This window comes from Pristiophorus japonicus, chromosome X (genome assembly GCF_044704955.1).
Source record: "Pristiophorus japonicus isolate sPriJap1 chromosome X, sPriJap1.hap1, whole genome shotgun sequence".
Classification (NCBI taxonomy): Eukaryota; Metazoa; Chordata; class Chondrichthyes; family Pristiophoridae; genus Pristiophorus; species Pristiophorus japonicus.
In genome coordinates this window covers 18,305,306-18,377,394 of record NC_092010.1, presented here as the reverse complement: position 1 = coordinate 18,377,394, position 72,089 = coordinate 18,305,306, and the positions used below count along the sequence as shown (strand labels likewise).

Below are 72,089 nucleotides of genomic sequence, written 5' to 3'. Positions count from 1 at the left end.
AAGTAATTGGGGGGAGGTTTCGAGGGGATTTGAGGGTAAATTTCTTCACCCAGAGGGTGGTGGGGATCTGGAACTCACTGCCCGAAAGGGTGATAGAGGCAGAAACCCTCACCACATTTAAAAAGTACTTGGATGTGCACTTGAAGTGCCGTAACCTACAGGGCTACGGACCGAGAGCTGGAAAGTGGGATTAGGCCGGGTAGCTCTTGGTCGGCCAGTGCGGACACGATGGGCCAAAATGGCCTCCTTCGGTGCTGTAAATTTCTATGATTCTATGACCAGTGCAATCAAGCTGCATAATAGAATGTAACTGTTTCTATTTTTTCCATTTAAAAAGTCTTCCTTGATGTATTTGAGAGTGGTAACCTGGTGCAGTCTTATTAATACAGCTGAAAATGGGTTTATCACCAAAACTAAGCATTTTTAATCAGGGTGTCCAGTCCTCCATCTTTTTTTTATTGGTTCCTGGAATGTGGGCGTCGCTGGCAAGGCCGGCATCTATTGCCCATCCCTAATCGCCCCTCGAGAAGGTGGTAGTGAGCCGCCTTCTTGAACCGCTGCAGTCCGTGTGGTGAAGGTGCTCCCACACAGTGCTGTTAGGGAGGGAGTTCCAGGATTGTGACCCAGCGACGATGAAGGAACAGCCGATATATTTCCAAGTCAGGATGGTGTGTGACTGGGAGGGGAACGTGGAGGTGATGGTGTTCCCATGCGCCTGCTGCCCTTGTCCTTCTAGGCGGTAGAGGTCGCGGGTTTGGGAGGTGCTGCTGAAGAAACCTTGGCGAGTTGCTGCAGTGCATCTTGTAGATGGTACACACTGCAGCCACGGTGCGCCGGTGGTGGAGGGAGTGAATGTTGAAGGTGGGGGATGGGGTGTCAATCAAGCGGGCTGCTTTGTCCTGGACGGTGTCGAGCTTCCTGAGTGTTGCTGGAGCTGCACTCATCCAGGCAAGGGGAGAGTATTCCATCACACTCCTGACTTGTGCCTTGTAGATGGTGGGTAAATCTATACTGAACCATTTAATAGTTTCAGTGATGTACACTGGTCAGTTTCTTAGTAAACATAATATTTTTTGATGTGAAAAAACTGTTAAAACTGTGTCCAGTTTTGGTCTCCGTATTTAAGGAAGGATATACAGGTTGAGCGTCCAAAATTCGGAGTTCCAAAATTCGGAATGTTCCGGAATCCGGACACCGGGCCGATCCGTGGTGGGGTCATCTGGAAACCGGAAAATGTTCCGAAATCTGGACTCCCCCCCCCCCCCTGCCTCGGTGGCCCTACTTCGCCCGCCCCGACTTCGCCCCGGCCCTCGGTGGCCCAACCTCCCCCCCTTCCCCCCCTGGCCCAAGCTCCCCCCATCTCCCCCCTCTCTCCCTTACCTCGGTTGCCAGACCCCACCTACCTCGACCCAGGCAAAGACGTTCCAAAATCCGGAAATACCCGGAATCTGGAACGGCCTCGGTCCCAAGGTTTCCGGATTTCGGACACTCAACCTGTACTTGTATTGGAGGCTGTTCAGAGAAGGGTCACTAGGTTGATTCCGGAGATGAGGGGGTTGACTTATGAAGATAGGTTGAGTAGGTTGGGCCTCTACTCATTGGAATTCAGAAGAATGAGAGGTGATCGTATCGAAACGTATAAGATTATGAGGGGGGTCAACAAGGTGGATGCAGAGAGAATATTTCTACTCATAGGGGAAACTAAAACTAGGAGACATAGTCTCAGAGTAAGGGGCCGCCCATTTAAAACTGAGATGGAGACTTTTCTTCTCTCAGAGGGTTGTAAATCTGTGGAATTCTCTGCCCCAGAGAGCTGTGGAGGCTGGGTCATTGAATATATTTAAGGTGCTGATGGACAGATTTTTGAGTGATAAGGGAGTGAAGGGTTATGGGGAGCGGGCGGGGAAGTGGAGCTGAGTCCATGATCGGATGAGCCATGATCTTATTGAATGGCGGAGCAGGCTCGAGGGGCCAGGTGGCCTACTCCTGCTCCTATTTCTTATGTTCTTTTGTGCCGACTAATGTCCGTGCGCCGATGAAAATGAGTGCAATTTGAAGAGACTTTCCGAACCAGCGCAATTGGCGGAATACCGGGAATGGTAGCACAATGGTTATGTTACTGGACCAGTAATCCAGAGGCCTGCACTAATGATCCCGAGACATGAGTTCAAATCCCACCACGGCAGCTGGGGAATTTAAATTCAGTTAATTAAATAAATCTGGAATAAAAAGCAAGTATCAGTAATGGTTCACTAATGTCCTTTAGGGAAGGAAATCTGCCGCCCTGACCAGGTCTGGCCTCTATGTGACTCCAGACCCACAGCAACTTGGTTGACTCTTAACTGCCCTCTGAAATGCCATAGCAAGCCGTTCAGTTGCACACAACCGCTACGACAAAGTCAGCACTGTGGGAGCATCTTCACCACACGGACTGCAGCGGTTCAAAAAGGCGGCTCACCACTACCTTCTCAAGGGGCAATTATGGATGGTTGATAAATGCCGGCCTTGCCAGCTACGCCCACATCCCGTGAACGAAAGGTAAATCTCGCAATGTCGACCTGGGCGCGGGGGGGGGGGGGGGGGTGTAGGCGTGGCCAGTGTTGTGGGCGGAGACTGAACCGGGCCAATTGAATCTTGAACCAACGGACGAGATCGGGGTATACACGAATGCAAGTCGTTTTGGGCGTAACTCACTCACGTTTAAAATTCTTGTGCAGTGGTTCGGACGATTCCACCCGAGGCTGCTAACTGAAACAAGCGGAAACTGGACCCCCGGTGAGCCAAGCACTTCACCACAATGAGACTGAGTTGTCGAAATATTCTCCACGACTTAAATACCGAAAAAGTTAGAAACAAAACCAACAGCCAAATTGTTGCTTCAAATCTTTCTATTTACCGAGGAGCGGGCTGCCAGATCCTGTGTAGCAGTTGATCAATCTGGCATCCAGTTAATTCCACGTGGCATGGGTTACCCTTGGATTTGGCCACGTCTCGACACAAACATGAACAGCGGCTTTTAAAAGGGGTCTCATCACTCCTGTTATGCTGTTGGGAACATTTCACACCATTTTAGCAGCAGTGTATTTCATATAAAAACATACGAAATCGGAGCAGGAGTAGGCCATTCGGCCCCTCGAGCCTGCTCCGCCATTCAATAAGATCATGGCTGATCTTCGACCTCAACTCCACTTTCCTGCACTATCCCCATATCCCTCGATTCCCTTAATATCCCAAAATCTATCGATATCTGTTTTGAATATACTCAACGACTGAGCCTCCACAGCCCTCTGGGGTAGAGAATTCCAAAGATCCACAACCTTCTGAGTGAAGAAATTTCTCCTCATCTCAGTCCTAAAAGGCCGACCCCTTATCCTGAGACTGTGACCCCTGGTTCTTGACTCCCCAGCCAGGGGGAAACATCCTCCCTGAATCTACCCTGTCAAGCCCTGTAAGAATTTTGTATGTTTCAATCAGATCACCTTTGCTCCCATCAACCTAAATTCTGTACCTGGACCACTAGTTTGTAAAATCTACACTATTGTCTTCAGTTTGGGCTTCACCACCATATAATGTATTGAGGACAAAAAGTCACCCAGAATGAGTGGAGGTGAGGATACAGTTCAGACATTGAGAGCGATAATATTAAATGACATTATTTACTAAATTCACAGCTACATCTGACTCCATGCCTTTGTACAATATATTGTAGAAGCAGCAAAAGTGATTTATTTGTCCAACCATGTTAGTTATAGTGTGCACATACTGCATATATGCTTTACTGATCTCAGATTGACTGCTGAGCCTGCAAAATGATATGTGGCCGACAATATATGTCACATTTTATACGCAGCACAATTGAGCCATGCAGGGTCAAGTTTGGCAGGTTTTCCATGAGTGACAGTGAGGCAATGTATGAGAATGGAGGACAGGTCAGAAGTGACAAGACCATCACCTGCACCCCACATATATAATGAATTAGTACAGAGACTTATGTGGACAAAATTGGCAGCTATTTTGTGCATGGCCTGATCTCACTAACAGCAATGACATAAATGGCCAGTTCATCTGCTTTTGGTGCTATTAGTTGAGGGAAGATATTAGCTAGCATGCCAGGGGAACTCCCTGCTCTTCTTCAAACAGTGCCATGGGATTTTTAACATCCTCCTGAACATTTGCAATAGGAAGACAAGGCCTCGATTTAACATCTCAGCCAATAGATGGCACCTCTGTCACTACATCGCTCTCCCACTGTACTGTACTGGAACGTCAACATAGATGACATGCTTTATTTCTTACTCATCGGCAAGAATATAGAGCACCCTCTACTCTGCCACAACCTCAAAAGAACACCGCTTATTACACTGGTGTCACATTTTTTCACTATCCTCACCAACCCTCCCATTTAGCTCCAATTAATGGCAAATTAAGGGTAGTTTTGTCTGGTGGCCCAACTTCAGTTAGGAACTAGATTTAGTCTCCCCAAAGTCATTTCACAGTGGATTCTTACAGCCAGCAGACTGATGGGATTCATCCCATCCTACAGAATTGGGTTATACAAGATCACAGAGCATTATAATGTTCGGAAGTCCCACTTACCTTGTTTTTCACCGACAGTGTTTCATGCAGCCCTACGGGAGCGCATGCCCAAACCTTGGATTTGATCTGGGATGTGTCTTCCAGCTCCAAGAGCCATGTAGGGGTAGGTGAGAAACTCACTGAACCAAGCTCCCATGAAAGAGGAGCGAGGTTTATTAGCACCGATCCTAGTCAACATCTTCATCAACAATGTGTTGGATGGCATTGGAATATCTGCTTCAGGCATCTCTGAAGATATTGTGGTGCTCCTTTTTTCATGGATATTATTGTGGCCTCCCCTAGGAATCTAACGCACTAACGTGAAGAATGGACAAACCAGTGGGGTATGCTGGTGGGTGTTGCAAGTGCAGTATTGTGGCTTTGCCCAGCTCAAGAAAGCATCTCAAAGGTATTGATAAGCAGATTCGAGAGGCCTCTGTCCCAATTATACATTAATAACAGTAGCCAGGAGCCCAGCTTTAGCCTGGACAGTTTGTTGGCACTGCACTGAGTAGGGCGAAGAGGATTTTGGACGTTCATATCTTTTTTCAATGACAGAAAAATCTGAATGAGCATTAAGCCCATGGTGTGTCAGATAGTCCTGTTTCATGGTTCAGGATTCCTATACATTCAACAAAAGATCTTCCTCTGGCTCATCTGCAAGATTCAGGACAATGTTGCGAGGTGGACTTGTGACAAAAGAGGAGAACAGTTTCAGTGAGCGATCAGTTTCAATCAACCTGTCACTGAGAAACCGAAAGGGGCAAGTCAGACACCAGGCAGGCACCCACTTTGCCAAAATTCCGCAGACAAAGACCTGGATGACATCGTTGGCGCTGTGTGAGCCTGGTATGTGGCATCGGCCTTGGATGTTTAAAAAAGCAAGCTGACAAGTCCTGATCAGCTCAGCAACCTGAACACAGATGTCAATCACGCAGCTCCTGAGAAATCTCTCGCAAAGGAGAGGGGGAAAGGAAGAGAGAGAAAGGGAGAGGGGGGAAAAGGAGAGGAGGAAAGGAAAAGAGAGAAAGGGAGAGGGGGGAAAAGGAGAGGAGGAAAGGAAGAGAGAGAAAGGGAGAGGGGGGAAAAGGAGAGGAGGAAAGGAAGAGAGAGAAAGGGAGAGGGGGGAAAAGGAGAGGAGGAAAGGAAAAGAGAGAAAAGGAGAGGGGGAAAGGGAGAGGGGGAAAGGGAATGGGAGATAGGCCGACCTTGGAGGTTTGCACTAACTCTACATTGAGGCAGATTTGGTAATCGAATACCTGAAATATTTAAGTACAAAATTAATCCTCAGAATACTGTCCCCTTCTCATAGATGCGGGCTGGACTTTAACCCCTGCTGAAGCTGACTTGTGTTTGAATGGACAGTGTGCAGGGAGTTTGACTCTGCATGTAAACTGTAATGGGACAGTGTAGCAGGAGCTTGAATTCAGGATTGTGCTGTTACCCGTTGCGTAGTCCCACACAGCTGACCGAGCAGCTCAACACAGTGCTGTCTTTTGGTGCAAATGTACGAATAAAACAAGGCCAACAGATGGCGCTACATTTAAAACTTGCGTCAAAACAGGACAGCAGAGAGTGTCACATCCACACTGTTTGAAACCAGTGTCCTGCTGCCTACAAATTCTTGTCTTCCTTAAAAGGGAAACCTGTTTTCTTTCTGATCAAAACCATCAATGATATATACCCTTTCCTACAATTTCTGCAGGTTCATGGTATACCCAGCAGGCTCACGGTATACCCAGCAGATTCATGGTATACCCAGCAGGCTCACAGTATACCCAGCAGACTCACGGTATACCCAGCAGATTCACGGTATATCCAGCAGATTCATGGTATACCCAGCAGGCTCACGGTATACCCAGCAGGCTCACGGTATACCCAGCAGATTCATGGTATACCCAGCAGATTCATGATATACCCAGCAGATTCATGGTATACCCAGCAGGCTCATGGTATATCCAGCAGATCCATGATATACTCAGCAGGCTCACGGTATACCCAGCAGACTCATGGTACACCCAGCAGGCTCACGGTATACCCAGCAGATTCATGGTACACCCAGCAGGCTCACGGTATACCCAGCAGGCTCATGGGAACTACCAGCAGGCTCACGGTATACCCAGCAGGCTCATGGTATACTCAGCAGACTCATGGTATATCCAGCAGGCTCATGGTATATCCAGCAGGCTCATGGTATACCCAGGAGGCTCATGGTATACCCAGGAGGCTCACGGTATACCCAGCAGGCTCATGGTATACCCAACAGGCTCATGGTATATCCAACAGGCTCATGGGAACTACCAGCAGGCTCATGCTATACCCAGCAAGCTCATGGTATACTCAGCAGGCTCATGGTATACCCAGCAGGCTCACGGTATACCCAGCAGGCTCATGGTATACCCAGCAGGCTCACGGTATACCCAGCAGGCTCATGGTATACCCAGCAGGCTCACGGTATACCCAGCAGGCTCATGGTATACCCAGCAGGCTCACGGTATACCCAGCAGGCTTGTGGGCACATTCAGTGGGCTCATGTATCATGGCTGGATTCAGTCTTTCCAATGATACCCAATTTCTTTCCCTTGACCAGCAATTATCTCCGCCATAGCTCAGCTTGCTGTGGTTGAAATGTCTTACATCCCCAGGGTCACCTCTTGGGGCCCTATTTTGCAGGGTGTCGAAATCTCGACCTCAGAAAAGAATGACTCCGACACTTACAGCTCCGATGGAAGTTTCCCTTTTAATTTACTTGCTCGCAAGGGGTAGGTTTCACTCAGTCAAGGGCCAAATGAAACCTCCGCAATGGTACAGCTTCACAAGATATTTATACAGTAAAACCCAAGTTCTGGCCTCTCCCTGTGTATTGCTCTGTCTCACAGTCAGTGAATACAGATAAAGAGTTAATTACTATATCCTGGTCCTGAAATGGTATCCAGATATTTCCTTTTGTCAGGGTTATCAGAAAGCCAAACGGCCATTACTCCATGAGTCATAGGTAATGGGCTATCACCTGTCTTGTATTGTATCAGGATTATCCAATTTCCTGGTCAGTTTACCTGTTTGCTTCAAATGGATGAGGTAAAGGAAAGAGATAATGGCTAGAAGATAAGGGTGGGGTGACATGGAACTCCTGTAGTGTAGACAATAGGAGAGCACCATGGGGGGTTACTTGTCTCAGCATGACTTGTCTCCTAGCTGTCTGATAACCATCAGCCATCTAACAGCAGGTTTAGCTGTTCATAATAAGCTGGCTGCTAAAATGCAGAAAGTTCTGGAAGGGCCAGGACTCCATTTTAATCAAAAGGCACACAAATACCGTATGGTATCAGCTTAGATAAAAATACATTTCCACATTCCCCCATTTTGTCCTTCACAAGGACAACTCAATCCATTCTGATCTTGTACAGTCTCTCCATTTCCATTTCTTTTAGTTTCATTACTCACTAGGCATATTATACCCTCAGGATTTCCTATTCTGGGAGTAATGCTTAGGAAGGGAGGCTGATGGTTATTATCATAATTGGGCTGGTACCATCCCTGGAAGGCTGTAAGTTTATACCCTGCCGACCTCCATTCTGTTTGCTCCTTTGTTTCTGGCCCCTTAGTTAGTTTTGTCCTGTTTTGCACTGTCAACCATTCTACCATTTCTGATTCGTTAAAGGGGACAGATCTCAGGGGAATACCCCCCCTGGAGTGGACAGGTACATGGGAACATATCCAGCAACTTGACAAATTTCTTTCTTGAGCATACCTATGACTCAGAGCCATAAATACGTTTACGTGCAATTCCCTTCGGTGGTGGGTCTGTACCCCTGGTGTAATCAATAATGTGAAGTAAAACCCTGTCAAGCCCAGCACCATCAGTCTTCCTTTTTCTGTTCCTCTGATTCCTTCGTCCCTTCCTCCTGGTCGGGTGCCCGTTTGCAATGGGATGCGTGGATCCATGTTGGTCTTTCCTTTACCTTGATTGCAGTATTGGTCGCCAGCAAGACCTGGTATGGTCCTTCGAATCTTGGCTGTAGACTGCTTTTCCTTTTAAAAATCTTGATGTAAACGAATTCCCCTGGCTCCAGGTTATGACACTTCCCTTCCGCTGGCTTGACTTGGGCTTCCTTTACCTGTGAATGAAAGCTGGAAATACATTTGGTTAGTGCAATACAATAATTCAACATATTTTCCTCCATTTTGTGGATGTCCATCTGTTTTGCAGTAAATGGTGCTGTAAAAGGTAGTCGTTGGGGACGTCCCATAACTATCACATGCGGTGACAGGCCTGTTGTTCTGTTGGTTGCAGATCGCATTACCATCAAAGCTAAGGGCAGCAGTTCTGTCCATTTCAGTCCAGTGTCATTGCATAGTTTTGCCAGCTTATTTTTAAGCATTCCATTATATCTTTCAACAAGTCCAGCTGATTGTGGATGATAACTGCAATGAAAACGTTGATTAATCTGTAAAGCTTTACACATTTCTCTTATGACAGTTCCCGTGAAATGTGACCCGTTATCACTGGAAAGCTTAGCAGGGATTCCGAAGCGCGGTACAATTTCTTTTAACAAACATTTAGCAACAGTAGTGGCATCGGCCTTTTTACATGGAAAGGCTTCAATCCATCTAGAGAACACATCTACAATAACTAATACATACTTGAATCCCATACACATAGGTAATTCAATAAAATCCATTTGTAAATGTACAAAAGGCCCGACTGGATTTGGGTGGGAGGCAGATTCTACTTTTTCCGTCTTACCCGGATTCATTGTCTGACAGGTAACACAATTTTCACAGATTTGTTTTGCAATTGCCGAAATACCTGGTGCATACCAAGTTGCCAAAATATAATCTGCCGATCCCCCTTTGCCTGCATGTGTGAATGTATGAACACATCGGGCAATCCATGGAAGTAAGGATCTAGGGGCCACCACGCGGCCGTCATGGTGAACCCATATTCCTTCTGGATTTTTATAACATTGATCCTTTGTCCAGGTCACCACCTCCTCCGTACTGGCCTGTGTCTGAAAGGCCAGCACGTCATTAATAGTGGGTGGTGGGTCTGAGCAATTATTTTTCCTTAGTGGGAACAATGACACCTGCATCCCCCCTTTCGACAGAGCTGCTGACTTAGCTGCATTATCAGCTCTACAGTGTAGATATTAACTGTGTGTCCTTCAGCCAGAATACAGGCTCGAGTTAACGCAAACAATTCGGCTTGTTGGGCTGAAAAGGAGTCTGGAAGAGAGGCTGTTTCGACAACATTAAACTGAGTTACAATTGCATAAGCCGCTCTAGGTTGGCCCCTATCATTTCGTAAGGCTGATCCGTCAACATAGTACACTAGCTCAGGGTTACACATTGGTACATCTGTTAGATTGATATGTGGTTTAGTCACTAATTCGGGTTACCATTTCACATGAATGGGGTTCGCCGTCGTCTTCCGTGGGGAGTAGAGTGGCTGGATTTAAGGTAGTACATCTTTTGATGACAAGGTTCGGATTTGATAACAGTTCGACCTCGTATTTAGTGGTTCTTGCGGAGGTTAGGTGTTGGGTGGCACATTTAGTAAGTAAAATCTCGACAGAGTGTGGGATAGACAAAATGGTCTGATGATTTAGAGTTATTGTCTGAGCCTGTTGCATAGCATAATAAGCTGCTGCCAACGAAGGAAGACATCCCGATAGTCCGCGTGCCACTGGGTCTAGTTGGGTACTGAAATGCCTGTCCCCATGTAACTGAGTCAAAACAGATTGTGCAAAACCCGACTTGTGATGCACAAATAAGTTGAATAGCTTAGTGTAATCTGGTAATCCCAAGGCTGGTGCTGAAGTGAGGGACTGCTTAAGGTTCTGGAAAGCATTCCGGGATACTTCATTCCACATCCTTTAAGCATTGTGAGAATATTTGTGTGGGCTTCTGAACTGGACAAATCTGTGTGTTACACGGACTTCTCATTTATGCTTATGGTGATTCACAGATCACAGAATGTAAAGTACTTGTTTTCTAATCTTATTAAAAGGCTTCCAAACCCAAGATTTTTCCAATACACCCAAAATGTTGATCAAGAGATCACCTGAAATATCTCAAAATCCCAATTCAACTGTTTTACTGCCACTCTTTATCAAAAAAAAATCCTCTTACTGAGCTAGAAGCTTTTGTACCAAGAATTTACACCAAGGACAATGAGAGTGTACTCCCCCAGCCTGCACCTCGAGAGACCCACAAAGGCTTTTTTAAAAAAAAAAGGCATTACAACTTTTAACCACCGGGACCATGTCTCAACAAACCTATCCTTTGTGCATTTCCTAGCTCCGTAACCTCTCATCCGAATAAATCCACACCTGCGCTTCTAACTTAAAATGTCTTAAACTTCCCACATACAGGACAACACTATGAAGGGTTAAAAAACTTCACTTTGTTTGAAAAAGTGGGCGGAGCTAAAACAAACAGGCAGCTCCACAACTTTTCCAAACAGGTTTCCAGACACAAGGAAAAAAAGACAGAAGCACTCTCATTCAAAGACAAGACATTCACGCACTCTCATTCAAAGACAAGACATTCACAAGTCTCTCTCCATTCAATAAAGCTTTTTCTTTTACTAGCTTCATCATTTTTTTTTTCCATAAGTCACTATCAGGTTCTCTTTTTTTTTTTACATTTGATTTACTTCCTCTGTTAATTTTACATGGGCTTGAAGAATCGGAACCCAGGCCTTTTCTATTACTTTCCTTTTTTTTTTTCTGGATCTCTGTTTATAAGACACTCCTGGAGACAAGTTGTTCTCTCTAAATTAAATGAACCATCGGGTGGAAATGGCCTGTTTTCACCCTTAGTCCACTTTACTGGTTTTTGTTTCTTTGGTCAATTGAAGACTGACCACAATTCTGGAGCATGACATAGGCTGGTGTGCCTTTTGTGGTGTTTTAACTTGCTCCGGCACCTATTCTGGATGATTTAAGATTTTCCACAGTTTCTGATCTCACAATCCTTTCGGCCAACCGAGTTCTCTACGCCCACTTCTCCTGGCCGTTACGTGGCCTGAAAAGGCTCTTAATTCGGGCTCAGTCTGGGTGTGTGAGATATGTTGGCACGAACCAACCGTAGTTGATCAATCAGTTACTGTTTCTTTTCTTAATCAATCCTTGTGTTTTTTTTCCCGAATCACAATTTTCCCTAGTGACTCTTCCCGTTTCTCTAATGGCAATGACTCACAAAGGTATTGCACACAACAGTAATACAAGGACAACAAACAATATTCCCGTGAGTACACAAATCATAACCTCTAAACAAATTCTCAGTCTGCGTTGTACGCCACTACAGACCGAGTCCTTAACTTATCCTAATAACAGCTGATAAAACTTAAGGTTCCGTACCCAAACTCTTTGATCGATTGCGCTCTTTTTTTTTAATAGTCTTATCACATAAGAACCCCTTCCGAATTAAAAACAATAAAAATCTTATCACATAAGAACCTTCGATCGATTATTAGCGCTTTCTTTTTTCTTTTCTTTTAATAGTCTTATCACATAAGAACCCCTTCCGAATTAAAAACAATAAAAATCTTATCATATAAGAACCTGGAACCCTTTTCGATCGACTAGCGCTTTCTTTTACCTACTGAAACCTTCCCCGGGCTGTCTCGAGATTTTTTCCAGAACCTGTTCTCTTCTGCTGGCGAGCTGAGAAAGAAATGGTTATAAAAAAAATACCTTTAACTTTTAAATGCCGAGTCTTGTAGATGCAGTACCTCAGCTGTGGACAACAGATTACATCTGCGATTCAACAGTGAAGAAACCTCTTGTGAGCAAAGGCTCACCTTGTTTGGCCACCGAAGCCTTTCACTGGAGAGGCACTATGCCTGTATCCGTTTTACTCACAGAACAGAGAGTATGCATCTCGGTGGAACCTACAATAACTGTCGAAATCTCGACCTCAGAAAAGAATGACTCCGACACTTACAGCTCCGATGGAAGTTTCCCTTTTAATTTACTTGCTCGCAAGGGGTAGGTTTCACTCAGTCAAGGGCCAAATGAAACCTCCGCAATGGTACAGCTTCACAAGATATTTATACAGTAAAACCCAAGTTCTGGCCTCTCCCTGTGTATTGCTCTGTCTCACAGTCAGTGAATACAGATAAAGAGTTAATTACTATATCCTGGTCCTGAAATGGTATCCAGATATTTCCTTTTGTCAGGGTTATCAGAAAGCCAAACGGCCATTACTCCATGAGTCATAGGTAATGGGCTATCACCTGTCTTGTATTGTATCAGGATTATCCAATTTCCTGGTCAGTTTACCTGTTTGCTTCAAATGGATGAGGTCTCGGAAAGAGATAATGGCTAGAAGATAAGGGTGGGGTGACATGGAACTCCTGTAGTGTAGACAATAGGAGAGCACCATGGGGGGTTACTTGTCTCAGCATGACTTGTCTCCTAGCTGTCTGATAACCATCAGCCATCTAACAGCAGGTTTAGCTGTTCATAATAAGCTGGCTGCTAAAATGCAGAAAGTTCTGGAAGGGCCAGGACTCCATTTTAATCAAAAGGCACACAAATACCGTTTGGTATCAGCTTAGATAAAAATACATTTCCACAAGGGCTTGTCCTGAGTCCTGGGTATTTCGGTGCACCCCTCGGGGATGGCTGGGAGAAGGAATCTATCTGCCTATTTCAGTCATCAAGATCTCAAAGCTCATGAGGCCAGAAATGTTTGGGCGTTGCCTAGAACCGGCAGCCGATCCGACACCGGCAGTATTTACCATGAGCCTGCTGGGTATACCACTGCCCGAGACGAATTTCTAGGCCCACATTTCTTAAATCATCAGGAACTGCTTCCAGAAACTGATCCTTTAACACCAATTGACTTAGCTCCCTATAACCAGTTACATTTCACACATCAAATGACAATTTACAAATATCCGGCAGCTCGATTGTCAGTTCCCGATGGAGATACTTTGTGGAACTTTCCACAATTTTACTCGGGATGCTTCAGATACTCAGTGAGAGACTGCAATGTTTGTCATATCCACACATGCAAATGCAATGAGGTGAGGACACCAATATTCTCTGACCAAACCCGTGTCTGTAATATAGGGCTCCATCTAGTGGACTACTGTGGTAATGCAACTGCTGCTGTAAATACAATAAAAGGGTCATTTGGCAAGTTCCTGTAAGAGCCATCTTGTGTAGTCTGTGAGTTTGTGATGTCATAAAGAATATATCACAGTGTCCTACATATGGTGCTAACAATTCAAAGCTCATCTCCTTCTTCAAAACCTGGTATCACAGTAGACTTAATAAAATTATTCCATTATGATCCAGAGTTGGATCCGGAAGGCATTTGTAAGGTTCCGCACAAGGGATTATTAGTAACAATGAAAGCATTTAGCGGGTACTGTAGTAGTGTGGTTATGTTAATGGACGAGTCATCCAGAGGCCTGGACTAATGATCCGGAGATGTAAGTTCAAATCCTACCACGGCAGCTGGGGAATTTAAATTCAGTTAATGAAATAAACCTGAAATAAAAAGCCAGTGTCAGTAATGGTGACCATGGAACTATGGGATTGTCGTAAAAACCCGTCTGATTCACTCATGTCCTTTAGGGAAGGAAATCTGCCATCCTTACCCGGTCCAGACCCACAGCAATATGGCTGACTCTTAAATGCCCTCTGAAATGGCGGTTCACCACCCTCCTTCTCTTCGGCAATAAATGTTGGCCTGGCCAGTGATGCCCAAATCCCATGAACATATACAAAAAATATGGTATTGGAGGCAATCTTGTGACACAGGTCGGTAATTGGTGGAGAGGTAGGAGACAGAGAGTCGGATAATGGGAATTATTCTGATTCATGAAACGTGCTAAGTGGTGTTTCCCAGGGATCTGCACTGGCGTTTCACCTTTTCACCATATTTATTAATGACTTGGATAAAGGAACAAAGAGATGTATGTCAAAGTGTGCAGATGGCACTGGGTTATGAGAAACAGGAAGTTGTGTCAATAGGAGCAGGAAGTTAAAAGGGGTCAGCAAGTGAGTGAACAAAACTGTGGCAGATGGAGTTCAATGTGGAGCACTGTGAGGTTAGGATCTGGGAAAGACAAATCAGAATATTTTCTGAATGGTGAGAGACTAGGAGCTGTGGAGGAGCAATGGGATTTGGGTGTCCATGTTCCCAAATCATTCAAAGCTAGTGGACAGGTACAAAAAGTAATCAAAAGGGCTAAAGGAACGTTGGCCTTTATCGCGGGGGCTGGAATACAAAGAGGAGGAAGGGATGCTGCAGTTATACAGAGCTCTGGTCAGACCCTGTCTGGATACTGGGTTCAGTTCCACGCTCCGCACCTCAGGAAGGTTATATTGGTCTTGGAGAGGGCACAGCGCAGATTCACCAGAGTGATACCGGGGTACAAGGGTTGAATTATGAGGACAGGTTGTATAGACTGGGTTTGTATTCCCTCGAGTATAGAAGATTAAGGGGTGATCTAATTGAGGTGTTTAAGATGATGAAAGGATATGATGGGGTAGATCGAGAGAAACCATTTCCTCTGGTGGGGGGAGACCAGAACAAGGGGGCGTAACCTTAAAATTAGAGCCAGGCCGTTCAGGGGTGATGTCAGGAAGCACTTCTTCACACAAAGGGTCGTGGGAATCTGGAACTCTCGCCCCCAAAACACTGTGGATGCTAGGGGTCAATTGATATTTTCAAGACGGAGATCGACAGATTTATTTTATCAGGTTATGCTTTCAAAGGATATGGATCAAAAGTGGCTCGAACGGCTGAATGGCCTACTCGTGCCCCTATACAACCTCCTCAGAGATGTGGGGTTTGTACATCATGCTTCCAGTTGTCACAATATTTTTAATCTCAGTTTCAACACAAAGGCCAGTCCCATTGGCAAGCTCTCATTAAGTATGAGCTGAAGCAAGACCTTGGGGCCATTATGATCTGGGATAATAGGTCATGGGAGAATAATAAACCAGTTAATGACAACAAGGGAGTTTGGCAGTGCTAAATGGTATATACTTCAAGGAGTCTAGGGAATAAGGCAGATGAGCTGAGAGCACAGATAGACACTTGGCAGTACGATATTATAGCCATTACTGAGACATGGCAGAAAGAAGGGCAGGAATGGCAGCTCAACATTCCTGGTTATAGGGTTTTCAGATGGGATAGAGAGGGGGTAAAAAGGAGGGGGGAGGGGGGCTCACAGTATTGATTAAAGAAACAATTACAGCTGTGAGGAGGGATAATATGTTGAACAAAAAGGGCAGATCACACTACTGGGAGTGTACTATAGACCCTCCAAACAGTCAGAGGGAGCTAGAAGAGCAAATATGTGGGCAAATTTCTGAAGTGCAAAAACTATCATCATCATCATAGGCGGTCCCTCGAGCGAGGATGACTCGCTTCCACGAGTTCACAGGTGTTTCGATGAAGGACCCGATGTTCCAGTCCTGAACAGTTGAGGGGGTGGAAGATGTCTGTGTGTGGATTTTTTTAACGTGTGGTGACCGTTGCACACCAGCCACCACACGGGCTTGACAGAGCGAGGCCTTGGTCCAGTGGCAAGGGTTAACCAGGACGACTGGAGACCTGCTCTGCTGCACGGACCTAGTGCACACACATATCGCAGTGTGGGCTGGGCCCGTGCTGCCCCTGGGCCCTCGGCTCTTCTGGGCCCCGTACCCTCATTCACCGCTCCTCCACCATAAACATTCACCGCATCTCGCCACAAACACTCGCCACTCATCCCGCCCCGACCTTCCCACTCCTCCGTACCTGGGCCCTGCCGATGTTCCTGCCCACACTCCAAAACGCCGACCAGGGTTTCTGATGACGTCACCCAGTCACCCATCTCAAAATCATCGCACACTTGGAGCAGCTCGCGCTGGAGATTGAAGTGGTATGTCCCAGAGCCCGCCGCTCCAGCTCTTTTATAGCCCGACCCCTGGAACTGTTCTCTCGCGGGTCAGGGGGGGGGGGGGGGCACGATGTCCCAGGGCCTGCCGCGCAGAGCTGTCCTCTCACAGGTCGGGGGCAAAATTATAGGGCAGTAATAGTAGAGGATTTCAACTACACTAATATTAACTGGGATAGAATTACTGTGAAAGGTATAGAGGGTGCAGAATTCCTAAAATGCATCCAGGGTAACTTTTTTAGCCAGTACGTAGCAAGCCCAACAAGGGAGGGGGCGGTTCTGGACTTAGTTTTAGTGAATGAAGCTGGGCAGGTGGAAGGGGTATCAGTGGGGGAGCATTTAGGTACTAGTGATCATAATTCAGTTAGATTTAGGGTAGTTATGGAAAAAGACAAGGATAGACCAGGAATAAAAGTTCTAAATTTGGGAAAAGCCAACTTTGATAAGCTGAGGTGTGATTTAGCCAAAATGGACTGGAAACAGCTACTTGAAGGTAAATCAGTGTCAGAGCAGTGGGAGACATTCAAGGAGGAGATCTTGAGGGTACAGAGCAAGAAAAAGGGTGGGACTAACAAATCTAGAGCCCCCTGGATGTTGAGGGACATACAGGGTAGGATAAAGAAAAAAAGGGAGGTTCATGACAGATACCGAGGGCTCAATACTGCAGAATCTCTAGAGGAGTATAGAAATGCAGGGATAAAATTAAAAAGGATATTAGGAAAGCAAAGAGAGAGCATGAAAAAATGTTTGCAAGTAAAATCAAGGAAAACCCAAAGATGTTTTATAAATATATTGAGCAAGAGGATAACTAAAGAAAGGGTAGGGCCTATTAGAGACCATAAAGGTAATCTGTGTGTGAAGCTGGAAGATGTGGGTATGGTTCTTAATGAATACTTTGCGTCTGTTTTCACAAAAGAGAGGGTCGATACAGACTTTGCAATGAGGGAGGAGGAGTGTTAAATACTAGATGAGATAAACATAGTGAGAGAGGGGGTATTAAGGGGTTTAACAGCTTTGAAAGTGGATAAATCCCCTGGCCCGGATGAAATGTATCCCAGGCTATTAAGAGAAGCAAAAGAGGAAATAGCAGAGGCTCTGATCATCATTCTCCAATCCTCTCTGGCTACAGATGTGGTGCCGGAGGATTGGAGGACTGCTAATGTTGTACCTTTGTTTAAAAAGGGAGAAAGGGATAGACCGAGTAATTACAGGCCAGTCAGCCCACCCTCTGTGGTGGGAAAATTTTGGAAAAAATTCATTTCGAAAGACATGGATTAATCAAGGACAGTTAGCATGGATTTGTTAAGGGAAGGTCGTGTCTGACCAACTTGATTGAATTTTTTGAGGAGATAACAAGAAGGGTTGATGAGGGTAGAACATTTGATGTGGCTGAGAAGCTCCTTCCGGAGTCACAGTGCGGATTTCATCCACTACGGGGTAAACAGACATGATCTTTACACCGCGACAACTGCAACAGAAATGCAGGGAACAGCACCAGCCCTTGTACATGGCTTTCTTTGACCTTACAAAGGCCTTTGACACTGTTAACCGCGAGGGACTATGGAGCGTCCTCCTCCGTTTTGGCTGCCCCCAAAAGTTTGTCGCCGTCCTTGGAGCATGAACCCGCTGTCCTCGCTCAGGATGACAGCATTTGTCCTCCAACCCCTGCCACTCCGCCAGTGCCCTTGCTATTTCCTGTCAGCCAGCCCGCCCAGACTGCTGCTGCCCAGGCCGAGGTGGTGCAGTCTGAAGCTGGACCTTCTAGGACCAGAGATGCTCAAGGTTGTCCTCCAAGGCTATCTGCAGTCTCCTCCACTGAAAGTCAGCAGCCTTCCACCAGCCATGCTGAACCCACTGGGGTTGCACTGCGTCGGTGCACTAGGACAGGCAAAGGCAGACTGAAGGCAGGCGCTAAGGGAATGCACAAGGGTGATTAGCTGACTTTGGAATGTATTATTGGATAGTCTGATTTATAAAATTGGTTTGGAATGTTTGTTTTGTGATGGCTTTCATTGTATCATTGTGGCTAAGGGGACCCTGTGATGGTCAGTAACAGAGGGAAGGTAAGGTGTGGGACTGTTGGTGAATGGGGAATTGGGGTTGTGTTCACTGGTACCACAGTCAGATTATTCAATGACAAACAGCCCAGCCAGAAAAGGTCTGTGTCGGTCACCTCCTCCCTTCCACTTCCTCCTCCTCCTCCTCCTCCTCCTCCTCCTCAGCTGGTCGCTGGTGGCAAGGGATGTTCCCTCATGATGGCCAGGTTATGAAGCAGACCACAACCAATCTTGAGACGTGCTCTGGCAAGTACTGCAGGGCTCCTCCAGAGCAGTCAAGGCAGTGGAAGTGTTGTTTAAGGGCGCCAATAGTCTGCTCGATCAAATTCCGTGTGGCAGCATGGCTTTCGTTGCATGCATGCTGCCCACGTGTGGTTGGGTTGAGTCCTGAGCCAGTTGGTCAGCGGATAGCCCTTGTCGCCCAGTCGCCACCCTCTGGTTTGTCGTGGTGGCTCAAATACTGACGGTACAGCGGACTGCCACAGAATGAAGGCATCATGGCTGCTGCCAGGATATCGAGCATTGACTTGCATGATGCACTGTCTATGGTCGCACACCAGCTGGTCATTGAGCGAGTAGAATCCCTTCCGGTTGCGGTACATCTCCGAACTGAGATGTGGCGGCCGCAAAGCGATGTGTGTGCAGTCAATGGTACCCTGCACCAGGGGGAAGCCCGCTATGCTGGCAAAGCCGTATACTCGCTCTGCCTGCTTCTCTCCGGTAAGAGAGAATGAAATGTATTCAACTCTCCTTGCATACAGAGCCTCACTCACCTCCCTTATACAGGAGTGGATGGCGAACTGGGAGATGTTGGAAACAATGCCTGTTCCAGCCTGGAAGGAGCCCAACATGAAGAAGTTCAAGGCCACGTTCACCTTCACAGCCACTGGCAATGCTGTCCCTGCCCTGGACTGAGGCTGGAACTCTGCCTGCAGCAGGTGGCAGATTTCAGTGAGCACCTCCTTGGTAAAACGGAGACACTGCATGCACTGTTCCTCGCTGAGGTTGAGGTCGGAGAATTGCTCCCTGTAGACCCTGGGTGGATATGGCCTCTTGCTGAGAGCCCTTCTCCTCTTCCTCCTGCCTCTCCCAGCAGCTTGTCCTGCTCTGTGTGGCCTCTGCTCATTCTCCCTGTCAAGCTGCAGGCCAAGGAGGATACAAACAACCGCACCGTGTCTGGGAGCGATAGGTCTGGGCAGAAGCCTTGCAAGTAACCTGCCACACCAATCCTTGGCCACTTCAGCAACTTCAAATAAAGCCACCAAACCAAGAAACAACTCGACAAACTCGCCAACAGCCAGGAGAAATCAATCAGCAAATAACCTGAAAGCAGGAGATGATCCCTTTAAATAGCGCTGGTGGGTGTGGGGGGGTCCTTCCTGCTGCTGGAGTGCATCAGCTCCGAGTGGGAAAGCAGAGTTTGGTAAGTGGGAGAGTCTTAAGGGTTAATCTCTCTTAAACCATTTGGAGGCTAGTGGCAATTGCTAGTAGCTTCGAAGTAAAATTAACAGTTAAATATTTAGGATTCTTTCAGGCGGAAGTAGAGACAACTCTTTTTGAGTAAACAAAACAAACATTAAATCAAGTGCCCCCCGATCTGGGGGACACACCAAACATTTTCAAGGCCCTTTTTTTGTGTTTTTTGGGGGGATTTTTTTTGTATTCTTTTTTTGTTTTTTTTTGGGCACTAAAATCAAATTTTTTTTTCCAAGTGCCCCCTATAAAAGGGGAGGGGGACACTAAAAACACCGGCAATTAAAACAAATTAAACTTTAAAACATACAATCAAATTAAAATTTGGTTGCCGGGGGTGATGGAGCACTCCAGCCCCTCCGGCGCCCACCTCTCGCGGAAGGCCGCGAGCGTACCGGTGGACACCGCGTGCTCCATCTCCAAGGACACCCTGGCGCGGATGTACGCGCGGAAGAGAGGCAGGCAGTCAGGCTGAACGACCAGCTCTCCAGCAGTTTGCTAAACAGCCAGTTAGTTAAAACTAGTTAAAACCTGTTCTTTAAACAGCTGACCAGTGGTGACTCATCTGAGCCACAAGCCGTTTAAAAACCGAGGGCTGGGTGCTGTTAGTATAGAGTGCAGCAGCTCAGAGTGAGAAAACAAGAGTTTGGTAAGTGGGAGAGTTCGGTGAAGAGGGGGCGGGAGGTGTTGCTTTGCCTTGTTGTTTCTAACTTTTTCCGTCGAGTGGCGGCGTACCTGAGTGGGAGCAGACCGAGGCCCGAGAGTGAGGATAAAAGCCAGAGCAGACCACAGTATACGGCCAGTGTGATCTCTGGGACTAGTTTCCATCGCCTGGTTGAGTCGGAGAGGAATTTTCCCAGATTTTTCCCCAATTGGCCTGGGTTTTTATCTGTTTTTTTGCCTCTCCCAGGAGATCGTACAGCTCTGGGTGAGGAGAACTCTGCTGTGTGACATCACAGGTAAGGCAGGTAAGTGATTGGTCGTGATTGTGGGTTAAGTTTCTCTTTTAAATTAACATATAGCATATAACTAACCTTTATTTGTTTAACTAATTTAATAAACTATATAAGGTAAATACTTGATTAACACTAAACTAATTAAATAATATAATGGGGAAAACAGGAGATGTGTTGCTGTTGCAATATGTGGGAGCTTCTGGATGTTTTGGTCCAGGGCGACTACATCTGCGGCTCAATAAACTCTGGCTCCGAGTTGAGGAGCTGGACTCTGAGCTGCAGACATTGCGAGACATTAGGGAGGGAGGCAGCCACACCCTCTAGATTAAATACTTCAGAATTGACACATGGTCAGGGACAGGAGGGTGTGACTGCGAGTGAGGCAGGTAAGGGGATCCAGGAGGTAGTATTGCAGGAGCCTCAGTCCCTGCACTTGTCCAATAGATTTGAGGTTCTTGCACCCTTGAGGACAAGAGTGCAGACTGTGGGGTGGACGAGCAGACTGACCAAGGCGGGGGGGGGGGGGGGGGGGGTGGTGGTAAAGAGGCATGTGGAATGTGAAGTAGTCCAATCTGAAACGAGGGTCCTAAATCTAAACAAAGGAAACTATGAGGAATGAATTGGCTATGATAGATTTGGAAGATTCATTAAAAGGCATGACAGTGGATAGGCAATGGCTAACATTTAAGGAACGAATGCATGAATTGCCACAGTTATACATTCCTTTCTGGGGAAAAAACACAAAAGGAAAAGTGGGCCAACCATGGCTAACAAAAGAAATTATGAATAGCATTAGATCCAAGTTGCCAGAAAAAGTAGCAAGCCTGAGGATTGGGAGCAGTTTAGAATTCAGCAAAAAAGGACCAAGAGATTGATTAAGAGGGGAAAAATAGAGTCTGAGAGTAAACTTACAAGAAACATAAAAACTGACTGCAAAAGTTTCTACAAGTACGTAAAGAGAAAAAGATTAGTAAAGACAAATGTAGGTCCTTTGCAGACAGAAATAGGAGAATTTATAATGGGGAACAAGGAAATGGCAGAACAATTAAATAAATACTTTGGTTCTGTCTTCACAGAAGAGGACACAAATAACGTCCCAGAAATGCTAGGGAACCAAGGGTCCAGTGAGTAAGAGGAATTAAAGGAAATGATTATTAGTAAGAAAATAGTGCTGGAGAAACTAATGGGACTGAAGGCCGATAAATCCCCAGGGCCTGATGATCTGTATCCCAGAGTACTAAAAGAGGGAGGCATGTAAATAGTGGATGCATTGGTTGTCATCTTCCAAAATTCTATAGATTATGGAACAGTTCCTGCAGATTGGAGGGTGGCAAATGTAACCCCACTATTTAAAAAAGGAGGGAGAGAGAAAACGGGAAACTACAGAGCGGTTAGCCTGACATCAGTAGTAGAGAAAATGCTAGAGTCTATTATAAAAGATATGATAATGGCACACTTAGATTATATCAATGGGATTAAACAAAGTCCACATGGATTTATGAAAGGAAAATCATGTTCGACAAACCTACTGGAGTTTTGAGTATGTAACTGATAGAATAGAAAAGGGAGAACCAGTGGATGTAGTGTATTTGGATTTTCAGAAGGCCTTTGATAAAGTCCCACAGAAGAGGTTAGCGTTCAAAATTAAAGCACATAGCTTGGGGGGTAATATACTGACATGGATTGAAAATTGGTTAACTGACAGGAAACAGAGAGTAGGAATAAACGGGTCTTTTTCGGGGTGGCGGGCAGTGACTAGTGGGGTACTACAGGGATCAGTGCTTGGGGCCCCAGCTATTCACTGTATATGTATATATGATTTTGGATGAGGGAATCAAATGTAATATTTCCAAGTTTACTGACGACATAAAACTAGGTAGGGTTGTAAGGAGGATGCAAAGACGCTGCAAGGCGATTTAGATAGGTTGAGTGAGTGGGCAAACACATGGCAGATGCAGCATAACGTGGATAAATGTGAAGTTATCCACTTTGGTAGGAAAAACATATTTAAATGGTGATGGTTTGGGAAGTGTCGAAGTATAGAGGGACCTGGAAGTCCTTGTATACCAGTCATTGAAAGCAAACATGCAGATGCAGCAAGCAGTTAAGAAGGCAAATGGTATGTTGGCCTTCATTGCAAGAGGATTTGAGTACAGGAGGAAGAATGTCTTACTATAGTTATACAGGGCCTTGATGGGACTGCACTTGGAGTATTGTGTGCAATTTTGGTCTCCTTACCTCAGAAAGGATACACTTGCCATAGAGGAAGTGCAGCGAAGGTTCACCAGACTGATTCCTGGGATGGCAGGACTGTTGTATGAGGAGAGATTGGGTCGACTTAGCCTGTATTCACTAGAGTTTAGAAGAATGAGAGGGGATCTCATTGCAACGTATAAATTCTGACTGGATTGGACAGACTAGATGCGGGGAGGATGTTTCCCCTGGCTGGGAAGTCTAGAACAAGGGGTCACAGTCTCCGGATACAGGGTAGGAAATTTAGGACCGAGATGAGGAGAAATTTCTTCACTCAGAGGATGGTGAACCTGTAGAATTCTCTACCACAGAAGGCTGTGGAGGCCAAGTCCAGGGAACACAAGTCTAGTTTATGGAGGGTAGATGACACAAACGTAGTCTTCAAGAAAAGAACCTGGCATGAAGTTAAAACATTTGAGTGATGTCAGGTCAGGAAAACTACCAAAGAGAAGGGTTGTTTTCAAACAGAAAGCCAGGACACTGGGCTCCTGGTGCCCTCCGATGTCAAAAGGCAGCAGGGTAGCTCTGCGTGCTTGGCTACTTGGAGGTGAGAAGGTGATCGAGTCAATCTTCAATACTCAGGTCCCACATGGACTGATCAGTGGAGAACTTGGTGAATCAGTGAGCAGTCAGCCCCTGATGAGCCTTGTAGTGGAGTATTTAAAATTAACACTCAACACCAGGTCTGGATTTGAAGATTCAAGTAGTCTTTAATTTCTTGCAAGGGAGAGTCAAGTCTGCAGTCAACCTGTTCCTGAGCTCTCCTCACTTGCTCTCCCTGAACAAAGAAAACACAGGGTTTTTATACAGTTCCTCAGCCTATAATGGCTGGACATTCAATACATGAGACATACATTGATTTGAATGGTCAAAACCCTTGTCACTCAAAGTAAAGGTACGATCCTCACCATGCCTATCCCCAGTACTTTTCCATAAACCTCACTGTGTCCCAAAAGTTCATTAGCACATTGGAATGTTATCTTATCTCTCTTGCCTTGACCTGATAGCGTTTTTCCCTTTGCCCTGTTTAACTGCCCCTTTGGGTTTCCTGTGGTTCAACAGTTGGGCCTCCTGTAATTGTCCTCAGGTTACACAGCTTGTAACAATTAATCATTCTGACATGTTATTTCCTTTTAAACAACTTTTTAGAAAGTTGACCACGACAAAAGCCTATGTCAGCTCGTTTTAGTTCCGAGATCCATTCTTAACCCTTTCATTATAACAGAGCTCGATAGCCACACTTCAAGCCAGTACAACCGAACAGGATATAGACGGGTTGCGCAAGGGAGATTTAAATGCTACAGATGCAATAAGGTGCGACGCAAATGCAAGCCAGTGCTGGCCTGAAAGACCGTCTGAGGCACACTCGTGAAGACCATGAAACAGGAGAATGCTGGGTGTAGATGTACGTCTGGCCAGAGTGTCGTGGTACCCTTGGGTAACGCTTCCCGTGACAGTGAAGCTGTCACCAACTTCATTCATGAGCAATGGTATGCAGCTGGCAAAAGGAGCCGCGGCCATGCAAAATAAGTGGGGTTGGTTGCAGAGGGACACACTAGCAGCATTGTGCAAGGGCAAAAGCGTCACCAAGCTGAGCAAAGTCAGGGAGCCACTCAGTCCACAGGTGGGGACTTATGTTTGTACCTCCAAGCACCAGAGACATGCATTCACACATAACCATTATAAGTACAAATAAAAACATGCACACATGTATAAAGATTAGACAAATGCAGATGCAGAATAAGAAATAGGACATAAGGGGGCTGAAATTGCCCCTTCCCTTAAAGGCCTGCTACTGCAGAGTGCAATGGCCGCTGATTTTTCGTTGAATGGCCGCCATTTTGGAAATTCCGCTCCTGCGAGATCCTGGCGGTGACCCGCTCCCCCACACCGCTCCGTTGCTGCTGATCCGTGTTAAGTGCGTCATCAGAGTGCGCACCGCTGATGTTCCGCCCCGACCGCGGAATTTTGCGCTGAAAATCTTGCTCCCGCGGCTCGCTTTTTCTGCCGGTGCACTGAGCTTGCAGTGCTTGTAAAATGGCACTACTGCGGTCGCCATTTTTTTTTTGTCTGCTGACTTCCATGTCAGACCGACAATTATGCCCCCGGGTTCGGCCAGGCCGCCAACAGGCAGCCTGACACCCCCTCTTGGGAGCCAGGCCGCTGGCCCAGCTGAAACCCTCCCTGATGGCCCAGTGGGTAAAACTTAACAGAATTGCAGAGCTCACAGCGGCCCTCCCCTTTAAGTGAAGGGGAGCGACGTGGTGAGGCGCCAGCGTGATGACATCATCAGTGCTACTCTGATGACTGACAGCGGCAGACACTACACCCACCCTCCACTTCCACCCCTCTAGTGTGTGAACTTCCGCTCACCGCTGTACATCCGCCCCCATTATGACTGACTTCCGGCCCGTTGGAAAAAAGCCAAAGAGCGGAATTTCGAGCAAGAGGCCACCACATCTACCGCGGAGGAGAAAACAGTCGAAACAGGGTAAGTGTGCCGCATTTTCGGCGGGGGGCAAATTTGGCCCCAAGAATAAGGAGCAGAAGTAGGCCATTTAGCCCCTTGAGCCTGCTCCGCCCTTCAATAAGATCATTGCTGAATACATACATGAATCCATGTATACATTTAACATATGCTGATCCAGATACATATTCATGCACATACATAAATCATACATATATACAGGCATGCTTGAATATATGCATGTAAAAATACCTTCCGACACACTCATTATACATATTTACATTTATTCATTACAGTACAAACATACAACATGAGCATGTGTATATATACATTTATAGCCACACAAATATACATGTATTATAGGCACAAAGTAACATGCATAAATGACATACGCATTACATACATGAGCACATCCACACATACAGATCCATACACACAAGTATATACATACATAAACTCATACAACCATAAGCCTGGAGTTTCTGTCAGGCTGTGCTGGTATTTCCAGCGCAGTTCGCCCAATATTGGCCCAACCAGCACAAACGATCGAGGAAGTTCAAGCGCAAGTCACATCCAGCGCAAATCGAGTTTCCATGATCTTTTGGACTAGTCTAAACGACATTGGCTGGAAACCCGCCCCGCCCACAAAAAATGACCACGCCCCCAGATCAAATGAATCACCATTGCGTTTGCGGGCCTTTGAAGAGGCTCTCAAAATTAAGCTTTTTTTTTAGGTGCAAGGCACCTTCTAAAACTCCTTGGGCTAGAACCTCCACTTTTGAGCTTATCGGCCACAAATTGGGCGTTATTTTCGCCATGTGCAGTAAAAAAGGGTTTTCAGATCGCTGGCTTCTCATCCATTCTCAAAACACCTAGTTTCCATTTTTGAAAATGGGCGTTACCGCGAGCGATATCAAATGGGCGGTAGCTTTAAATTTTTTTGACCTTCTGCCGTAAAGTGTGGCCGTCCTTAGCAACGGCATGTCAATGCTCGATTCCCATGATTCAGGAGGTCAAGGGTCATCATGACACGCGCAGAAGAGGAGACCGAGAGAGAGGGAGCTCAGAGGCACTGAAAGCGTGTGTGGCTGTGGTGTGTGCTTATCTGGCTGTTGTGGGAGGCACGACGGAGATTCACCAGCAGCAAAAAGCCTACGAAGCACCAAGAACATAGTTGGCACAGAGTTTTTGTCCAACAAATAAGACATAACATGGAAGGGATGGATGAGGCCCTGGAGCTGGTAGCCAGGAACACTGGTGGCAGAGGGCTCCCAGTGGTCCCAGAGTGCAGCACTGCACCCCAAGGTGACGCACCTCCATTGCCAACCACACATGAGAGCCAGCAGCAACATCTTGCTTCTGGCTGGGAGCACGTTCCCACCTCAGGACCGTCTTCTCCTGTATCCATCCAAGCAGCGTTTCGGCCGTCACTGCCCCCTCCCCCCCAATGAAGCATCGCGTGAGGACCTCCTCGGCCAGGCGGCTTGGAGTCAGGAGGGGAAGGGGTAGAGGTGGGGAGGAGAAGCAGGAGGTGGGAAGGGAAAAGGGTTGGTTTTTACAGAAATACTGATCATTTCAGACTAATGTTCGGTTTAAATGTTTTTTTATTTAACAAAACCTTGTAGCACATTGGCTCAGTTGGCTGCACCATTACACGCTGGTGATTCCTTAACATCAAAGGGTATAATCACACTTCACTTCAATCAACTTAAACTGTCACCAAGGTGATGCCCACCATTGATGTATGACCTGCACACCCAGCAGTGTGTCAGCCTTGTAAATAACACCAATGTTCTTTCAGGCAAAGCGATCATTGATGAGCTCCTGACGTAAGGCTCTTGCAGCTATCATACCACCATGGGCCCTTTCATGTGGTCTACAGGAGGGCGGGGGCATGGCTTCAGTGTCAGCCTGATTGTCTGGGCCGATGTCAGCGTCCGCTTCCTCGCCCTCCTCTTCCTCTCTCTAGTGAGGTGGACCGTCAGATTCATCAGGCAATTCTTGTCCCCTCCTGATAGCCAAGTTGTGCTGCATGGAGCACACCACCACGAATTGAGCTACTTGCTCAGGGTGGTATTGGAGCTTGTCTCCTGAGTGGTCCTAGCATCTAAAGCGCTGCTTCAGCACTCCAATGCTTTTCTCCACGATATTGCGAGTTGCTGTGTGGCTCTCGTTGTATCGCCTATCGACCACGGTGTGGGTGTCACGCAGGGGGGTCATCAGCCAGGTGGCGATGCCATATCCCTTGTCACCAAACATCCAGCATTGACCTTGTGGCTGATTGTTAAACAAGTCAGATACAGCGCTCTCACACAGGATGCTGCCCGGAAATTGAGCATTCACTGCCAGTATAATTTGCTGGTGGTCGACAACCAGTTGGAAATTCAGGGGGTGGAATCTCTTGCAGTTCCTGAAAACCTCAGCATCCTGAAAAGGTGCCCGCATCGCGATGTGCGTACAGTCTATTGCTCCCTGCACCTTGGGGAAGTTTGCAGTCCTGGCGAATCTTCGAGCCCTCTCACTCTGTGCCTCCCTGGTCATAGGGAAGCTGATCAAGTCCCTCTTACGTGCGTACAGGGCTTCAGTGACCTGTCTAATATAGCGATATGTGGCATGCTGAGAAAGTCTACAAATGTCGCCAGCTGTGGCCTGAAAAGAACCCGAGGCGTAGAACGACAGTGCCGTGGTGACTTTGACCTCGACGGACAGTGCAGTGGTGCTGGCAGGCTGCAGATCTGCCCTTATCAGCTGGCATACCTCAGTGATAACCTCTTTGTGGAAGCGCACTCTCTGAAGGCAGGTGGTGTCGGGCAAGTCAAGGCAAGAATGCTTCACCTTGTACTTGCGGAGGGGTGTAACGTCTGGTCCTCCTCATCTGTTTGTCACGTCTTACATTGGGCACATAATGCAGTAGAGCGTTCCTCCGGCGATGTTGAGCCTGCTGCATGTATTTGGTCACCAAGAGAGGGTGCGAAAGGACAGGCCCCATTGCAGTAGCTCTCGGTTTTCCACCGATTGGTCACAAACAAGGAATGTCCCGATGAACATAACTCTTCAATTCCAATCGGTCACAGTGTGGTCAAGATGTTTTTAGAGATGTTCACATCAACTCCAATGACCTGCAGAGTATATCCGAACTACGCCGAGGTTGAAGCACAGCAGCCTTTTAAAGGACGCGACATGTGATCGACAACATGGCGTCCATAACGCTGTGATTCGTTCCGGTTAGTTCCACTTTTTCTGGGCGTTTTTTTGGGCGAGTGATATTGTGGGCGATATGTGCATGAGGTGATGAAATTGACGCTGGGCCATCTTCATGGCGGCTAGTTTGGATAAATATGCTCTTTACGACAAAAAAAAGTGGACGGGCGTTAATATTGAATCTCGGCGTTAATTCCGTGTGGAAAGTAAAGCTGGGCGATATTATGGCCGTTGAAATCGCCCATTCTGCAGATTCTGCCCCCAAAAAGTGAGCGGGCAGTAATATTTTTTCTCTGCGTTAAGCACATGGGGAAAGTAACGCTCGGCAATAAGTTTCCTAAAAATGCCCGGCAGTTTCCATTTTGTGCCAAAATGGGCGATATATGGGTGTTCGACGTAATTTCAGCAGTAAAATGGGCGTTAAGTGGGCGTTAAGCAGGCAAATAAAGTTGAGGTTCTAGCCCCTTGGGCCTGAGTTTGGTCAACTTACCGCCGGCTGCTGCCGAGTTTTCTCGGCGGTCTCAATGGTTTTTGGGCGCTCTCCCCTCCGAGTGAGTTTGGTCAGATCCTCACGCTGGCAGGGAGAGAAGACCGCTGGGGACCGTCCGCTGGTGTGCGCCGGAGTGCAACACCCACAAAAGTCCTCCCGCCCACTGAGTCCCCAGTTTGTTCCGGGTGATCCTCCGCTCCAGCAGGGGAAAGACCGCCGCATGGAGGCAGGTCTTACCTGAACAGTAAGTATGAAGACCTGCAAAAAAAGGTTAGTGCACTTCTTTTCTTTCTTTCTTTTGCAGGGATTTAGGTCGATGGGGTCCCCTGAAGGATTTATGGTGGGTTTTTAAAAATTGTTTTGAAAACTTTTCATTTTATCAGTACTTTGCCGAGGATCGCATCTGCCACCCAGGATTGGAGCTACCGCTCGCTGCCGCCCAGAATCGGCGTGCAAGGCCCATTTTTGCCACCGGGCAGTCTTTCCTACATTTTTTCATGAAACTTCCGCCCAAAGTCGTCATCATAGGCAGTCCCTCGGAGTCGAGGAAGACTTGCTTCCGCTCTAAAAGTGAGTTCTCAGGTGACTGAACAGTCCAATACGAAAACCACAGTCCCTGTCACAGGTGGGACAGGCAGTGGTTAAAGGAAAGGGAGGGTGGGACTGGTTTGCCGCACGCTCCTTCCGCTGCCTGCGCTTGGTTTCTGCACGCTCTCGGCGATGAGACTCGAGGTGCTCAGCGCCCTCCCGGATGCACTTCCTCCACTTAAGGTGGTCTTTGGCCAGGGACTCCCAGGTGTCGGTGGGGATGTCGCACTTTATCAGGGAGGCTTTGAGGGTGTCCTTGTAACGTTTCCTCTGGCCACCTTTGGCTCATTTGCCGTGTAGAAGTTCCGAGTAGAGCGTTTGCTTTGGGAGTGTCGTGTCAGGCATGTGAACAATGTGGCTTGCCCAACGGAGTGTGGTCAGTGCTTCGATGCTGGGGATGTTGGCCTGGTCGAGGACGCTAACGTTGGTGCGCCTGTCCTCCCAGGGGATTTGTAGGATCTTGCGGAGACATCATTGGTGGTATTTCTCTAGCGACTTGTGGTGTCTGCTGTATATGGTCCACGTCTCTGAGCCATACAGGAGGGCGGGTATTACTACAGCCCTGTAGACCATGAGCTTGGTAGTGGATTTGAGAACCTGGTCTTCGAACGCTCTATCCCTCTGTAGTTGCCGCAGGTGGACTTGTCCCCTTTTTTAAAGATGGTCATAATTACTGCATCTCTGAGATCTCCCGGCATGCTCTCCTCCTTCCAGATGAGAGACATGAGGTCATGTATTCATGCCAATAGTGCCTCTCCGCCATACTTTAGTGCCTCAGCGGGGATTCCGTCCGCTCGCGTTGCCTTGTTGTTAAGCTGGTGGATGGCCTTTTCTACCTCGTGCAGGGTTGGGGTTTTATCGAAATGCTGGCGGATCGCATGCTGCGGGATGAAGTCGAGGACACTCGAGTCAAACGCAGAGTCTCGGTTAAGGAGATCTTCAAAGTGTTCCTTCCAGCGGGTCTTGACTGCCTCAGTGTCCTTGATGAGTGTTTCCCCATTCTTGGCCAGTAGTGGAGTGGGGGCCTTGGGAGTTTGGACCGTAGATGGCCTTGACTGCGGTGAAGAAACCTCACACATCATGGCTGGCGGCCAGCTGCTGTACCTCCTGTGCTTTCTCCATCCACTACCTGTTCTTTAGGTCCTGGGTTTTTTGTTGGACCTCGGCCTTAAGCTGTCTGTAATGTTGTTTTGTTGCTCCCGAGTTGGGTTGTTGTTTCAGGCTTTATTAGCTCTTGGATCTCTTCTCAATCTTCTTCTCAACCCTCTTCTCGATCTTCCTCGCTGCAGTGCTCCACCTCACACTCAACAAGCTCCCCGCTGGAGTGGAACTAAACTACAGAACCAGTGGGAACCTGTTCAACCTTCGTCATCTCCAGGCCAGGTCCAAGATCGTCCCATCCTCTGTCGTCGAACTACAGTACGCGGACGACGCTTGCGTCTGCGCACATTCAGAGGCTGAACTCCACGTCATAGTCAACGTATTTATTGAGGCATACGAAAGCATGGGCCTTACGCTAAACATTCGTAAGACAAAGGTCCTCCACCAGCCTGTCCTCGTCACAGCACTGCCCCCAAGTCATCAAGATCCACGGCACAGCCCTCGACAACATGGACCATTTCCCATACCTCGGGAGCCTATTATCAGCAAGGGCAGACATTGGCGACGAGGTTCAACACCGCCTCCAGTGCGCCATTGCAGCTTTCAGCCGCCTGAGGAAAAGAGTGTTTGAAGACCAGGCCCTTAAATCTGCCCAAAGTACGGACAGGATGTTAGCGGTTCTTTGGACGGTACTTAGGCGGAACTTATGTTTCACCAAACTCGGGCCCTTAAATATTAACAAATATTTAATTTACTAAGAAACTGACTAGTGTAGATCAATGAAACTAGTAAATGGTTCTGTATAGTTTTGTTTTAAAGTCATTGTCAGTGATTTTAAATCAGGTTACTCGCAGGCGGATTACTTTGATTAAATGCTTATTTTTGTGATAAACCCATTTCCAGCTGTATTAAACAAACGGCCTCAGGTTGCCACTCTTAAAGACATCAAGCAATGTTTTTTAATGTCACTTTTTTAAAAACTATGTTCTAAACCGCTACCCGATTGTGCTGGTCCTTGGAAGATTTCCCGTTTAACAAAATGCAAATGAGTTTCAGCGGAAACTTGAGCAAAAAATTCACTTTGCAAAACTGGCGCAATTGCAAGCGCAATTTGCTCGCAGATCGGCGATTGTGCCCAAAGCGGAAACTCTTGGCCACAGTTATATACATTCACATGCAGTGATACACAATCAGGTGTAAATGCACATATCCCTATATCAATATTAGTATGAATACATACATGGATACATATTGAGCTGGAATTTGATTAAATAATGACGGTGTCTGAACGACGCTCGCTGTTATTAATATGCAAGTTGTCCAGCAACTTGCGGCATGGAAGAGATACCTCCTGAATGGCGAACCGTCATAAGTTGCTGGACAATTTGTGCTGCTCTGCCATTAGCCTCGCGAAAATCTACCTTGCCCTTAACTTCCCCGTGAGTTTCATGTGGTTGCTGCTTTTGCACATGAATCTTTCTTTCCTTTTCTTTAAATCTCTTTCTGTACCTGAATTTACATTGAAGTCACCCACCCTAATTCACCCTCCTTCTCAGTCCTTCCTCTGCTTCTTTCTCAATCCTTCAATCTTATTGGGTGAGGAGATAGACTCTTGTTCCGTTGCTCTCTGAGGTCCCCCAAGCCCCGTTGTCTCATTGGTCGAGGAGATAGTGTCTTGGTCCGTCGCTCTCTGAGGTCCCCCATGCGCCGTTGTCTCATTGGGTGAGGAGATAGACTCTTGGTCCGTCGCTCTCTGAGGTCCCCCATGCCCCATTGTCTCAGTAGTTGAGGAGATAGACTCTTGGTCCGTCACTCTCTGAGGTCCCACGTGCCCATTGCCTCATTGGTTGAGGAGATAGCCTCTTGGTCCATCGCTCTCTGAGGTCCCACGTGCCCGTTGTCTCATTGGTTGAGGAGATAGACTCTTGGTCCGTCGCTCTCTGAGGTCCCACATGCCCCGTTGTCTCATTGGTTGAGGGGATAGCCTCTTGGTCCGTCGCTCTCTGAGGTCCCACATGCCCTGTTGCCGCGCCATTATCTGCTCGCATTTCCAGCAAGTTACAGGGCAAAACATCTTTGAGCTGATGAGTGCGGGAAAAACTCTAATGGGGCACGGCGTGAGTGGCCCCGCTCCAGCAAATTCTCAGCTAATAATACGTGCAGATATGTCACACCTTATGAGCTCGAAAGGTCTCAAAGTGCTCCACATAGCATAGAATTTACAGCACAGAAACAGGCCATTCCAACCAACAGGTCCGTGCACCACACAAGCCCACCTCCCACTCTATTTACTTCATCTCACCTCATCAACATCTCCTTCTCTTCCTTTCTCCCTCATGTGCTTATCTAGCTTCCTCCTAAATGCTCTTCACCTCAAACACTCCCTGTGGTAGTAAGTTCCACAATGAATTACCTTTGAAGTGAAGTGACAGTTATGTACCTATGCACTAATAAAGCCTGTGTACATATGCACGCATGCATACCTACACAAATATGCAGAAATGCATTACACGCACATAAATATGCTCACTCACACACATTCATCCCGAAACGTACACATACACGCAGGCATATACATTTAAATATAGGTACACACAGGCATACAGGGTTATATAATGTGTACGCACCTATATCATGTTTCTGAAATATATTTGGACAGGCGAACCTGACTATTTTTTTCTGCATCATGTTTCAAAATGAGTGCTGACCGAAGGAAAGGATATTTACTTTGGCAAGTCAGCAGTGACCAATCCCAGGCACTGCTCGTTCCCCATGATCCATCAATAGTGTGGCAGTGATGCAATGGGCTGCTCATTGGTGTCCTGTTCCACCAGTCATTTCGTTGCTTTGTCTGGGGTTATCTCAAACTGTGACAGCTCAGTGTTCTGTCAACCAGCAGCTGGACCTACATTAAACAAAAAAAAACAGTCTTGCAACAGGATCAGAAACCTCAACATCAAACGCTCACACAGTTAGCCATAAGTGTGCAGCCTGCTGGAGCTTGTCATTCTCAGATCTGCTGGCCAACTACAAGCCGGCTTGGCGTGCGTTTTAACAGGGCGAGTGATCACCATGGGTAAAGTGCTGACTTTCAGTCTCTGCTGTTTCCTGTTCTCCGGGACAGGGACTCTCCCTGTGTCCGACCAGGCGGCTTGTGCCCCTGGCAGGTCCTCGCACCTGGAGACTGTCGCGGACGAGGCCCTCGTGCATTTGGCCAAGAGGCGCATCTTGGACTGGCTGGGCCTGAAGGACCGGCCGAACATCACCAACCCCATCCCCAGGCCGTTGCTCACCACAGTCCTGAGGAAGCTTCACGTCGGCAAGGTGGCGCAGGATGGCTCCGTGGAAATCCCCTGCAGTTTGGACAGCTCTGTGCAAGACCAGAGCTATGAAATTATCAGCTTCCCAGAATCAGGTCGGTGCCGTTAATGATTACAGCTGAGCCCAGTGGCTCTCTGTCAAGTTGAAATGCACGTGTACTTTTAATAATAAATCAGAGGTAGAACACATGGAAACTAAATTATTGTCTGTAGTATAAATTGGGCTTTTGGCACTGCTTCACCGAACCTTGTTTTGCAACATTTGTTACTTAAAGATAGAACTCATCATCATAGACAGCCCCTCGAATCGAGGATGACTCGCTTCCACGTCAAGAAGTTCACAAGTGTTTCAATGAAGGACCTAACATTCCAGGTTCCGAACTACATCCTGAAGGGTGGAAGATGCCTGTGCGTGGATTTGTTTAACGTGGGTGGCCGTTGCACACCAGCCACCACACGGGCTTGACAGAGCTGGGTCTTGGTCCAGTGGCAAGGGTTAACCAGGACGACTGGAGACCAGCTCTGCTGCACGGGCCTAGTGCGCACACATATCGCAGTGTGGGCTGGGCCCGTGCTGCCCTTGGAACCTCGCCTCTTCTGGGCCCCGAACTCACACCTCTCCTGGGCCCCGATCACGTCCCTCTACAATCTCTCGCCTCGCCTTCGCCCCGACCTCGCCGCTCCTGCTGGATCTGCCCATGAACTACCATGCTGCAGCTCAGTACTGCTGCAGAGGTGTCCCTGAAGGAGTTGGCTCTTGCTGGGGTACAGCTCCAGAGGTGCCTGCAGTCCGCAGTAACTGGCCCAAATGGGCATTGCTCTGTTGCGATCAGAGAAAGTGAATGTTGCCAGGCGATGGTTTTTTTTTGGGGGGGGGGGTATTCAAGTGCAGCCCCGATCCAGTCCTCACCTCATGTTCAGATGCCCATTTTCCATCCAGTGTCATTGGACACTGGTCAGAGCAGGAACCCTGGTTGCTTTTCCCCCTCTCTAGCATTGGGGCGCGGGCGCCAGTCCCTGCCGCTGCCCAAACTAAGACCAGCTAACACGCCAAAGAGTAGCGATTGAACTCAGGCCCTTCCTGATCTGTATAAGAAGAGAAAGAAATTGCATTGCTATAGCGCCGTTCATGACCTCAAGACGTCCCAATGCGCTTTACAGCCAATGAAATACTTTTGAAGGGTAGTCACTGTTGTAATGTAGGAATCATGGCACGCAGCAAGGGAGCTGGGGGTCGGGGGGGGGGGGCGTCTGGGTAGCACTTGGGGACAGAACGGAGGTGTTCAGCAAATTGGTCAGTAACCGATGCAATTTGACATTAGCCTGCTAACATTTCATGCACTCCTATCAAATACCTTTGACTGCGACTGGGGGGATTGTCCTATGAGGAGAAATTGAGTAGACTAGGCCGATATTCTCCAGAGTTTCGAAGAACGAGAGGTGATCTAATTGAAAAATACAAAATTCTTACAGGGCTTGACAGGGTAGATGCAGGGAGGATGTTTCCCCCGGGCTGGGGAGTCTACAACCAGGGGTCACAGTCTCAGAATAAGGGGTCAGCCATTTAGGACTGAGATGATGAGAAATCTTTTCACTCAGAGTGTAAAGTCCTGTCCCCTCAGTACAGATTCACACGAGGCATGTAGAGAAGTCAAGGTCACTCTGGACCTGCACCTTTATTTCACAGCTCTGTAATGCTGCACTTGCCTGAGACCTGTCCTGATATACCTGTCTCTTGCAAGTGCACCCCTGGTGGTAAAGTATGCTGGTGGTTACAGGTCATATCTTATTACAGTCATGTATAGCATGTTAGGATACAGTTATATATAATAATGTAAGATACATGACATCACCTTCCCCCAAGGTCTTATTGTCTTTATAGGTTCAGTCTCTCAGGTGGTCTATGCTCTCGCGTGGAGCGTCTGAGTTGTGGTTCAGTTGTTTGCCTTGGTGTCTGTTTTTCTTTGGGTGTGGTTGCTGGTATCTCGCCTGGGCTGTCTGTTTCGATTGGTGTGATTGTTGTTGACTCGCCTGGGCTGTCTGTTGGGATTGCCCTTTCCTCAGGTTGTTCCCTCTGTCTGTCCACCAGGTGTGGTACGAGTTCCACATTGTAGTCTGCCTCTGGTTCCGCAGTGTTGTTGGTCAATCTGCTATTGACTTGGTCTACATGCCTCCGGCAGGTTTTGACATTGTCCATTTGTACTACCAGTAGCCTGTTTCCTTCCTTGCCCGTTACTGTCCCTGCAAGCCATTTGGGACCCCTGCCATAGTTTAGTACAAACACTTTGTCCCCTATCTCATTCCATCTCCCCCTCGAATTTCTGTCATGGTACTCAGTCAACTTCCGGCGCTTTGCCTCAACGATTTCGTGCATGTCTGGGAGGATTAATGAGAGCCTTGTTTTTAAAGTCCTTTTCATCAACAGTTGCGCGGGGGGGATCCCAGTCAGTGAGTGCGGACGAGATCTGTATGCCAGCAGCTATCGCGACAGGCGACCCTGCAGCGTGGGACCTTGGATTTTAAGCATGCCTTGTTTAATGATTTGCACCGCTCTCTCCACCTGGCCGTTGGAGGCTGGCTTCAACGGTGCCGTCTTGACGTGATTTATGCCGTGGTCAATTATAAAGTCTTGGAATTTTGCGCTGGTGAAGCACGGACCATTGTCACTGACCAATGTGTCAGGGATTACGTGCGTTGCAAACATGGTTGTGAGGCTCTCCACAGTGGTGGAGGTTGTGCTCGAGTTTAAAATGGTGCATTCGATCCACTTTGAAAATGCATCTACAACTACGAGGAACATTTTGCCCATGAATGGGCCCGCATAGTCTACGTGAACCCGCGACCACGGTTTGGTAGGTCAGGGCCAGAGGCTCAGGGGAGCCTCCCTGGGGGCATTGCTGAGTTGGGCACAAATGGTGTACCTTCGGATGCAGAGCTCCAAGTCTGCGTCAATACCAGGCCACCAGATGTGGGACCTGGCTATGGCCTTCATGAGAACGATCCCCGGGTGCTCGCGGTGGAGCTCCCCGACAAATGCCTCTCTGCCTCGCAGAGGCATGACTACTCGGCTGCCCCACATCAGGCAGTCTGCTTGTAGTGATAGCTCATGCATGCGCCTGTGAAAGGGTTTTAATTCCTTGGGGCAGGCATCGCGAGCTTCTGCCCAGTCACTGGTTAGGACACATCTTTTTACTAAGGATAACGTGGGGTCGCTGGCCGTCCAGGCTCTGATTTGGCGAGCCGTCATGGGCGAACCTGTGGATTCAAAGGCATTGATTGCCATGACTATCTCACAGTCCTGTTCATCAGACCCTTCCGTGGTCGCCAGGGGTAGCCTGCTGAGCGCGTCGGCATAGTTGTCTGTGCCTGGTCTGTGCCTTATGGTATAGTCGTAGGACGCCAGCATGAGTGCCACCGTTGAATTCGCGCTGAGGCGTTGGCGTTTATTGCCTTGCTCTCGGATAGGAGGGACGTGAGGGGCTTGTGGTCGGTTTCTAACGCGAACTTGGCCCCGAAAAGTTATTGGTGCATCTTTTTGACACCGTACATGCACGCGAGCGCCTCCTTCTCTACCATTCCGTACCTGCGCTCCGCCCGCGAAAGTGACCTGGAGGCATAAGCTATGGGTTGTAATTTGCCCGCACTGTTGACATGTTGCAAAACGCACCCGACCCCATACGCTGACGCATCGCATGTGAGAACTAGCTTTTTACCTGGGTCAAAGAAAGTCAAAACACTGTTGGAATACAGAAGGTTGCGTGCCTTATTGAAGGCGCGTTCCTGGGCGTCCCCCCAAAACCAATCGCACCCCTTCCTGAGTCGCACATGGAGAGGCTCCAGCAGCGTGCTTAAGTTCTGCATAAAGTTTCCAAAGTAATTGAGTAGCCCGAGAAAGGCGCGCAGTTCTGAGACATTCCGGGGCCTGGGTGCCAGGCGAATTGCTTCTGTTTTGGACTCTGTTGGGCGGATTCCATCAGCGGCAATCCTTCTGCCCAAAAATTCAACCTCGGGTGCGAGAAACAGGCACTTGGATTTCTTGACTCGTAGGCCTACCTGATCCAACCGCTTTAGTACTTCCTCCAAATTACGGAGATGGGAGTCAGTGTCCCTGCCCGTGATAAGTATGTCGTCTTGAAATACAACCGTCCCCGGGATGGACTTGAGCAGACTCTCCATGTTGCGCTGGAATATGGCAGCTGCCGACCTGATGCCGAATGGGCATCGATTGTACATGAAAAGGCCTCAATGTGTGTTAATGGTGGTGAGTAGCTTGGATTCCTCGGTCAATTCTTGCGTCATATACGCAGATGTGAGGTCTAATTTTGAGAAAAGTTTACCTCCAGCCAATGTGGCAAATAAGTCCTCCGCTCTAGGCAGCGGGTACTGGTCCTGTAGGGAGACTCTGTTTATGGTAGATTTGTAGTCCCCACAGATTCGTACGGATCCATCAGGCTTCATGACTGGGACGATGGGACTTGCCCAGTCGCTAAATTCCACAGGTGATATAATGCCTTCCCGCAGAAGCCTGTCTAGTTCGTGTTCAATCTTTTCCCTCATCACATAGGGTACAGCTCTGGCCTTGTGATGGACCGGTCTAGCATCCTGTGTGATGTAGATTTTGACTTTGGCCCCTTTGAAAGTGCCCACACCTGGCTGAAAGAGATGTTCAAATCGCTTTATAACTGTTGAGCAGGCGGTCCGGTCCTCTAATGACATGGCATGGACATCATCCCATTTCCAGTTTAATTTTGCTAGCCAGCTTCTCCCCAGCAGTGCTGGGGGATCTCTGGGGACAATCCATAGGGGAAGTCGGTTCACTGTCTCTTTGTGTGTGACAGAGAGCATGGCGCTGCCAAGGACTGGTACGATTTCTTTGGTATAGGTCCTTAGTGTTGTGTCGACCCTCGTGAGTTTTGGTCTGTCTCTTTTATGCGGCCACAGTTGTTCAAATTGTTGAGCGCCCATGAGAGATTGACTCGCTCCCGTATCCAGCTCCATGTTGACAGATATCCCGTTGAGTAGGACCCTCATCATTATAGGAGGCGTCCTGTTGTAGGAGCAGCGGCCATTGATCGTGTTGACCCGCTGTACACCGGTGTCCCGGGTATTGTCCCCACCATCTTCTGGTCTGCTTTCCGACCCATCGATTCGTATACCAGCTGAGCTGCCGTTTTTTTGCACATGCGGGCCAAATGCCCTGTATATTCACAATTTCTGCAAACAGCCTGCTGAAATCGATATCCCCTTGACGAGTGTCCACCTGCACACCTCCAGCACAGACCTGTTCCATTGTTCAAAGAGTTCCCAAAGAATGAGCTGCGTCTGGCTGATCTCTCTTGAGCTTCTCTCAGTTTGTAGTTGATTGCTCGCATTGTGGGTTGATGAGGTGTGAACGGCCATTCCTGTGGCCCTTAATGGCTTCTGCCTGCTGTCGAGAGCTTGTTCTCCCGGTTTTGTCTGTGTGTGGGGGTAGCAGCTTGTTTAGTGCTGTGAACTTCTTGTTCCGATATTTCGTTAGTTGTCATACCTGCATTGTAAATCAACCTCATTTCTTCTTCCCCTACCAAGAATGTCTGTGCAACCAGTGCTGCTGCCTCTCAGGTCAGGTTCTTGGTCTCTATGAGCTTTCGGAATATGCCTGTGTGGCCTATTCCTTCAATGAAAAAGTCTCTCAGCATATCTCTCCTCAGTTCATCGGAGAACTCACATAAACTAGCCAACCTCCGAAGTTCCGCCACGAAGTCGGGTATGCTCTGGCCCACACAGCGTCTGTAGTTGTAGAACCTGTGTCTGGCCATGTGTAGGCTGCTCGCTGGCTTCAGGTGGTCTCTTACCAGTGTGCTCAATTCTTCAAACGACTTGCTTGCTGGTTTCTCGGGTGCCAACAGATCCTTCATTAAAGCGTATGTTTTCGAGCCACAGCTGGTCAAGAGATGGGCTCTTCTCTTGTCTGCCTTATCGTTGCCTAACCAGTCTTTGGTTACAAAGCTTTGCTGGAGCCTTTCTATAAAGTCCTCCCAATTGTCTCCCGCATTGTGCTTTTCATCTGATCCGTTGTTCGCCATTCTGTGGATTCTGTAATCCCGTAACCCGTCGCCACTGTAAAGTCCTGTCCCCTCAGTACAGATTCACACGAGGCATGAAGTGAAGTCAAGGTCACTCTGGACCTGCACCATTATTTCACAGCTCTGGAATGCTGCACTTGCCTGAGACCTGTCCTTATATACCTGTCTCTTGCAAGTGCACCCCTGGTGGTAAGGTATGCTGGTGGTTACAGGTCATATCTTATTCCAGTCATGTATAGCATGTTAGGATACAGTTATATGTAATAATGTAAGATACATGACACAGAGGGTGGCTAATCTTTGGAATTCTCTACCCCACAGGGCTGTGGAGGCTCAGTCGTTGAGTATATTCAAAGCTGAGATCAATAGATTTTTGGATATTAAGGGAATCAAGGGATATGGCGATAGTGCAGGAAAGTGGAGTTGAGGTCGATGATCAGCCATGATCTTATTGAAAGGCGGAGCAGGCTCGAGGAGCCGAATGGCCTACTCCTGCTCCTAATTTTTATGTTCTTATGTTTCTGGAGGGTTTACATTTCTACCATAATAGCAGATTAAGGAATTTCATGATGCAATTAATGTTCATAAAATAAAATTGCACAATATATTCTGCAGGCTTAAAGGAGCAGATTCTCCTCAATCGCTGATGCTAAATCACTGCATTATCAAACAGTAAAGCACCCCACAAGTTTCGGTGCACACAATGGATGCAAATGTTTTGCTGTGAATTTATCAGGAACTTTTCTCTCAATGAAAACTTGCAAAAGGTCTGTGAAATGCCACACACCAGATAATCACCAGAAATAACCATTTGGGCTGCATCATGTCAAACAGCAAGGGTCAAAGTCCTTTCCGGCAAAAACAAAATGATCATCCACATCGCTGGTCGATGCCATTTCACATCATTAGAGTCATTTTCAAAAAAGGACAATATCAATATTTGATCATCTCTAATTGAGGGCAATGGTGTAACATATGAGGCAGTCGGGACCCATCGCCTTTGCTGTATCCAGCACGGGTTAGATACAGAGTAAAGCTCCCTCTGCACTGTCCCATCAAACACTCCCAGGGCAGGTGCAGCACGGGTTAGATACAGAGTAAAGCTCCCTCTGCACTGTCCCATCAAACACTCCCAGGGCAGGTGCAGCACGGGGTTAGATACAGAATAAAGCTCCCTCTACACTGCCCCATCAAACACTCCCAGGGCAGGTACAGCACAGGTTAGATACAGAGTAAAGCTCCCTCTGCACTGTCCCATCAAACACTCCCAGGGCAGGTACAGCACGGGTTAGATACAAAGTAAAGCTCCCTCTACATTGTCCCATCAAACACTCCCAGGGCAGGTACAGCTCGGGTTAGATACAGAGTAAAGCTCCTTCTATACTGTCCCATCAAATACTCCCAGGGAGAGTTTAAACTAGCTTGGCAGGGGGATGGGAACCTGAGAACAAATTCAATAGGGAAGGAAGTAAAGCAGAAATTGGATAGCAAGAATTTAGAAAGCAAATCTGTAGGACAGAGGAAACAAGGGTTAGTAAGTAGTATTCAAGGAGGTGCTGTGCTAAATGGTATATACTTTAATGCATGGAGTGTAGCAAATAAGGGGGATAAGTAAGAGCACAAGTAGATACTTGGGAGTATGACATTATAACCAGTACAGAAACATGGCTGAAAGAGGGGCAGGTTTGGCAGATCAATATTCCTGGTTACAAGATTTTTGGACAAGACAGAGAGGGGGGTAAAAACGGCGGGGTGGGGGGGAGGGGGGGGTGCGGGTGGTGGTGTCGCAGTACTGATTAAAGACACTATTACAGCGGTGAGGATATGCTGGAAGGATCATCAAATGAGGCCATATGGGTCAAATTGAAAAATAAAAAAGGGGCAATCACACTGCTGGGTGTGTATTATAGACCCCCAAACAGTGGGAGGGAGATAGAAGAGCAAATATGTGGCAAATTGTTGTGAAGTCCAAAAACCATAGGGTAGTAATAGTAGGGGATTTTAACTATCCAAATATTGATTGGGACACATTTAGTGTGAAGGGTATAGAAGGTGCGGAATTCTTGAAATGCATTCAAGAGAACTTTTTTAGACAGTATGTAACAAGCCCAACATGAGAGGGGGCGATCTTGGATTTAGTTTTGGGGAATGAAGCTGGGTAGGTTGAAGGGGTATTAGTGGGGGAGCACTTGGGTGCCAGTGACCATAATTCAGTCAGATTCAAGTTGGTTATGGATAAGGACAAGACTAGGCCTGGAATAAAAGTTCCAAATTGGGGAAAAGCTAATTTTGCTAAGTTAAGGAGTGATTTGACCAGAGTGGACTGGAAACAGCTACCTCTGGGTAAATCAGTGTCGGAACAGTGGGAGGCATTCAAGGAGGAGAACCGGAAGGCTCAGGCCAAACATGTGCCCTTAAAGAAAAAGGGTGGGAATAACAATTCGAGAGCCCCCTGGATGTCTTGGGACTTACAGAGGAGGATAAACAAAAAAAGGGAAGCTTATGTCATATACCGATGGATAAATACTATAGAATCTTTGGAGGAATATAGAAAGTTGAGAGGTAAAATTAAAAAGGATATTAGGAATGCTAAGAGAGAACACGAGAAATTCTTGGCCAGTAAAATGAACGAACACCCAAAGATGTTCGATAAATATATTAAGAGCAAGAGGGTAACTAAAGAAAGGGTAGGGCCTATTAGAGACCATGAGGGTAATCTTTGTGTGGGGGCGGAAGATGTGGGTATGCTTCTTAATGAATACTTTGCGTCTGTTTTCACAAAGGAAAGACGCAATGCAGATACTGCTATCGAGGAGGAGTGTGATATTCTGGATGAAATAAACATAGTGAGAGAGGAAGTATTAAAGGGTTTAGCAGCTTTGAAAGTAGATAAGTCCCCAGGCCCGGATGAAATGCATCCCAGGCCGTTGAGAGAAGTAAAAGAAGAAATAGCAGAGGCCTTGACCATCATTTTCCAGTCCTCTTTGGATTTGGGCATGGTGCCAGAGGACTGGAGGACTGCTAATGTAGTACCCTTGTTTAAGAAGGGAGAAAGGGATAGGCCGAGTAATTACAGGCCTGTCAGCCTAACCTCAGTGGTGGGAAAATTATTGGGAAAAATCTTGAAAGACAGGGTAAATCTACATTTGGAAAAGCAAAGATTAATTAGGAACAGTTAGCATGGATTTGTTAAAGGAAGATCGTGTTTGACTAACCCGATTGAATTTTTTGAGGAGGTAACCAAGAGGATGTGTGTACGATATAGTGTATATGGACTTTAGCAAAGCTTTTGATAAGGTCCCACATAGACGACTGGTCACGAAGGTTAAAGCCCATGGGCAAAGTGGCGAGTTGGATCCAAAATTGGCTTAGAGATAGGAAGCAAAAGGTAATGGTTGATGGGTGTTTTTGTGACTGGAAGGATGTTTCCAGTGGGGTCCCTTGCTTTTTGTGGTATACATCAATGATTTAGATTTGAATATAGGGAGTATGATTAAGAAGTTTGCAGATGACACTAAAATTGGCTGCGTGGTTGATAATGAAGAGGAAAGTTATGGGCTGCAGGAGAATATCAATCTACTGGTCAGGTGGGCAGAGCAGTGACAAATGGAATTTAATTCAGTGAGGTAATGCACTTTGGGAGGGATAATAAGGAAAGGGTATACACATTAAGTGGTAGGCCACTTAATAGTGTAGATGAACAAAGGGACCTTGAAGTGCTTGTCCACAGATCCCTGAAAGTAGCAGGCCAGGTGGATAAGGTGGTTAAGAAGGCATACGGAATGCTTGCCTTTATTGGCCGAGACATAGAATACAAGAGCAGGGAGGTTATGCTTAAATTGTATAATACTCTGGTTAGGCCATAGCTGGAGTACTGCGTGCAGTTCTGGTCGCCGTATTATAGGAAGGATGTGATTGCACGAGAGAGGGTGCAGAGGAGATTTACTAGGATGCTGCCTGGAATGGAGAATCTTAGTTATGAGGACAGATTGGATAGGCTGGGTTTGTTCTCATTGGAACAGAGGAGGTTGAGAGGAGATCTCATTGAGGTGAACAAAATTTTGAGGGGTCTGGATATAGTGGATAGCACATATTTCCATTACGAGGGGGCATAATTTTAGGGTGGTTGGTGGAAGGTTCAGAGGGGATTTAAGGCGGGGCTTCATCACACAAAGGGTTGTGGGGGTCTAGAACTCACTGCCTGGAAGGGTAGTGGATGCAGAAACCCTCACCACATTTAAAAGGTGCTTGGATGGGCATTTGAAGTTCCGCAACCTGCAGGGTTACGGGCCTAGAGCTGGTAATTGGGATTAGACTGGATAACCTCTTGTTGGCTGGCGCAGATACGATGGTAAGTACTGCAGGGAATCTAATACGGCCAGAGTGATCTCCTGGACTAGTTTCGATCACCTGAATGGGTCAGAGAGGAATTTTCCCAGATTTTTTTCCCCCCAATTGCCTGGGTTTTTATCTGGTTTTTGCCTCTCCCAGGCGACCACATGGCTCCAGTTGGGGTGGAGTGTAGAATGTTTCAGAGCAAGGGGTGTCGCAGTTGTGTGAGACGGACTGGTTGGGCTGGGTGCTCTTTACCTTTCCGCCATTGTTCATTGTTCATAGGTTTATATGTCACCTTCAGGGCTGCTGACCGAGGGCCGTGCGGCTCTTTGTCGGCCGGCGCGGACATGATGGGCCGAAATGGCCTCCTTCTGTGCTGTAAGTTTCTGTTTCTATGTTTCTACAGCAAGGGTTAGATACAGAATAAAGCTCCCTCTACACTGTCCCATCAAACACTCCCAGGGCAAGTACAGCACGGGTTAGATACAGAGTAAAGCTCTCTCTCCACAGTCCCAACAAACACATCCAGGGCAGGTACAGCATGGGTTAGGTACAGAGTAAAGCTCCCTCTGCACTGTCCCATCAAACACTCCCAGGGCAGGAACAGCACGGTTTAGGTACAGAGTAAAGATCCCTCTACACTGTCCCATCAAACACTCCCGGGGCAGGTACAGAACAAGTTAGATACAGAGTAAAGCTCCCTCTACACTGTCCCATCAAACACTCCTGGGGCAGGTACAGCAAGGGTTAGGTACAGAGTAAAGCTCCCTCTACACTGTCCCATCAAACACTCCTGGGGCAGGTACAGCACGGGGTTAGATACAGAGTAAAGCTCCCTCTACACCGTCCCATCAAACACTCCCAGGGCATGTACAGCACGGGGTTAGATACAGAGTAAAGCTCCCTCTACACCGTCTCATCAAACACTCCCAGGGCAGGTACAGCACGGGTTAGATACAGAGTAAAGCTCCCTCCACACTGTCCCATCAGCCATCATCATCATAGGCAGTCCCTCGGAATTGAGGAAGACTTGCTTCCACTCTTAAAGTGAGTACTTTGGTGGCTGAATAGTCCAATACGAGAGCCACAGACCCTGTCACAGGTGGGACAGATATTCGTCGAGGGAAGACGGGGGTGGCACTGATTTTCCGCGCGCTCCTTCTGTTGCCCGCACTGACCTCTTCACGCTCGCAGCGTTGAGATTCGAAGAGCTCAATGCCCTCCCGGATGTACTTTCTCCACCTCAGGCGGTCTGCGGCCAGGGTCTCCCAGGTGTTCGTGGTGATGTTGCATTTCACCAGGGAGGCTTTGAGGGTGTCCTTGTAATGTTTCCGCTGCCCACCTTTGGCTCATTAGCCATGAAGGAGCTCCGCATAATGCATTTGCTTAAGGAGTCTCGTGTCTGGCATGTGAACTATGTGGCCTGCCCAGCGAAGCTGATCGAGTGTGGTCAGTGCTTCAATGCTGGGGATGTTGGCCAGGGCGAGGACACTGATGTCGGTGCGTCTGTCCTCCCAGGGGATTTGTAGGATCTTGCGGAGACATCGTTGGTGATATATCTCAAGCGACTTGAGGTGTCTTCTGTACATCGTCCATGCCTCAGATCCATACAGGAGGGTGGGTATTACTACAGCCCTGTAGACCATGAGCTTGGTGGTAGTGTTGAGGGCCTGGTCTTCGAACACTCTTTTCCTCAGGCGGCCGAAGGCTGCACTGGCACTCTGGAGGTGATGTTGAATCTGCTTGTTGAATCTCGATGTTGGGCCTCACGCTTAACATCCGTAAGACAAAGGTCCTCCACCAGCCTGTCCTCGCCGCACAGCACTGCCTCCCCCCACAGTCATCAAGATCCATGGCGCGGCCCTGGACAACGTGTCCCATCAAACACTCCCTGGGCAGGTACAGCACGGGTTAGATACAGAGTAAAGCTCCCTCTACATTGTCCCATCAAACACTCCCAGGGCAGGTACAGCACGGGTTAGATACAGAGTAAAGCTCCCTCTTCACTGTCCCATCAAACACTCCCAGGGCAGGTACAGCACGGGTTAGATACAGAGTAAAGCTCCCTCTGCATTACTGCATCAAACTCACCCAGGGCAGGTACATCTCGCGTTAGATACAGAGTAAAGCTCCCTCTACACTGTCCCATCAAACATTCACAGGGCAGGTACAGCACAGGTTAGATTCAGAGTAAAGCTCGCTCTATACTGTCCCATCAAACACTCCCAGGGCAGGTACAACACAGGTTAGATTCAGAATAAAGCTCCCTCTACACTGTCCCATCAAACACTCCCAGGGCAGGTACAGCACGGGTTAGATACAGAGTAAAGCTCCCTCTACACTGTCCCATCAAACACTCCCAGGACAGGTACAGCACGGTTTAGATACAGAGTAACGCTCCCTCTACACTGCCCCATCAAACTCTCCCAGTGCAGTGTAGGTGGTTTTCACGGGCGTACCGAAAACGCACCTCCTAACACAAGTTCTGGACGATCGGGATTATATGGACAGATCAGACTCAGACACACATTTTTCGGGCTCAACCTAATTGTAAATAAGATTAAGAACACCACTCATAAACATTGCAAAACAGTACAACCATGGCTTATCCAATAAGCCCTGCCATACTAAGTTACCATGGCTTAATAAAAGAACCCTCCCGTGAAATAAACAAACACAGGCCCCCCCCAGCACTAAACCCCTTGGGTTTGGTTGGGACTTACAATCACCCCCTCACACAGCTAAGTGGTCTAGCGGATGTGTAGGCGCAGACAATATGCTCACCCTGATTGCCCGTTGTCTTGCTTGCAGATTCTTCCTGTACGTCTCGCTCCTGGGCTTTTTCCTGGGCTTTCTCCTGAGCTTTTTTCCTGGGCTTTCTTCGGTGAAGCCCAGAACCAGGGGACACAGTCTTAGGATAAGGGATAGGCCATTTAGGACTGAGATGAGGAGAAACTTCTTCACCCAGAGAGTTGTTAACCTGTGGAATTCCCTGCCGCAGAAAGTTGTTGGGGCCAGTTCGTTAGATATATTCAAAAGGGAGTTAGATGTGGCCCTGATGGCTAAAGGGATCAAGGGGTATGGAGAGAAAGCAGTAAAGGGGTACTGAGGTGAATGATCAGCCATGATCATATTGAATGGTGGTGCAGGCTCGAAGGGCCGAATGGCCTACTCCTGCACCTATTTTCTATATTTCTATGTTTCGATGTTTCCTCCTGTGCCGCAGCTTGTTGCAAAGCAGCTCCTTAAATCCTCAAAACCCATCATCTTTTCTCCCGCAAAGACTGACCGATGGATTGACTCAGATGATCTGTCTGGACCCCCCCCGCCCCCGCTGCCCCGGTGGCATGGAGTCGCTCGTAGCCTTTGAAATCTTTGTGAAAAATGATATTTCGTTTTCCCGCACCCAGGCCTTGCATCTGAAGAGACAATGGCTGCTGATACTGGATGTCTGTCGTTTCCTGAGTTGATGGCCCCCATTAGCAGGTCATGGGTTTCGATCTCAAACCGATCTTGCTTAACTGGCTTATCTCCTGGAAGACAATGGCCCGGCCATTTCCTACTTGCACCAGTAATAATACGAAGGCATAGTGTCTCTGAGTTACCTCTCAGGGTATTGTTCCCAGTAATCACTTTAGATGGTGATGACATCAATCGGCCTGGGTTCTCTTCCACCCAGCCCCTCAGTGTGAAATGTCCATTTGTGTTAAGTTCAGAATAACTCCACACGAGACTGTGTTGTATGCTCAAACCATTGTGACCTTGGTCTATTTAATATAACTCCAAAGTGAGGCAGCAGCATGGTGGACTACCTTTTATACCTGCTTGCTCCAGGGTACACAGGTGACCCATAGGTCTCCCACAGGTGTGCCCCCTAGTGGCAAGTCTTACACATTGGTAATGTTTACATACATAACACCACTTCCCCCCAAAGTCTTAGATACAAGTTATTTACAAGTTGAGGCGATCCGGTGCTCTACGTTCCCGGGTTGATCGCCTCAGTTGAAGTCCTGGAATGGGTGAGTCGGTTGGATCATTGTTGCACTGCAGTGCTGCTGGCCTGATCGGACTGTCGGGCATGGTGGGTTCATCCTCGTGGTTGACAGCAAGGTCACTTGCTGGTTGGGTGTGTGTTGGTGGATCATAAATGGTAAGGTCTTCTTCAAACTGTTCTTGGTTGTCCGTGAATCACAGTTTGGTCTGATCCAAGTGCTTCCTGCAATTTCACAACAAACATTCCATTCCCCTCCTTGGCTAAGACAGTTCCAGCAATCCACTTGGGACCGTGACCGTAATTTAGAACAAACACCGGATCATTAATCTCAATGTCACGCGATACCACCGCGCGATCGTGGTATACGTTATGCTGGTAACGCCGGGTTTCTACATGATCATTGAGATCCGGGTGGACTAGGGAGAGCCTGGTTTTGCGTGCTCTCTTCATTAACAATTCTGCAGGGGGAACCCCGGTGAGCGAGTGGGGGCGTGTCCGGTAACTGAGCAAGACCCGAGATAACCAGGTCTGCAAGGAGCTTTCCGTTACGCGTTTCAAGCTCTGCTTGATAGTTTGAACTGCCCGTTCTGCTTGGCCATTGGATGCAGGCTTAAACGGCACAGACCTGACATGCTTAATGCCATTGCGGGTCATGAATTCATTGAATTCTGAGCTGGTGAAACATGGTCCATTGTCACTGACAAGGACCTCGGGCAAACCATGGGCGGCGAACATAGCCCTGAGGCTTTCAATGGTGGCAGTGGATGTACATGATGACATTATTATACATTCAATCCAGTTTGAGTAAGCGTCCACTGCTACTAGAAACATCTTCCCTAAAAAAGGGCCAGCAAAATCTACGTGGACCCTGGACCACAGTTTGGAGGGCTATGACCACAGGCTCAGAGGGGCCTCCTTGGGTGCATGGCTCAACCGTGAGCAAGTGTTACATTGGTGTACGCATGACTCCAATTCGGAGTCAATGCCGGGCCCCAGACTTGCGACCTGGCGATAGCCTTCATCATGACTATGCCTGGGTAGGTACTGTGTAGGTCGCGTATAAACGTTTCCCTGCCTTTTTTGGGCAAAACTACACGATTCCCCCTAGGAGACAATTCGATTGGCTGGACAATTTGTCCTTACGTCGGTGAAACGGCTTAATTTCATCTTGCATTTCCCCGGGAACCGCCGACCAGCTCCCATTAAGGACGCAGCTTTTTACTAGTGATAGCACGGGTCCTGGATAGTCCAGGTCCTGATCTGGCGAGCCGTGACGGGTGACCCCTTGCTCTCAAAAGCATCCATTACCAGAAGCAAGTCTGTGGGTTGTGCCATTTCCACCCCGGTGGTGGTCAATGGTAGCCAACTGAGGGCATCAGCGCAGCTCTCAGTGCCTGGTCTGTGGTGGATTACATAGTCATATGCAGACAATGTTAGTGCCCATCTTTGGATGCGGGATGAAGCATTGGTGTTGATACCTTTGCTTTCTGAGAGCAGTGAAGTGAGCGGTTTGTGATTGGTTTTGAGCTCGAACCGGAGATCAAATAGATATTGGTGCAATTTCTTAACCCCGTATACACATGCCAACGCTTCTTTCTCAACCATATTGTAGGCTCTTTCAGCCTTAGATAAACTTCTGGACGCAAACCCAGTCGTCACCCTTGTGTAGCAATAAATGCAAGGATTCCAGCAAAGTGCTCAACCCCGGTAGAAAGTTACCAAAATAGTTGAGGAGTCCCAGGAACGAACGCAGCTCCATCACATTCTGTGGTCTGGGTGCATTCTTGATGGCCTCCGTCTTGGAGTCCGTGGGTTTGATGCCGTCTGCCACAATCTTTCTCCCCAGAAATTCATCCTCTGGTGTCAGGATAACACACTTGGAGCGTTTCAGCCCGAGTCCCACTCTGTCCAGTCGCTTTAGAACCTCTTCCAGGTTATGCAAGTGTTCCGTGGTGTTGCGACCAGTGATCAAGATATCGTCTTGGAACACCACGGTGCATGGAACCAATTTCAGCAAACTCTCCATGTTCCTCTGGAAGATGGCTGCAGCCGAGCGAATCCCAAAGGGGCATCTGTGGTATATGAACAGTCCTTTGTGCGTGTTGATGCACGTCAACTTCTTTGACGGGTTCAGCCAACTCCTGTGTCATGTAAGCAGAGGTTAGGTCTAGCTTGGTGAACGACTTCCCCCCCTGCTAGCGTTGTGAATCGGTCCTCCGCTTTGGGTAGTGGGTACTGGTCCTGTCACGAGATTCGGTTGATCGGCACCTTGTAGTCCCCGCAGATTCTGACCGTCCCATCACTCTTTAGCATCGGCACGATTGGACTGGCCCACTCGTTGAACTCGACTGGTGATATGATTCCCTCTCGTTGAAGTCTGTCCAGCTCGATTTCGACTTTCTCTCGCATCATATATGGGACCGCTCGGGCCTTGTGATGAATGGGTCGTGCATCAGGAACAAGATGAATCTGCACTTTGGCGCCTGTGAAGTTTCCGATGCTAGGCTCAAATAACGCCCGGAATTTGTTTAGCACTTGGGCGCACGAGGAGTCATCCACCGAAGACAGTGCTTTGATACCGTTCCAGTTCCATCGGATCTTTCCGAGCCAGCTTCTGCCGAACAGCGTTGGGCCATCGCCTGGTACAATCCATAGTGGTAAATCATGCACCATCCCGTCGTACGATACTTTCACTGCTGCACTGCCAATGACTGGTATGAGTGCTTTGGTGTAAGAGTGTAGCAGTGTATGAATTGGGCTCAGTTTTGGCCTTTGTGCCTTGTTGCCCCACAGTTTCTCAAAAGCCTTCTGGCTCATAATTGATTGACTCGCCCCCGTGTCCAATTCCATAGAGACTGGAATGCCATTTAGTTTGACTTTTAACATTATCGGAGGGCTTTCGGTGGTGAAGGTGTGTATTCCATACACTTGCTCTTCATCCTCAGGTTGAGTTGCCTCTCCTGCTCGTTCAGTGTGATCCACGCCTGATCGGTCGTCCTCTGCTGACTCTGCCACGTGGTGAGTCAGAGGTCGCTTGCACATTCACCCCATTGTTCCACAGCCCATGCACACAAAGTGCTTGAATCAACATTGATGGGCTCTATGACTGACCCTGCAGCGCCAGCATGGTGTGAATGGATTCGCATTAGCACGCCACAGCGGCCTCTGAGTCACCCTAGGCTTGGCCTCTGCGGTCGTCTGGGCCCTGCCCTGTACAGTTCTGCCTGCTGAAGGCATTATTTTATGCACAGTACTTGCCGGTGAGCTATGATGCTGTGAAGATAGCTGTTTCGTGTTGTCACTCGTGGATATGAAGGCCTGGGCTATCGTGATGGCCTCGCTCAGATCGAAGGATTCGACAGACAGCAGTTTGCGAAGAATGACCTCGTGGCCGATTCCAAGCACGAAAAAATCCTGCAACATTTCGCCAAAGATCCTGCAAATTCACACAGTCCCACGAGGCGTCTTAGGTCAGCGACAAAGCTCGCCACGTTCAGGCCCTCAGAGCGATGGTGCGCGTAAAAGCGATACCTGGCCATTAAGATGCTCTCCTTCGGCTGGAGGTGTTCCCGAGCCAACGCACACAGCTCTGTGTAAGTCTTGTCCACTAGTTTGTCCAGTGCCAGCAGATTTTTGAGGAGGCCATCTATCGAAGACCCACATACGGTGAGGAGAATCGCCCTGCACTTGATCGCCGCCTCAGCCGTGTCCAGCTCATTGGAGACGAAGTACTGGTCGAGATGTTCAACGAAGGCTTCCAAATCATCACCCTCAGCAAATCTCTCACGAATACCAATGGCAGCAATTTTCGCATGAAGGTTTGTGATCTGTAACTCGTCGCCAGTTGTTAAGTTCAGAATAACTCCACGAGACTGTGTTGTATGCTCAAACCATTGTGACCTTGGTCTATTTAATATAACTCCAAAATGAGGCAGTAGCATGGTGGACTGCCTTTTATACTGCTTGCCCCAGGGTACACAGGTGACCCATAGGTCTCCCACAGGTGCGCCCCCTAGTGGCAAGTCTTACACATAGGTGAGGTTCACATACATAACAGTTTGCATATGAATGCACCTTAGTGCCACCCCCACAAGCTTGAAATTCATTCTTGGGGTTTTGGATTTAAGGATTTAAAGTATTGTTCATAAAAATGGTCAGAGAGCTGGTGCTACAGCAGGTACAGCACGGGGTTAGATACAGAGTAAAGCTCCCTCTACACTGTCCCATCAAACACTCCAGGGGCAGGTACAGCACGGGGTTAGATACAGAGTAAAGCTCCCTCTACACTGTCCCATCAAACACTCCCAGGGCAGGTACAGCACGGATTGGATACAGAGTAAAGCTCCCTCTACACTGTCCCATCAAACACTCCAGGGGCAGGTACAGCACGGGGTTAGATACAGACTAAAGCTCCCTCTACACTGTCCCATCAAACACTCCCAGGGCAGGTACAGCACGGATTGGATACAGAGTAAAGCTCCCTCTACACTGTCCCATCAAACACTCCAGGGGCAGGTACAGCACGGGGTTAGATACAGACTAAAGCTCCCTCTACACTGTCCCATCAAACACTCCCAGGGCAGGTACAGCACGGATTGGATACAGAGTAAAGCTCCCTCTACACTGTCCCATCAAACACTCCCAGGGCAGGTACAGCACGGGTTAGATACAGAGTAAAGCTCCCTCTACACTGACCCATCAAACATTCCCAGGGCATGTACTGCATGGGGTTAGATACAGAGTAAAGCTCCCTCTACACTCTCCCATCAAACACTCCCAGGGCAAGTACAGCATCGGTTAGATACAGAGTAACGCTCCCTCTACACTGACCCATCAAACACTCCCAGGGCATGTATAACATGGGGTTAGATACAGAGTAAAGCTCCTTCTACACTGTCCCATCAAACACTCCCAGGGCAGGTACAGCATGGGTTAGATGCAGAGTAAAGCTCCCTCTACACTCTCCCATCAAACACTCCCAGGGCAGGTACAGCACGGATTAGATACAGAGTAAAGCTCCCTCTGCACTCTCCCATCAAACACTCCCAGGGCAAGTACAGCACGAGTTAGATACAGAGTAAAGCTCCCTCTACACTGTCCCATCAAACACTCCCAGGGCAGGTACAGCACGGGTTAGATACCGAGTAAAGCTCCCTCTACACTGTCCCATCAAACACTCCCAGGGCAGGTACAGCACGGGTGAGATACCGAGTACAGCTCCCTCGACACTGTTCCATCAAACACTCCCAGGGCAGGTACAGCACGGGTTAGATACAGAGTAAAGCTCCCTCTACACTCTCCCATCAAACACTCCCAGGGCAAGTACAGCACGAGTTAGATACAGAGTAAAGCTCCCTCTACACTGTCCCATCAAACACTCCCAGGGCAGGTACAGCACGGGTTAGATACCGAGTAAAGCTCCCTCTACACTGTCCCATCAAACACTCCCAGGGCAGGTACAGCACGGGTTAGATACCGAGTACAGCTCCCTCAACACTGTTCCATCAAACACTCCCAGGGCAGGTACAGCACGGGTTAGATACAGAGTAAACATTTTGACACCAACTCAAGTGAGGAGAAATTAGGACTGGTGACCAAAAGCTTGATCAAAGAGGTAGGTTTTCCAGAAGTTTGGGAGAATGGTATTTCATTCACGAGGCAATGATCTGCATCCACCGGCACACAATCAGCAGTACACAATGGCTTTTTCAGGCAAAGTTCAGAAAAGGAGAGGTAAAGTGAGTGACCCAGCTGGAAGTGCACGATAGGAAGGCTCATATTTCTGTGGGTTTTAAAAAATTCGATCCTGGGATGTGGGCATCGCTGGCAAGACCGGCATTTATTGCCCATCCCTAATTAGAAATATAGAAACATAGAAAATAGGAGCAGTAGTAGGCCATTCGGCTCTTCAAGTCTGCACCGCCATTCAATATGATCATGGCTGATCCTCTATCTCAACACCATATTCCCGCTTTTTCCCTATACCCCTTAATTGCCCTCGAGAAGGTGGTGGTGAGCTGCCTTCTTGAACTGCTGCAGTCCGTGTGGTGAAGGTGCTCCCACAGTGCTGTTAGGGAGGGAGTTCCAGGAATTTGACCCAGTGATGATGAAGGAACGGCCGATATATTTCCAAGTCAGGATGGTGTGTGACTTGGAGGGGAACTTGGAGGTGGTGGTGTTCCCATGCGCCTGCTGCCCTTGTCCTTCTAGGTGGTAGAGGTCGTGGGTTTTGGAGGTGCTGCCGAAGAAGCCTTGGCGAGTTGCTGCAGTGCATCTTGTAGATGGTGCACACTGCAGCCACGGTGCGCCGGTGGTGGAGGGAGTGAGTGTTGAAGGTGGTGGATGGGGTGCCGATCAAGTGGGCTGCTTTGTCCTGGATGGTGTCGAGCTTCTTGAGTGTTGTTGGAGCTGCACTCATCCAGGCAAGTGGAGAGTATTCCATCACACTCCTGACTTGTGCCTTGTAGATGGTGGAAAGGCTTTGGGGAGTCAGGAGATGAGACACTCGCCGCAGAATACCCAGCCTTTGACCCGATCTTGTAGCCACAGTATTTATGTGACTGGTCCAGTTAAGTTTCTGGTCAATGGTGACCCCCAGGATGTTGATGGTGGGGGATTCGTCGATGGTAATGCCATTGAATGTCAACGGTCGGTAGTTAGACTCACCCTTGCTGGAGATGGTCATTGCCTGGTACTTGTGTGGCACAAATGTTATTTGCCACTTCTTAGCCCAAGCCTGAATGCCATCCAGGTCTTGCCTTATTATCTGGGGAGTTGCGAATGTAACTGAACACTGTGGAAAGCAGTGACAGGATCGGTCCAAATCAGCATGGATTTATGAAAGGGAAATCATGTTTGACAAATCTTCTAGAATTTTTTGAGGATGTAACTAGTGAGAGAACCAGTGGATGTGGGGTATTTGGACTTTCAAAAGGCTTTTGACAAGGTGCCACACAAGAGATTGGTGTGCAAAATCAAAGCACATGGTATTGGGGTAATGTATTGATGTGGATAGAGAACTGGTTGGCAGACAGGAAGCAGAGAGTCGGGATAAACGGGTCCTTTTCAGAATGGAAGGCAGTGACTAGTGGGGTGCCGCAGGGTTCAATGCTAGGACCCCAGCTATTTACAATATACATCAATGATTTAGATGAAGGAATTGAGTATAATATCTCCAAGTTTGCAGATGACATTAAGCTGGGTAGTGCTGTGAGCTGTGAGGAGGACGCTAAGAGACTGTAGGGTTACTTGGACAGGTTAGGTGAGTGGGCAAATGCATGGCAGATGCAGTATAATGTGGATAAATGTGAGGTTATCCACTTTGGAGGCAAAAACACGAAGGCAGAATATTATCTGAATGGTGACAGATTAGGAAAAGGGGAGTTGCAACGAGACTTGAGTGTCATGGTACATCAGTCATTGAAAGTTGGCATACAGGTACAGCAGGCGGTGAAGAAGGCAAATGGCATGTTGGCTTTCATAGCTAGGGGATTTGAGTATCGGAGCAGGGAGGTCTTACTTGTACAGGGCCTTGGTGAGGCCTCACCTGGAATATTGTGTTCAGTTTTAGTCTCCTAATCTGAGGAAGGACATTCTTGCTATTGAGGAAGTGCAGCGAAGGTTCACCAGACTTATTCCCGGGATGGCAGGACTGACATATGAGGAGAGACTGGATCGATTGGGCCTGTATTCACTGGAGTTTAGAAGGATGAGACGGGATCTCATAGAAACATATCAAATTCTGACGGGACTGGACAGGTTCGATGCAGGATGAATGTTCCCGATGTTGGGGAAGTCCAGAACCAGGGGTCACAGTACAAGGATAAGGGGTAAGCCATTTAGGACTGAGATGAGGAGAAACTTCTTCACTCAGAGAGTTGTTAACCTGTGGAATTCTCTACCGCAGAGAGTTGTTGAGGCCAGTTCATTGGATATATTCAAGAGGGAGTTAGATATGGCCCTTACGGCTAAAGGGATCAAGGGGTATGGAAAGCAGGAAAGGGGTACTTGGGTGAATGATCAGCCATGATCTTATTGAATGGTGGTGCAGGCTCGAAGGGCCGAATGGCCTACTCCTGCACCTATTTTCTATGTTTCTATGTTTTTATATTTCTGTGCAATTATCAGCGAACATCCCCACTTCTGACCTCATGATGGAGGGAATGTCATTGATGACGCAGCTGAAGATGGTTGGAACTAGGACACTAACCTATTAAATTCATCTTATCGAAACGTATAAGATTATGAGGGGGCTTGACAAGGTGGATGCAGAGAGGATATTTTCACTGATAGGGGAGACTAGAACTAGGGGGCAGCCCATTTAAAACTGAGATGAGGAGGAATTTCTTCTCTCAGAGAGTTGTAAATCTGTGGAATTCGCTGCCTCAGAGAGCTGTGGAAGCTGGGTTATTGAATAAATTTAAGACAGGAGTAGATAGTTTCTTAACCGATAAGGGAATAAGGGGTTATGGGGAGCGGGCAGGGAAGTGGACCTGAGTCCATGATCGGATCAGCCATGATCGTATTAAATGGCGGAGCAGGCTCGAGGGGCCCTATGGCCTACTCCTGCTCCTAGTTCTTATGTTCCTATGTCCTGAGGCTGAGATGATTGACCTCCAACAACCACAACCATCTTTCTTTGTGCTAGGTATGACTCCAGCCAGTGGAGAGTTTTCCCCCTGATTCCCTTTGACTTCAGTTTTACTAGGGCTCCTTGATGCCACACTTGTTCACATGCTGCCTTGATGTCCAGGGCAGTCACTCTCACCTCACCTCTGGAATTCAGCTCTTTTGTCCATGTTTGGACCAAGGCTGTAATGAGGTCTGGAGCTGAGTGATCCTGGCGGAACCCAAACTGGACATCGGTGAGAAGGTTGTTGGTGAGTAAATGCACTTGATAGCGCTGTCGACGACACCTTCCATCGCTTTGCTGATGATTGAGAGTAGACTGATGGGGCGGTAATTGGCTGGATTGGATTTGTCCTGCTTTTTATGGACAGGACATACCTGGGCAGTTTTCCACATTGTCGGGTAGATGCCAGTGTTGTAGCTGTCCTGGAACAGCTTGGCTAGAGGCGCGGCTAGTTCTGGAGCACAAGACTTCAGCACGACAGCCGGGATATTTTCGGGACCCATAGCCTTTGCTGTAGCCAGTGCACTCAGCCATTTCTTGGTATCATGTGGAGTGAATCGAATTGGCTGAAGACTGGCTTCTGTGATGGTGGGGACCTCAGGAGGAGGCTGATATGGATCATGCACTCAGCACTTCTGGCTGAAGATGGTTGTAAATGCTTCAGCCTTGTCTTTTGCACTCATGTGCTGGGCTCCGCCATCATTGATGATGGGGATATTCATGGAGCCTCCTCCTCCCGTTAGTTGTATAATGGTCCACCACCATTCACGACTGGATGTGGCAGGACTGCAGAGCTTTGATCTGATCTGTTCATCGCTTAGCTCTGTCTATAGCATTTTACTTTCGCCGTTTAGCATGCATGTCGTCCTGTGTTGTAGCTTCCCCAGGTTGGCACCTCATTTTTAGGTTCGCCTGATGCTGCTCCTGGCATGCTCTTCTACACTCCTCATTGAACCAGGGTTGGTCCCCTGGCTTGATGATAATGGTAGAGTGAGGGATATGCCGGGCCATGAGGTTACAGATTGTGGTGGAATACACTTCTGCTGCTGCTGATGGCCCACAGCGCCTCATGGATGCCCAGTTTTGAGCTGCTAGATCGGTTCTGAATCTATCCCATTTAGCATGGTGGTAGTGCCACACAACACATGGAGCGTGTCCTCAGTGTGAAGATGGGACTTTGTCTCCACAAGGACTGTGCGGTGGTCACTGCTACCAATACTGTCATGGACAGATGCATCTGTAACAGGTAGATTGCGGAGGACGAGGTCAAACAGGTTTTTCACTCGTGTTGGTTCTCTCACCACCTGTCGCAGGCCCAGTCTGGCAGCTATGTCCTTCAGGACTCAGCCAGCTTGGTCAATAGGGGGCTACCGAGCCACTCTTGGTGATGGACATTGAAGTCCCCCACCCAGAGTAGGCAAAGAAAGTAGAAACAATTAGCTCTCAGTTAATTAGAGCTTGTCAGTGTTCTAGAGCAAAGTCAATCCCTGAGGTGAACCACCTCCCATAGAAAACCTCCAGTGGTTTGGCATGACTCATGGGCTCAATTCTTCCAGGGCGAATAACGTCAGATTCGCGAAGCACGTCATTGCTGATGCGCCAATCGGCCAGCGGGTTCAGGTGAACAAGACATATTCTGTGAGTTGCGAATCTCCAGAACTTGATAGTCGCTTTTCACCGCTCCGCCGTGGTTCACACAAACAGCTTCCCGCTCTTCGCCTCTCAGTTATTTTTAAGAACTTGCTGGAGTTGTACTGTAATTAACCATTAAACTCGCCGCAGAAAGTAACAACATAAGTACCCTTTAAACGATGTGATAATTGTTAATGCAATACTAATCCATCTCTCCGGTCCAGAAAGAACAAACTTGCATTTATATAGCGCCTTTCGCGACCTCAGGATGTCCCAAAGTGCTTTACAGCCAATAAAGTCCTTTGGAAGTGCAGTCACTGTTGTATTGTGGGAACAATTTACACTCTTTCCTGCAGGTAGTAAATTGTTCTTAAATTTTTTTTGAAAATTTCAAATGTAAATATTTTTCTTACTTTTCCTTCCTGTCTCTTTTTCCTCTCTCTCTTAATCCAATCTTTCTCCCCCTCTTTTTATTTCTCTTTCTGTACCTGATTTGACTCTGATTCACCCTCGTTCCTTCCCTGTCATTCTGTTATTTTCTCCTCATTCCTTAAATCTCATTAGTTAAGGGGCTACACCGTTGGTCCCATCATTCACTGAGGTACCAGATGGCCCGTTGCCCTCGCCACAGCGTTATCAGCTCTCACTGCCAGCAAGTTATATGTGATCTAAAAGGTGCAGGGTAAAGTCTGACTAACGGCGTATGCTGTGAGATGTCACCGCTCCAGCAAGATTTGGCCCAATGTTTCCCTTAAGACTCGTGCGGCACAACATAATTTTTTTTTAAATATTTATTTTTCCCAGTTTTTGATTTTTTTTTCTCTCCCTTTTTGGGTTAGGTCCATCCCACCCCATCCCAAACGCGATGCGTCATTCCTTGACAGAGGAGGTAAGAGATTGACTTTGACCGTGACACGTGACTTTCTGCCAGTGCTCCTCCATGTTATGTATGCAACACCTTGTAACCAGCATTCTACCGCCACCAGAGGGCACATCTGTTGGAGTCCCAAGGGATCCAAGCATCCCTTGGGAGCACTGCATATAAGCAGGCCTCCCATGCTGTGCCAGCACTCTGGAGTCAGAATAAAGAGACTAAGGTCACACTTACTCACGTCCACAGTACTCGGTCACATTGCTTTATTTGAGATATAACACTCAGTAGCCAGTTGTTAATAAAGGCTTCTGCCTCACACCTCTACTTGGAGCCTCTGTCAATGGGCTCAGGTGATATTGGGAGCTCACTGTATCGAGAGCGAAACCATAACCTACCAATCCACGGTCCCAGGTGTTGGTCCTGCACCCCAAAATGTTACAGCACGAGGCCATCTGAACACACCGATAGTTCTGGTGGAAAAACTTACCTAACTACTCACTGCAAACTGCAGGGTAGTAGTCACTGCCTTGCCTCCAACTATTCATGCTCAGCTGAGAAAGCAGTTGAAGGATCCTTGATGAATGTATCTGTCGGATGAGACTCTCCGACAATCTCCTCAGCCCCGTGACTTGTGGGGCCTGCTAAAGCTTGAGTTGGTGTCAATAAAGGCTCCTAAATCCAGTTGAAAATGTGGCTTTCAGAGCTCGGACAAGTCTTTTTGTAATATATACTTAACATAAGAACATAAGAAATAGGAGCAGGAGTAGGCCATACGGCCCCTCGAGCCTGCTCTGCCATTCAATAAAATCATGGCTGATCTGATCATGAACTCAGGTCCACTTCCCCGCCCGCTCCCCATAACCCCTTATCCCCTTATCGCTTAAGAAACTGTCTATTTCTGTCTTAAATTCTGTCTTCTTTTTGTTTTCACCACAGATTCTACAAGCCCCTCTGAAACCAGGCTAGACTTTCTCCTTTCGAATAAGGAAGATCAGAACACTCCAACAGTCATCCAAGAAGCGAACTTGTGGCTGTACTTTAAGATAGTCCCATCAGCTTTGGAGGCAGGCAAGCAGAGAAGGACTGTGAAAATATTTGTGAGGGGCCAAGGGGATTTAGGCCGCACACTGATCAGTGTCAAAGAGCTTGATGTCACCAGGAGCGGTTGGCACACCTTCCTGGTGACAGATGCCATCCAAGGCCTCTTCAGCAGGGGAGATAAGAGGTTAACCTTTGACCTTGAATGTGAAGACTGTAGCACTGCCAATGGGAGCCCGGCGTTTAGCCATTTCAGCGATGAATCCCACCAGTATTTCTTAAAAGTAAAGATCAGTGTCACGGAAGGTAGCCACCACATCCAGAAGCGAGGAATCGAGTGTAGTGGGAAGACGAGGCTCTGCTGCAAAAAAGAGCTGTACGTGGATTTCCGAAACATTGGTTGGGATGACTGGATTATAGCGCCGCGTGGTTACTATAGCAACTACTGCGTGGGCTCTTGCCCGTCCTACATGGCTGGGGCCCCTGGTGTTGCAGCATCGTTCCACACCGCAGTGTTCAACATCTACAAGATAAACGGTATGGAGCCGGTGATCTCTTGCTGCATTCCTACACACTTCAGCAGGGCCTCCATCCTGTACTTCGATGGGCAGCAGAACATCATGAAAAGGGACATCCCTGATATGGTTGTCGAGGAATGCGGCTGCACTTAAGAGGGCGCCACCCCAGGGTATAAATGGTGTGCTTTCAAACCACCTTTTGTATTTTCAACTGTCCCATCAAGAAATTTATCACAACCTGCTCCAACACCTGACTCCTAGCACTGGAAATGTTTCAATAATAAGGGGTGGGCCAATTCTGTTTCTTGGCTGTTTGCTTTAAGTTGCTCTTTTGCGGGGCTTTTTTTCTACCTCTTGCATGGTGATGAATGTTTTGAGGTATTAAACTCGGTTAAAGTCAAGCTTCAGATTACTTTTGGCGAAAGATAGGTTTCTTGCATTGTTTGGTGAAGAGTAAATCGCAGACATGCCAACCCTAGCGATTTCAAAGTAAAATTAAGCCTCACTTATATGACCTCGCGACAGAACTGTCAAATCTCGCGATTTCCCCCCCCCCCCCCCCCCGCTCCCCTCGCAAAGCTGGTCGCGCTCACATCGTGCTGTCAGTAATCGGTTCGTGGTGGCCGAGTGCGCTTTCTGTCCGGGAGCAACGGTCGGGGAATGTGCTTCGTGTCCGGGAAGCACCAGATGCTCTTTGCATTCAAATTTTTATCCGCGCGCTCTCTCGCCCCCTATTTTGTGCACAGGAAGATCCCACAAGCCGCATTACGATAAATGGAGAGAGCCAGGCCGCGGAGACAGTTGAACTGCTACGAATGCAGCACCATCTGGGTGAATGAAGGACGGCTCCCGGTTCAACATAAATATGCCATTTTCAGATGCAGTAACATAGGTTTTGTAATGATCTGTGACCTGTTAGAGATTAAATAAGTCACTAATGAGGTTTATAAACCAACTATCAATATATCTAATACAAAAGCAAAATACTGCGCATGCTGAAAATCTGAAATAAAAACAAAATGCTGGAAATCTCAGCGGGTCAGGCAGCATTTGTGGAGGGAGAAACAGAGTTAACGTGTCAGCTTGATGACCCTTCGTCAATATATCTATATTGGTTTATGTTTAGAAAAAAAAGCAACTCATGATTTCTATACCAAATCTCGTTATTTTTAAGAGTTTGTCTCCTGATTTATGAGGCGGTGTCATGTCTTAAATTGTGGCTTTATTTTAGTGCAATCCAAAACAAGGAGTACTTAATATTGCCATACCTTACTTGCCTAGTCTGGCCTTACTAACTGGGATTTCCAAAGTACTTTTGTCCCGATAAGGATAAGGCAAAAAAAATTTCAAACAGATCGTCTCAGGTAGTCCCACCAATGATTTGGGATATCCTCACTGTTACCGCAACAGGCTGCTTCCAGTAGCAGCCAGTTATTTGACATTGCTATAAGGGTAGATAATATCAACATTTATGGGCTGTTCACTGCCTGTGCTTTGTTGCTTCCAACAAGCAAACAGCACAGTGTACGGGAAACCTCTCACAAGACACACTGTGGGCTAGATTTTTGGTTTTCGGCGAAAATGATAGTTTTACGTCAAACTTACCGTTTCCGCTGTGCTACCATTTTCAGGCCTAGCTTTTGGCCTTTACGGCATCGGTAAAGTCGGCATTGCACAAGGATTCGCGGCGCAAACCGCAAGTTTCGGCAACTTTAGTCCGGGGCCGGTAGCGCTGCGAGAGAGGCCTTGGGAGGGGACAAAAAAATTGCAAAAAACATTCACAAAACATTCAAGAAACCCCTACCTACTAAATCGCTGAAAAATATTTAAAAAATAAAAACTTGCCTTTTTGCACGCCTTCATACTTACCCCTGCTGGCAGGGCAGCACCGATAGATTTGTCCTGTCGCTATTCTGGGCGCGACGTAAGGGTCGAGAGAGAACCGAAAGTGTGCCGCAAACACAATCGGTGTCATTGCATATCGGCGCTCCTCTCCCCGGCGGTACATGGAAATCACCGCCACTAAGAGGTACCCGAGGATCCCGCCGACTGGGTTTCCGCCGCGGAGGGTCAAATCGCGGTGAAAACCCGGTCGCAAACCTGCCGAAAATACAGTTTGAAAAGACTTTGCCACAGCAGGAAGCAATAGATCTGTGCAACATCTTCGCTGGCTTCACAAGTGGAATAGTAGCATAGTGGTTATGTTACTGGACTAAGAATCCAGAGACGTGAGTTCATAACCCTGCCACAGCAGCTAGGGGATTTAAATTCAATTAAATAAATGAGGAATAAAAAGCTAGTATCAGTAATGGTGACCATGAAACAGCAGGTTGTCGTAAAAACCCATCTGGATCACTAATGTCCTTTAGGGAAGGAAATCTGCTGCCCTTACCCGGTCTGGCCTATAGGTGACTCCAGACCCACAACGATGTGGTTGACTCTTAACTGCCCTCTGAAATGGCCCAGCAAGTCACTCAGTTGTACCAAACAGCTACGACAAAGTCAGCACTGGGGGAGTACCTTCACCACACGGACTGCAGCGGTTCAATAAGGCGGCTCACCGCCACCTTCTCGAGGGCAATTAGGGATGGGCAATAAATGCCGGCCTTGCCAGCAATGCCCACATTCTGTGAACGAATACATTTTTTAAAAAGCTGGGATAGCATTTTCACTGTTAACTTTTCAATTCATCCTAATAAAAAACAGTGGCTGTAATAAGTACAAGCTCTACATTGCCAAGTTTGATGGAGTGTAGATTTGGCAAGGTTTTATATCACTCTTGACTTACGCTGTAACTGTTGGCAGTTGGAAGCTGATAGTCATCAAAAACTTATTTGCAAAACCCTTTGCTGACCATATCTTCTGTTTCCTTTGGGAACACACTCTTTTCTCACTTAATATTTCACTCGTGGTATTTGAAATATGACGTTGGCGGTCCACTAAATTGTGAGGAAGACCAGACCGACTGAACCTAGAATAAATCAGTCTGCCTTTTGTTTCCTAACTTGTCCCATTACCATCTCAATTTGGCCCATCGAACCCTTTTGTCTCTCTAATCTCTCCTACCTTCCACCCTATCACAGACCTTCCCTTTTGCTCTTCCCTCCCTGCTCTCCCTCCCCCTTTCAGGGCCCCAGCACTGTCTTAAGAATCTGTTACATTTTGAACACTCTCCAGTTTTGACGAAGGGTCATCGACCCGAAACTTTAACTCAGTTTCTCACTCCACAGATGCTGCCTGACCCGCTGAGTATTTCCAGCATTCTCTGTTTTTATTTCAGATTCCAGCATCCGCAGTCTTTTGCTTTTGTAATAGATTAAATTGTGATGTGATCCAGTTACAATGAGCCTGACCCCAATGTCAGGGCCCTGAGTTATGGGGAGAGACTGGAGAGACCTGGGCAGGACCGGAACCAATGTCCTAGGGGGAGTGTTTGTTAGTGCTGTTGGGGAGGAGTTAAACTAATATGGCAGGGGGATGGGAACCAATGCAGGGAGCCAGAGGGAAACAAAAAGGAGGCAAAAGCAAAAGACAGAAAGGAGATGAGGAAAAGTGGAGGGCAGAGAAACCCAAGACAAAGAACAAAAAGGGCCATTGTACAGCAAAATTCTAAAAGGACAGAGGGTGTTAAAAAAAACAAGCCTGAAGGCTTTGTGTCTTAATGCAAGGAGTATCCGCAATACGGTGGATGAATTAACTGTGCAAATAGGTTAACAAATATGATGTGATTGGGATTACGGAGACGTGGCTCCAGGATGATCAGGGCTGGGAACTCAACATCCAGGGGTATTCAACATTCAGGAAAGATAGAATAAAAGGAAAAGGAGGCGGGGTAGCATTGCTGGTTAAGGAGGAAATTAAGGCAATAGTTCGGAAGGACATTAGCTTGGATGATGTGGAATCTATATGGGTAGAGCTGCAGAACACCAAAGGACAAAAAACGTTAGTGGGAGTTGTGTACAGACCTCCAAACAGTAGTAGTAATGTTGGGGAGGGCATCAAACATGAAATTAGGGGTGCGTGCAATAAAGGTGCAGCAGTTATAATGGGTGACTTTAATATGCACATAGATTGGGTTAACCAAACTGGAAGCAATACGGTGGAGGAGGATTTCCTGGAGTTCATAAGGGATGGTTTTCGAGACCAATATGTCGAGGAACCAATGAGGGGGGAGGCCATCTTAGACTGGGTGTTGTGTAATGAGAGAGGATTAATTAGCAATCTCGTTGTGCGAGGCCCCTTGGGGAAGAGCGACCATAATATGGTGGAATTCTGCATTAGGATGGAGAATGAAACAGTTAATTCAGAGACCATGGTCCAGAACTTAAAGAAGGCTAACTTTGAAGGTATGAGGTGTGAATTGGCTAGGATAGATTGGCGAATGATACTTAAGGGGTTGACTGTGGATGGGCAATGGCAGACATTTAGAGACCGCATGGATGAACTACAACAATTGTACATTCCTGTCTGGCATAAAAATAAAAAAGGGAAGGTGGCTCAACCGTGGCTATCAAGGGAAATCAGGGATAGTATTAAAGCCAAGGAAGTGGCATACAAATTGGCCAGAAATAGCAGCGAACCCGGGGACTGGGAGAGATTTAGAACTCAGCAGAGGAGGACAAAGGGTTTGATTAGGGCAGGGAAAATGGAGTACGAGAAGAAGCTTGCAGGGAACATTAAGACGGATTGCAAAAGTTTCTATAGATATGTAAAGAGAAAAAGGTTAGTAAAGACAAACGTAGGTCCCCTGCAGTCAGAATCAGGGGAAGTCATAACTGGGAACAAAGAAATGGCAGACCAATTGAACAAGTACTTTGGTTCGGTATTCACTAAGGAGGACACAAACAACCTTCCGGATATAAAAGGGGTCGGAGGGTCTAGTAAGGAGGAGGAACTGAGGGAAATCCTTATTAGTCGGGAAATTGTGTTGGGGAAATTGATGGGATTGAAGGCCGATAAATCCCCAGGGCCTGATGGACTGCATCCCAGAGTACTTAAGGAGGTGGCCTTGGAAATAGCGGATGCATTGACAGTCATTTTCCAACATTCCATTGACTCTGGATCAGTTCCTATGGAGTGGAGGGTAGCCAATGTAACCCCACTTTTTAAAAAAGGAGGGAGAGAGATAACAGGGAATTATAGACCGGTCAGCCTGACATCGGTAGTGGGTAAAATGATGGAATCAATTATTAAGGATGTCACAGCAGTGCATTTGGAAAGAGGTGACATGATAGGTCCAAGTCAGCATGGATTTGTGAAAGGGAAATCATGCTTGACAAATCTTCTGGAATTTTTTGAGGATGTTTCCAGTAGAGTGGACAAGGGAGAACCAGTTGATGTGGTGTATTTGGACTTTCAGAAGGCTTTCGACAAGGTCCCACACAAGAGATTAATGTGCAAAGTTAAAGCACATGGGATTGGGGGTAGTGTGCTGACATGGATTGAGAACTGATTGTCAGACAGGAAGCAAAGAGTAGGAGTAAATGGGGACTTTTCAGAATGGCAGGCAGTGACTAGTGGGGTACTGCGAGGTTCTGTGCTGGGGCCCCAGCTGTTTACACTGTACATTAATGATTTAGACGAGGGGATTAAATGTAGTATCTCCAAATTTGCGGATGACACTAAGTTGGGCGGCAGTGTGAGCTGCGAGGAGGATGCTATGAGGCTGCAGAGCGACTTGGATAGGTTAGGTGAGTGGGCAAATGCATGGCAGATGAAGTATAATGTGGATAAATGTGAGGTTATCCACTTTGGTGGTAAAAACAGAGAGACAGACTATTATCTGAATGGTGACAGATTAGGAAAAGGGGAGGTGCAACGAGACCTGGGTGTCATGGTACATCAGTCATTGAAGGTTGGCATGCAGGTACAGCAGGCGGTTAAGAAAGCAAATGGCATGTTTGCCTTCATAGCGAGGGGATTTGAGTACAGGGGCAGGGAGGTGTTGCTACAGTTGTACAGGGCCTTGGTGAGGCCACACCTGGAGTATTGTGTACAGTTTTGGTCGCCTAACCTGAGGAAGGACATTCTTGCTATTGAGGGAGTGCAGCGAAGGTTCACCAGACTGATTCGCGGGATGGCGGGACTGGATCAACTGGGCTTGTATTCACTGGAGTTCAGAAGAATGAGAGGGGACCTCATAGAAACGTTTAAAATTCTGACGGGGTTAGACAGGTTAGATGCAGGAAGAATGTTCCCAATGTTGGGGAAGTCCAGAACCAGGGGACACAGTCTAAGGATAAGGGGTAAGCCATTTAGGACCGAGATGAGGAGGAATTTCTTCACCCAGAGAGTGGTGAACCTGTGGAATTCTCTACCACAGAAAGTTGTTGAGGCCAATTCACTAAATATATTCAAAAAGGAGTTAGATGAAGTCCTTACTACTAGGGGGATCAAGGGGTATGGTGAGAAAGCAGGAATGGGGTACTGAAGTTGCATGTTCAGCCATGAACTCATTGAATGGCGGTGCAGGCTAGAAGGGCCGAATGGCCTACTCCTGCACCTATTTTCTATGTTTCTATATTTCTATGTTTCAGCCATTCATCCTGGAAAGGAGGGGACTGAGGTGTGTAAAGTCCTGTCCCCTCAGTACAGATTCACACGAGGCATGTAGTGAAGTCAAGGTCACTCTGGACCTGCACCTTTATTTCACAGCTCTGTAATGCTGCACTTGCCTGAGACCTGTCCTTATATACCTGCCTCTTGCAAGTGCACCCCTGGTGGTAAGGTATGCTGGTGGTTACAGGTCATATCTTTTTACAGTCATGTATAGCATGTTAGGATACAGTTATGTATAATAATGTAAGATACATGACAAGGTGATCTTATGGAAGGATAGAAGATAGCTAAAGGTATCAACAAAGTTAACCTGAATTATTACTTTGAATTAAACTGTGGATGTAGAACCACAGGTCCCAGATTACATATAGACAAGGGTACCTTTGGAAGAAACAGAAAATGCTGGAAACCTCAGCGGGTTGGGCAGCATCTGTGGAGAGAAAAACAGAGTTAATGTTTCGGGTCGATCACCCTTCGTCAGAAATATCGGCAGGTAAATTTCTTGTCTATGATCTTGTTGCAGAAAAAAAAAACTCTTTAAGTGACAGCTGGAGTCAGACATTCGAAATCCCCTGCGCTTTGGCAAGCGCCTGGTAATAGGCCAATCTACTAACTCTGCAAGACTCATTGGGATCAGCCATTCCTATTTGGTGAAAGCACAAAACGGCCCGAGCGCTAGGAGCAGAAGGTTTTAGAGTCATATTGGGGGAGAAATTCGGTCACGTCTCATTTGCGGCGGTAACCCAGGCGGAGCGGTAATTTTAGCGCCTTGAAAAAGTTTGCGCCTCCCGCCCAGAAATTCGTCAGAACCGGTCGAAGAGCTGACAGGGGCACTAACTCAGCCGTTGCACACCAGAGCTGGGGGGATGCTAACGAAAATACCAGCGTTAAATTTAACCGACCCATTGTGTATGCGCGGAACACCGTGTCAGATCCCGGGAAAAGCCGAGTCTTAAAGGCGCAGCATAGTAATGCACCCGTTAAAGTTTTCAAAACCACTTGTTCTCAATCTGTGCTGTTATGTCTGTCTGCCGCTGCAAACTGGGAGGCTCACGCACCGTGCTGTGTGTAAACATTGCACTGACTGTGACCTCCCAGGGAAATGCTTCCTCATCCCGTAAGTAGCCACCAGTTAACGACTCTGCAAGCCCGGACCCACTGGTTTTCCAGACGGTGTTATTGACGGGCGCTCAATGAGGCGCATGCACCGAATTTACTGACCGGAGCACAAGCGTGGACATTGCACCAGGATGGACGTCAGGATCGGAGCGATCGTCAGCAGCCGGGCGCTACTGGTTTGTGCCCCCGGTGAGCCTCGAATTAATTTTCGGTCAGGGCACTAAACACTGCATTCCCGGTCAGTAACCTCTTGCGCTCCCATTAACGCCCCCTCTGGCCGCTAACTGTGGCATTAGACAACTGAAAACCAACCCATAGAATCTGGGCCCAAGTTTCGGCTCGAGTTGCTCCTAATTTTTTGGAGCAACGAGTTTAATATGGAGTATCTTAGAAATCGCATTTCTTGGCATTTAGTTTGCTTCAGTTCTAGTTAGTTAGAATAGTTTCGTTTTAGTACAGTTTTTTTTTCAAAAGGGGGCGTGTCCAGCCACTTACGCCTGTTTTGCAAGTTTAGGCGGCGAAAACTTACTCCAAACACTTAGAACGGAGTAAGTGTCGATTTTTGTACGCTCAGAAAAATCTTGCCTACACTTTATAAATTAGGCGCAGGTAGCGAGAGATAGGGGGAGAAGGGAAGTTAGAGGGAAGTTAGGGGATTTTACCAAGCATTAAACACTTCACTTTTAACCATAATTTTTAAATAACAATAAATGAACATTAAATCAAGTAATAAAAATTAGAAGTCCAAACTTGCTGACTGGAGCACGAGCAGGCAAAGCCCTTCGGTCAGGGATAGGGGCGGGAGAGACCTTTGTGTGTAAGGCACTCAGTCGCTGGCTTCCTTGCCTCACGGACATTCAAGATAGAATTGGCGTATCTTGCACCTAGGCGCTGGCGTTTATTCATTTGCTGCTTCCAGATTGCAAGATTCCACTTTTCGAATTCCAACCAGTCCAGAATAAAAGCAGGGCCTTACTCCCCCAGTCCAGGCACGCTCCCCACAGAAGCGCAGGTCGGTCTTGAAGTGTCATCTCCTTACTTTGCCCAAATCTGTGGTTGTCAGAGAATGTTCAAAGACGTGGATCCCGAGACAGCTCAGAGTCGTCAATGTCGGGCAGGTCCCACATCCGAGCTTTTCAGTCACGAGTCCGTATCAGCTACTTACCTGGAGTGTTTTCTCACAGCCAGAACATAGTCTTGTCAACAGGAGTCGTGTGCGAGTTTTCTGCCCTGTTACTGATATTTGGTCACTGTTAAAGCAACCATGGCCGGAGCGCCCATCTTCTGAACGGAGCACAGACTGACTCCGAACATGACCACAGCAAGTGAGTGGGCTCTCCCTTCCAACTTACTTCCCATCGGGTGATTGGTCAGTCGGTCTGTCAATGAAACCAGCGATTTGCCTCCCAGACATCTCAGGCAGACGTTGCTTTCTGGGCTCCCAGTTAATCGGATCATCCCAGCGATAATCGGTGTGGGTGTTTCTCGGAAGCCCGAGTCCCGATAACTATTTACGCACATCCTCAATGCCCGGAGAGCCCATTCGGCCAGGGTTAGGGGCGGCTCCTCCCACACAGTCTGCAGAGCGTCGCAGAGATTCGGGCTGCAAGGAGCTACTGCACATGCGCGCGCACTCAAACGCACATGTGCAGAGGTCCCGGCACTATTTTCAGCGCCGGGACCTTGCTCTGCCCCCCGCCAACCCTTGTGCTGCGCTACACCGAGGCCGAAGGAGCGGGGAGAATTAGAAGGTAACTTTTCGGCGCCCTTTTTATTCTAGAAAGTCAGGTGCGCCGTTTTTACAGGGGGCGGGATTTGGGCCCATAGAATGGTTGCTTCTCAGAAGGAGGCCATTCGGCCCATTGAGCCCATTGAGCCCATTCCGGCTCTCAACTAGTCCCACTCCCCGCCCTTCCCTCATAGCCCTGCAATTTTTTTCCCTTCAGGTACTTATCCAGCTCCCTTTTGAAAGCCACGATTGAGTCTGCCTCCACCACCCTCTCAGGCCGTGTATTCCAGATCCTAACCACTCGCTGCGTAAAAAAGTTTCCCTCATGTCGCTTTTGGTTCTTCTGCCAATCGCCTTAAATCTGTGTCCTCTGGTTCTCGACCCTTCCACCAATGGGAACAGTTTCTCTCTATCTACTCTGTCCAGACCCCTCATGATTTTGAACACCTCGATCAAATCTCCTCTCAACCTTCTCTGCTCTAAGGAGAACAACCCCAGCTTCTCCAGTCTATCCCCGTAACTGAAGTCCCTCATCCCTGGAACCATTCTCGTCAATCTTTTCTGCTCCCTCTCTAAGGCCTTCACATCCTCCCTAAAGTGCGGTGCCCAGAATTGGACACAACATCGGAATAGTGGATAATCAAGAGGCTATAGGTAAGGAGGAGCTAAATACAATCACTATCACTAATGAAGTAGCACTAGATAAAATTATGGGACTAAAGGCGGACAAGTCCCCTGGACCTGATGCCTTACATCCTAGGGTCTTAAGAGAAATGGCTGCAGAGATAATGGATGCATTGGTTGTAATCTACCAAAATTCCCTGAATTATGGGGCGGTCCCAATAGATTGGAAAACTGCAAGTAAGAGCATAAGAACATAAGCCATACGGCCCCTGGAGCCTGCATCGCCATTTAATATGATCATGGATGATCTGATCATGGACTCAGCTCCACTTCCCTGCCCTCTCCCCATAACCCCTTGTTCCCTTATCATTTAAGAACTGTCTATTTCTGTCTTAAATATATTCAATGTCCCAGCTTCCACAGCTCTCTGAGGCAGCGAATTCCACAGATTTACAACCCTCTGAGAAAATAAATCTCTCCCCATCTCAGTTTTAAATGGGTGGCCCCTTATTCTAAGATGATACCCTCTAGTTCTAGTCTCCCCCATCAGTGGAAACATCTTCTCTGCATCCACCTTGTCAA

General features: G+C 47.7%; 1 protein-coding gene across 1 annotated transcript; it reads left to right on the top strand.

Moving 5' to 3' along the window:
* Positions 1–19,332: 19,332 nt before the first annotated feature.
* On the top strand, positions 19,333–61,630 carry LOC139240808 (inhibin beta B chain-like). The gene is made up of 3 exons (XM_070869286.1): positions 19,333–19,429; positions 34,194–34,484; positions 60,858–61,630. Exons 1-3 carry the CDS (start codon positions 19,333–19,335, stop codon positions 61,628–61,630), a joined length of 1,161 nt encoding a protein of 386 aa, XP_070725387.1.
* Positions 61,631–72,089: the final 10,459 nt, after the last annotated feature.

Excerpts from the sequence above, each read along its gene's own strand:
- LOC139240808 (XM_070869286.1), top strand. The coding sequence starts at position 19,333 with ATGGCGAACTGGGAGATGTTGGAAACAATGCCTGTTCCAGCCTGGAAG. Across the intron at positions 19,430-34,193 it reads GTTCACCTTCACAGCCACTG|GGACTCTCCCTGTGTCCGAC; the intron begins GCAATGCTGTCC and ends TCTCCGGGACAG. Across the intron at positions 34,485-60,857 it reads TATCAGCTTCCCAGAATCAG|ATTCTACAAGCCCCTCTGAA; the intron begins GTCGGTGCCGTT and ends TTTTCACCACAG.